Raw genomic sequence first — 70,624 nt, forward strand, 5'->3', positions numbered from 1 at the left:
TTGAAAAGGCTATATTTTCCCCCACTGAATTATCTTGGCAAGTTGTTGAAAATCAATTAACCATATGTGCGGGGGTCTATTTCTCTCCCCTCTGTTCTGTCCATTGATCTCTAAGTCTATCCTTATGCCAGTACTCTACTGTCTGGATTCCTGTCCCTGCATAATGTCTTGAAGTCAGAAAGTGAGGTCCTCTAACTTCGTATTTCTTTCCAAGTTTATTTTGGCTCTTCCAGGTCCTTTGTATTCCATGCAAATTTTAGAATCAACTTGTTGATTTCTACAGGAAAGCCTACTGGGAATTTGACTGGAGTTGTGTTATATCTATGGATTGGGTAGGGAGACTGAGTCTTCCGACCCATTAAAATGGTATATGTCTCCATTTATTTGGGGTCTCTTTGGTTTCTCTCAATAATGTTTTATATTTATATTTCTCAGGGAATAGGTCTTACCCCAAATTTTTAAATTTTATACTTATTTATTCATGTTTTTGGAAGCTAATTTTAAAAAATTTCAACTTCTAATTGCTAGTATATGGAAATACAATTGATTTTTTAATATTGACTTTGTAACCTGAGACATTATTTATCTCACTTATTAGTTCTAATAGCTTTTTTTGTAGGTTCCTTAGGGTTTTCCATATATGTGATCATGCAGTTTGCAATAAAGACAGTTTCACTTTTTACTTTCCAATCTTTCTGCCTTTTATTTATGTTTTTTGCCTCATTGCATAGGCCAGGATACCCAGTTCACTGAGGAAAAGAGGCCATGAGAGTCAGCATCCTTGCTTTGTCCCCAAACTGGGGATGAAAGCATTCCGTTTTTGCCATTAAGTATGATGTTAGATCTAGATTTTTCAAATATTTATCAGTTTGAAGAAGTGTTCTATTTTTAGTTTGCTAATAGTTTGTAACATCAATGGGAATAGAAACTTTTCAAATGTTTTTTCTACGTCTGTGGAGATGATCTTTTTTTCCTTCAATTATCCTGTTATGGTGAACTACATTAATTGATTTTTGAATCTTAACCAACCTCGAATAGCTGGGATAAATCTAGCTTTCTGTATATTGCTAAATTGAATTTGCTAGTATTTTTTTTTCAATGAGAGATAATATTTTCTTTCTTTTTTATAATGTCTTTGTCTGGTTTTGGTATCAGAGTAATGAAGATTTTATGAAATGAATGGGAAAGTGTGTCTTCCTTTATTTTCTGAGAGTTTGCAGAGAATTCATATTCTTTTTCCCTCTAAATATTTGATAGAATTCACTGGTGAGACCAGCTGGGTCTGGAGTTTTCTTTATGGGAAGGCTTTTAATTAAGAATTCAGTTTCCTTTCAGTTAATTTACTTTCAGTATCATTGATTTTCTTCATTGTTTTTCTGTTTCTATTTAATTGATTTGGGGGCTGGTATTTTTTCTTTTCTTCCCTCTGCTTACTTCTAGCTTAATTTGCTCTTTCTTCTAAGTTATTAAGGTAAGTGATTAGAATATTTATTTTATATTTTTCTTTCCTTCTAATATAAGTATTTAAAGCAAATTTCCCTCTAATTATTGCATTAGCCAGAATATCATAAATTTTGATATATTATTTATCCATTTCAATTGTCTTAAAATATTTTCTAATTTCCATTATGATTTCTTTTTTGACTTGTGGGTTATTTAATAGTATGTTGCTTAATTTCTAATTATTCAGGGATTTTTTCAAATAGACAAGTCTAGAGAAGGGAAAGACTTGCACAGTCTCACTTGGTTTACCTCCCGTACCTTCCCGCTCCTCTCTTGGACTTGGTGTGCTCAGGTCTTCTCTTGTCATCTGCTATCTCTAATGTTTTATAAGCGGTTTTTTTTTTTTTTTTTTTTTTACTGAGATCCAGGTGTGATGTCTTCACACCAAGAACACTTTGAGGTCGGCCACGCCTGGAAGGGCCAAGTCTTGATTTGCAGGTGACTTGCCTTATTCACAGCCGATTGGAAGGAGCACCAGCAGAGGGCGCCAGTGAGTCAGGCCGTGGGAAGTGCCTGTCCTGCACTTTATAACCACCTGCTGTGGTTATAAATTTATATCTGGGTATGCTGCCAGGGATAATTAAGGTGAAGATGAACTGGTTGTTAGAAAGGAAGGTGGCCATTTAGAGAGGGGAGCAACCCAGAGAGGCAGAAAAAAATAAGCAAGCAAGACTGTAAAAATAAAATGAATTGAGACACATCGACTGAGGACAGTTAGTCATGCGGAAAGTTATACTGTAAGGAATGGAGAAGATTTCGTGAATGCAGTCATATTGTTTCTGACTCATGGGAGGAAAGACAGAGAGAGATGAACAGCAGGGGGTGGGGTTGAAAAGGCAAACTGAATTACTTGAGTTACTATCTTAGAAAGTGTTTCCCTCTTGAAGAGAAAGCCAGATCTTAGCTGCAAGCTGAGAAAGACTGCTAGAGCTTTGAAATGCAGCAAGGCCAACAAGGGGGAAATCTGGACCAGTCCAGGCGTTTTGATAGGAGCGAGCTGGTGATAGAAAGATGTAAGGGTTTCTCAGTTTTCAGTTGTAATGGGGAAAATGGCTTCATTAATTAGGAGCTGTAGCTTTTAAAAATGAGAATGAAAACACCACATTAAACAATAGATTTTAAAACATATCACACTATTTTCAAGTTAATGGCCATTTTATTTTCTTTATAAAGGATTGCGTGCCACAACTGACATAAAACATGAATTTCAGTTGAGATGGCATGAATGAAACCAAAGTGCTGTATAGACCTTCAGCTTCTAGTCACCTTGCTTTTCTAGAATTGGCACAGTGCTTGGCACATAGTAAATATTAAAAAGTATTTGTAGATTTTAATTAAATTGTGACAGGGTACTCCCGCTAGAGATCTCAGTTTCTGAGTGGTGGGAATAGCATTTGAACTTTGAATTTTCCAGCAAACATGGAAAGTGATGACAATCACAAATGCCAAGAAAACAAGCAAATATCAAGGTGTAAGTTATTGGCGCAGCTCCAGTATCTGGAAGACAATCCACGTGTGAGTAGATTCCTCTGTTTTTCCAGCAGGGGGCACTTTAGGATTTCCTTAACTCAATAGGTCTGCATTATAAAGTCTGAAAAAAACCTTTTGTCTACAGGGGGAAGAACTTCTCAGATTAGTTTTCTCAGACCTCCTTCTCTGTGTAGTTGGAAGGGAGAACTCGGAGGTGGGAGGGCTCCAGGGAAGAGAGGGCGTTGGGAAGAGCCAGGATGAGGAGTTAGGAGACCGCTGTGCGGTCCCAGCTCTGCACCAACCAGACGGTGACCGTGGTCAGCCACTCCAGCTCCTGGACCTGCTTCTTTGTTTGCAACAGGAAAAAAAAAATCGTACTCTGAGTGATAAAGCCACCCGACTCTGACAGCATACGGTGTGTCCCACCTGCAGCTTGGGGTCCATAAAAAGCCATGTTCCTTTGTTATTTTATATGATTTAATTCCAGCCCCATTTCAGCAGGGTAAGTCGCTCTCCTCTCCCTTCTTCCCTGAGACTCATCACTCCCATCGGCTGCTCCTTAAGCTCTGCTTTGTCCCTTAAAGTGGGTGCTATCACCTCCTCCCTGTGTCCCAGCCCCTAGGATGCGTGTCTCACCTGCACGTCTGTGATCCCCTGAAGAAGCAAGGCGTTGGGCCTTAGAGGTGCTTTTGAATCTGTAAAGCAGTCAAGGTCGTTTTCTTCAGAAGGCTTCTGGCACGGATGCAGCTTGCTCACCCCTCTGGCTCCCCTCCCCCAGGGGCATGGTGGCTGACGCCCTCTCACCCACTTCCCTAAAAGGAACCACTCCTACGGTTTTTCTCGGTTTTTCTCGGGGAGACTCACTGTCTCCTCTGCTAGAAATAGAAGTGGCTGGAAACTTTTAACAGAAACTTGCTTTCAGAGCATCGCTTTTTACCTCCTGGGCACCGTGCTGCATCTTTATGATGGCTCATTCAGTCTTGTCTTTCCTAGAGAGAGGTACAGGGAGCCGAGCTCAGAGGCCACTGTGGGCGGGGATGGGGGATACAGGAGATGACATTTTGTGTGTGGATCGTGTCAAACTGAGTTAAATCGTAGAACACCCAGCTGGTGTCTGCAGAGAACTGGAGGATTTTTGGGGTGGGAAACTCACACATCTGGTGTCAGAAGTGTTCCGGGCAGGGGTGTTTGTGTGAGTAAAAACCCAGTGGTGGCAGAAGGCAGACAGGCAGACAGAAGACCTCTTGGGAATACCTGCTCAGGTAACTGCCAGAGGCCCAAAACGACGCCTGCCGAGCTTGCTGGAATCCAGCACAGCTCCGAGAATCACGTTCCCTGACTCTTCCAGTGGTTCGTAAGCCTGGGTGCCCTGGGTCAGGTCCTCCCCTGCTTGGGATGCTGGAACAATTCCACTTCCCGCCCACCCCGCCTGGTGCAATGGGACAGCGCAGAGAGCCCTTGTGCTGCCCCCCAGCCCTGTGCCACCCCGAAGGGGCGGCCGATCCCGGGGAGGCTCTCGGGGCAGTGGGTGGTGCCCAGGCCGGCCCCCCGGGGAGGGGAGTTTTCTGGAAGGAGGCAGAGTCCCTTGGGACCCTGGATGTCCTCCGACAAGTGGTCATTTCTCAGGCTCCAGTTGTCCCCACGTGGAGGAGGGGGCAGGAGGAAGAGCGATTGGATTGAGGGATTCCCTGTTTGACAGAATGGTTTAGGAAATAAATACACTCCAGTCCTGCAGAGCTGAACCACGCCTTACCGGACTATCTCCCAGGGAATTTCCACCCACTCCCGGCACCTGTCCCTGCCAGTCAGGAAATGTCCCAGGCGGACTTATCTCCTCGCAGTGAGTGTGGGTGACTGCTGTCCAGAGCCCCCCAACGTTTGCGGTCTCTCTTCCTGAGTCAGTTTCCCTGGGAGACTGCCTAGCTGTCTCCACCGCTGTTTGCTTTGAGCCTGCGAACAGGGTATTTAAAAACAGCCTTATCTGAAAGCTTCAGTGTGCCTGAGCGGTTCCCATCAGATAGGCCCACGGTTGTCCTTGGCCTGTGTGTCCTGGCAGGCCCACACTACTGTCCTCCTCCAGTCCTTCTCCAGCCATCACAACTGCAGACTCGGGGCTCTGACAGAGAGCATTCGGAAGGGGGAGATGCTCTGCTCTTGCCAAGAAGCCAAAGAGAATGCTGTCGACAGAGCGTAAAAACCCCTTTCTAAATAAGACGGGTGAGGTCTGCAGGGGGCGGGGCGGTCTCAGTCTTGACTGATGTCACCAGTGCATGAAGTACATACTTACTGGGGCCACCAGGCAGCTAATGTAGCATCAGGCTGGGTCTCTGAAGGAAGAAGCTGCACCATCCCCGAAATGTCACTTCTGCTGTCCCCATACTCTGATCATCACCTTCTGTTCAGCTTTTCTCCACCAGCCCTGTCATTCAGTGAGTCCCAGATAGCACCGAGACCGCCAACCATGGACCCCACCGCTCTAGCACTGCTGTCACCCCCGCCCCTGTGTCCCCATGTCCCCTCTTCCCTCCTCACTGGGTTTGGATTCCTTGGTTCAACACTACGGTTGCTCCTTTGCAAAACACTTTTAACTTTTGCTTCCTTGTCCTCCCGTGTACCTGCCTGACACACCCCCTTGCCACTGTCTGCCTGCTCTGTGTGCGCACTGCGGCATCTAACCATTGCTGGAGGGAAAAAAAACAAACAAACACGCAACCACATTCACTGGATTTGCATCACACTGAACGCCCACAAGCCTCAAATGGGTAGCCAGCACTGCTGGGTGACTTGACTATCCTTCCTAATAAATGAACATGCCCATTCACTGAGATAATTATTTCAAAACTTCTTTCTTCCCAAACCTCCAACATTCCACCACCTCCAAGTCACTCTCCTATTTCACAGAGAAAATAGGAAGGATCCAGTGGGACCCTCCTCCTCTTCCCACCAGAGATTCCCTAACCCACTCATCTTCAGCCTTCCTTCTCGCTACAGTGGAAGGGGTGTCTTTACTCCCCTCCCAGCCCCCTCTCTCCTCCTTAAGAACTTCACTGCTACAATTACTTTCTTCTCTCTCATGCACCAACAGTTTCTCCCTTCCTAACAGGTTATTGCCATTTGCATGTCTTAGATGCTGGCACCTTTATTATACATTTGTATTATGATTTGATACATTGTTAATATACAGTGCCACTCTATTATGTATTTATTTTGTTATACACTGTTTCGAGGAAGCCAAAAATTGTTTCTCTGACTTTATGACTTTGTCCAGCTCCTATTTCTCTGCTCTCTTTATAGCAAACTGACTTGAGTCAATTTCTTCACTTTCCATTTTCTCCTCAACCCACACAACTGTACTTCTGTCCCTACCCCTGGACTGAAAGGGCTATTACCGTTGGAATAAAAGACAGATGATCTCCATCTTGCTTGAAAACACTGTTTATCTCTCCACCTCTTCCTCTATTTCTCAGCAGCATTTGATATTGACGACTTTCTCCTTGAAACATTTTCTTCTTTAAGGCTCCCAGATGCCCCCTTCATCTGGTTTTCCTTGTACTTTACCAGCTGGTCTTTCTAAGTCTCCTGTGACTGTTCTTATTTCTCTCTCACACCCCTAGGTGCTGGAGTCCCCACGATGCTGTACTTAGCCCCTTCTTCTATGCCTACGCTTTCTTCCTAGAGGAGTTTATCCAGGTATGGTGCTTTTTAATATCATCCAAACACCCAAATCCATACTCCTAAATTTATGCCACTGACATTGGCCTTTTCCTGAAGTCCGGGTCCTTGTAGCCAACCACCTACTCACTTCCTGCTTGAATGTTTGATAGACATTTAAATATAACACGGCTGAGACAGAACTGTTAATGCTACCTGTCTCCCCGACTCGTGCTCCCCTCAAACTTTCCCATCTCAGTAAACCCCCCGCCCCGCCAATCCAGCTGCTGGCCAGAGGGCTATCCTTAGTCTCTATTTCCTGCACACGCCACGTCCAAGCTACCAGTGGACCCTGTTGGCTTTACCTCCAAAGTATCCAAAATACATCCCACACTAGGTCCCAAAGTAAATCCCAAATCAGACCGTGTGTCACCCTGTTCATAGCTGCCATGGGCGTCCAAGTCACTCGCGTCCACTGTAATTGACCTCCGGTGGATGCCACGTCTGCCCCACTTCCCCCATACTTTCTACATAGATCTTGCTAACACTTAAATCAGATCATACATCACTCCCCTGTTCAAAGACCTCAAAACACTTCTGGCACAATCCCAGTAAAACCCAGACTCCTTACTCTGACCTACGAGGCTGACCCCACTCGAGCCGCACTGCCCACCACACTCCCTCCCGCCTCAGAATCTGGGTCCTTGTTTTTCTCTCCAGAACACTCTTTTTCCTGATCTTTGCATGGCTGCAGTTTCAGCTGAAATAGCACCTTTTCAGAGAAGCCTTCCCTGACCACGTGGTAAAAGCAGCCCTCTCCCATACAAGGGACGGCACTGCTGTCACCTTTTACCTTCTCTGTGGCACTTAAAAGTATTTGACTTGTTTGGAGGCCAAATTAGAGTCATTTCCCTTTGGGCTGAAAAAGTGTGCGGTCCCATCTGCAGGGGTGGAAAGGCCCAGTGGCTTCTTGTGCGCCCTTTGAACTACATGGCCGATGGTGATGGCAGATCTCCAGGTGCCCATCCGTCCCTCAGCTCATGACCTGTGCTCCATGCAGCCAATTCATACTGGGAGCTCTTTGCAGGAAACAGATCTTAGTCACTCATCCGCTTGGCGTAAGCAGGCGATATGATCTCAAGGAACGGCTAGAGCGCTTCTCTCCAGCTGTTCTTTCTACAGAATGGGATTCCTAACACCTGCTCTGACCTGCAGACATGAACTTCTCCCGGGAACGAGAGACAGGAGCCATTCACGACATGCCTTCCCTGCCTGCTTTGTCCCTTTAAAGGTTTCTCCAAGTGTCTGTAGACCACCCCTGTCAGTCTCCTGGAGTGTTTGTTAAAAACAGATTCCTAGGCCCCGTGCCAGAGCTGCACACCAGAACCTCTGAGTGGAGCCCAGGAATTTCCTGGGAATGTGCATTTGCAGCAGGTGCCCCGGGTGATCCTCATGCAGGCTTCATTTTGAGCACTGCCACTTAAGATGTTGAAAAAGTTTGACACGAGTTCTCCGCACAGGACAGTAATGCTAAGCCCCGTACTTGGATGATAGAATTGTGATTTGAAATACATGTCCTGTGGGTCCGCTATCCAGCAGTGCTCTGAGTTTGACCCATATATTCTGAATCCAATCAGAGTCACCTTTGGAAGTGGCTAATGTAAGAGAGAGTGGATTTGCTTTGGCTCTGGCCTTGGTCAAATTTAGGAATAATGAATGCCTGCATCTCTTAATTTCACATCTTGAGCTCACATAGCCCACGCCGGGAAGCTCCTGATGGCAACACCACCAAGCAGCCCTCCTTGGGGGAAGGTGCCATAAAGGAAGGAGAGTGATTCAGGTGACTTTTCCTCCCTCCCTCCCTCCTCCCGCTTCTTTCTCTTTCAATTTAGTGCTTGGCCCTGTGTGTGCTGTAACAGGAACAAGGTAAAAGGAAGCACATTTCTCCTCTTTATAAATATATTCTTTTGAAATATTTTAATTTCACTTTTTCTAACAGCAATATAGAAACAAACAATCATAAAAAATAAAATTATAAATTGTCCATCGATTACGTAATAGCACTTGGTATTGCTACAGGGAGGAGGCCTGAGGCTGGGTCAGGTCATCTCAAGCTTGCCCGGGCTCCCCAGGCCTGTGATCACTGCTGAGCCCACGAAGGCGTCAGACATCACCCTGCTAGGCAGTGTCATGGAGACTTCGAGTTTTACACCCAGGGGTCCTTGAGGGATGGCAGGGAGACGGGTAGATAATGAGTAAAACTGCAACAGTATCGAATACGCGTGGTAAAGCCGGAAGGCTGCCCTGGGGAGCTGGGCACGCAGGTTAGGCTGCGACTGACTCAGGCATCTCTTGACCCACAGGAGGCAGGGACTTCGCAAAGCTGAACTGACTTGGTTAGTTGTCTGTGCTCACCATGGAAATAAGGATGCTAACAGACACTGGACAGTAAGAAAACACACCTGTCTTTTCCCTGCACGTCTCTTCCCGACTCCTCCTCCCCCCTTATCCCAAAATAAAATTCCCTTGGCGTGAACTAAGCACAATAGCTGAGACATCTAACCTATTCCAAAAAGTGTGCCTATTGCAAAACCATCAAGTGTTCTTGATCTCAAAGAATCATTAGGTCAACTGAGCAACTAAATTGCCCAGTTGACTCCAACTCAACTGGGTTGACAAAACTCAGGGAAATCACTCAGCGGTGGCTGGACCCAGCTTTTTTTAGTTACTGTAATGACTGGTTCCTAGAAAGAAAACTAATCAGTTGGGCCTTTTTTTTCAGTTGTGGAATGGGCTTGCCTGTGTGGGTTCAAGTGTGTGTATGTGCGCGTCTCTGAAGAGCGAGCGTGCGTGCAGGCTGGCCTGCCACCCCAAGACCTCAAGGGCTCTTCTGGAGGACGCCTGGCAGGCACGCCTCTGGAGGACTTGGCAGTGCTCATGCAGAGCCCCTGAGGAGAGGCTTCACTAGCTAGAGAAAACCTCCCTCCTTCCTGCCTGCGGCGGAGCCGGCCCGAGGGGGCCTAGCCTTCCACTGAGGGCTTCTTCACGGACAAATGCTCTGCGTCTTAGACTTCTGCCACCGCTCAGAGTCGAAGCAAAAACAGATCTTGGCTGCGTGGTAATACTGTCTTTGAAGGAAGCATAAACCCTCCGGCTCTTGGAAGTCACAAGGAAACACCAAATTCTTTTCTAACTAGGGACCAATCATCCACAAACTCCCACTCCTGGCCCACAAGAGAAAAGCAACCGTTCCCCGGTGTGGGTCACGGTGTGTGTGCGTGTGTGTGCCTGGGCCCCAGTGAAAGTCTACAGGAAGACGAAGCATGAAAGACAGAGCAACAGGATGCCTCACATCGACAATGGAACCGTGACGGCAGTGGGAATCGTAACTCGGGAGGTGACGGGGCTGCGTGAGTGGAGACTGGCAGTTGGCAGTTCGTGGGTTTGGCAAAGCATTAGTACCATCTTTGGAGTTCAAGTTCATGGATACGTGATCTGTGTAGCGTAATTAATAATGATTATTATTAACACATCAATATTCTACAGCCGCTAAAGAGCCGTGGAGCCTGAGGGAGACCACTCCCCTCCCCTGGCCTCACTCCCTTATGAAGCAGAGGGCTCGGCTAGATGGGTCACAGGCCAGACCCCCGGCACGGGGCCTTCTACTGGGTTAACTTCCTAACTTGCTGAGGTCTCAGTCCTTACCTTGCCGGTCCTCCCACTTGTCTTGAGGGAGAATCTTCTAAAATCAAACCCTGAACCTCTGTACTTGACCTACCCACTGGCTTCGCCATTTGGACAAAAATCAAACAGTTACTGACAAGTTAACCACAGGTTAGTAACAGTCTGATTCAATTAAAATTAGTTGTTTAAGTCAGGCACAGAATCTCAGTGGAGGCTCAGGGCGAGCTTCTGGGGAGGGCACGAAGGTGACGGAGGTGACGCCGTCGGAAGCCACCAGGAGGCCTCTGCTGGCCGCCCCCCTCCCGGGGGAATCCACTCCTAGGCACTCCCCAGGTTTGTGGCGTGGCAGCAAAGGGGCTCTTTGGAGGTTGGGACTGGTGTATGCGGCCAGAGCGGGCAGCAGAGGGCGGGTGTGCCTGCTGCCCCCCAGCTACACTGGTGGGACCACACACACTGGAAACAGCGTACCCCGCGCTTGTAGGGCCGAGGTCGAAGACCTCATCCCGGGCACTGGCTGCGGCTCTGGGGCCTGCTTCCCCAAGCTCCACGTGTTATTCCTTTTGGTCTTCCTTTGCTGGTGGGTCCCTGTCGAGGCTGCTGAGTCACCCACTTAGGGTGAATTTGAGCCAGTACTTAGAAGACAGCAACAGTGACATGGGTGCGGCTGACATCGAATCGCCTCCCCCTGGGGGTCGGTGCCCCTGGGGAAGACTTCTGCAAGAATCACAGCTTTGGTCCCCCTTTGGGTTCCCAGGTCATAGCACCAGTGATTCCGGAAACAGGAATGTGGGTCACTAAGGGGAGGATGAGACGTGTGCCCTGGGGACCCAGGTCTCACTGAACAGCGGATGCAACAGCCCTTCTGCAGGACTCTTTGGGTATTAAACCAGGGCCAGGCATGGGGACACTGAGCTCCACAGCTGGGCCCTGAGAGCACGTGTCACAGGTCCTGGGGACGCCCTGCCTCCGGGGAGACCCACGCGGGTAGCTGGGCCTCAGTTTCCTTCCCATGCCCCCCCCCGCCGTCCCCCACCGTCCACCCCCCAAACCCTCGTTCCGGCTCCACCGCCCCGTCTAGGGCTTCTCAGCACAGAGAAAACCTGCGGGAGTTGATGTTCATCTTGGTGACCCCAATGAGCTTGAGTGGCGCGGAGAGGCTGAAGGAGGAGGCGAGCGGGGCGTCGCAGAAGAGGTCGGACAGCTCGTCTCGCTCCTCCAGCTCGTAGGTGGCGTCGTTGAGCATCCGCCGGTGGAGGTCGCAGGTCTGCTCGATCTTCAGCTTGTGGATGTCACTGCGCAGGCGCATGAGCTGCCGGGCCAGCTGCTGGTCCTGAAGCCGCATCTCCGTCTGCGAGGGAAGACGGGGGAGGCGTCAGCGCCGAGCTGGGCCGGGGAGAGGGGTGGGGGGTCGGTGCTTCAGCTCCATAGTCCCGGACCCTCCCAGGCCCGTTAACAGGAGACCTAATGCATCACCATTTGGGGTCCACCTAGAGAGAGTAGCCTGTTCCCAGCTCAGGGAGGTGAAAAGACACAGAGAGTGAGGTGACAAATAAGGATGTGCTTGCCAAACAATCCTTTGTGCTAAGCTAGATACTGTGTCAAAATCCTTCTGGAAGACATGCGTGTCAGTCCTGGCTTAAAGGTATTTCCAGCTGTCTCATTGTTTACAGATATATATAAATGGAGTAAGGGTATAAAGGATTGCATGGGAATGATAAATACCAAATTCAGGCGTCATTTCTGTAGCGTAGTGGTTATCACGTTTGTCCAGATTCAGGAGCACGGCTGCCTTTGGGCAGGAAGGAGGGACTGAAATTGGGGAAGGTATTCAGGGGCTTCAACTCTATTGATGATGTTTTGTATCTTATGTTGGGTGGTGGGTATGCAGTCACATTATTTTTTAAACATTTAAGAATGTCTGCATTCTTAAGAATGTCTGTCTTAAATGCATTTTAAACATTTAAGAATTCGGGCTTGGAACCAAGTGCATTTCGGGGTAGAAAAATTAGCGACTTCACCAATAAGCATTTCATTGCTCTGTTTTCTCTCTTCCATGTTTTGATATACTTCTACAGATCTCTTTTATTCAGAGTTTATAGGTGAGAAAAACCAAGATAGAAAGTCTTGCCTGGGGATCAGCAAAGTATTTAATGGCAAAACGGGGTTAAAATTCATAGCGTCCTGTTCATTAGTTTACTTCTCAATCCTTGGGCATCACAACCCAAATGTATTGCCAATCAGAAATTGTATTGATCTAGAATAGTGCCAAATCAATGCTGGCGGGCTCACCAGAGGGCAGCTGGTCATTCATTCACTTATTTGGAGCCTCCAGCCATGCCTAGAACTGGGCTAGGTGCTGCCTAAGCCCTTCTGAAGGAGGTGGGGGTCCAATCTGTCTGAAAGTCAGTGCCAGCTCACACCACTGCTTTATTTAATATGGTCTTCTGTGAGTTTGGCTTGAACCACTTCTCTTTGGGGTATCCTGTAATTTGAAGATATATCTCTTTGAAAGCTAGGAACCCTATGGCTCAGATGTGAACCAAGGAATTGGCCTCAGCAATTGCATCTTCAATCTGAAAAGAGCCTTTTAAGTTGGAGAATTTCAGTTTTGAGCAGGTGTCTGGAAGTACCTGTGAGATGTGGTCAGCAGGGAGGCCTGGTGGGGGGAAGGGGCCATTTTTCTATGGCCAATAGGTCTGGTCCAAGGTCAGAGAACAATTTAGTGTTGAAAACCCATCAGAGTCAGCTGAAAGGGGGGGGGGGTTGATAGTAAGGCATCTGTCCAGGTTCCTAGGGCTGGACAAAGGCCACCTCGGTGGAGCCACCTCACACACCCACTGAGCTTGGAGGCGTTCGCCTCTGCGTAAGGGGAAGGAAACGGCTTCCAGTGGGGAAGGTGATGCATGTCCCTCCACTTGTTGGAGCCCAACACCAGAAGAGGCTGATCATTCTGTTTCCTCAGTAAGCTTGGTCCTGAGGGCCCATCACAGCATGAGCAGCCCACCCTAGGACTGGCTTGCAAGACGTATTTTGTTATGACTCATGAATGTAAATCCACATTGCCCCTGATGCTCAAAGACACAGTGTTTGTTCCAAGGCTACAAGGAAAAGCAGCAGTGTTGTTTGGCCCCCTTCCCACCTACTCTGTGGGCCACACAGGAATTTTCCAAGGGGGGACTCCACACCTTAAACCCTAAACTGAGTCCCCGCTTAAGAGGTAACTCCACTGTAATCAAGCCAAATCCATATGGAAATGAGTTTTCTCAGCCCCCAAAGAAACCTGAGCAAAATGTGCAGGGCTAAGAGGCTTTTTTCCCCCAGGATTTTTTCAATTGTGTTAAAATACACAGAACAAAAAATTTTACCATCTTAACCATTTTGAAGTGTACAGTTCAGTGGCATTAAGTATTCTTACATTGTTGTGCAACTGTCACCACCAACCATCTTCAGAACTCTTTTCATCTTGCAAAATTGGAACTCTGTCTCCATTAAATAATAACTCCCCATTTTCCCTCCCCCCAGCCCCTGGCAATCACTATTCTATTTTCTGTCTCTGTGAATTTGACTATCCAATTACCTCGTGTAAGTGGAATCAGTACAGTATTTACCGTTTTGTGACTACCATATTTCACTCAGCATAACGGCCTCAAGGTTCATCCACGTTGTAGCACATGTTAGAATTTCCTTTCTAAGGCTGAATTATATCCCACTGAACGTATACATCGCATTTGGCTTATCCTTTCATCCATGGATGGATGTCTGGGCTGCTTCCACCTCTTGGCTCTTGTGAATAATGCTGCTTTGAACACAGGTGCACAGTATGTGTTCAAGTCCCTGCTTTCACTTCTTTTGGAAGTATACCCAGAAGTGGAATTGCTGGATCCTATGCTAATACTATGTTGAATTTTTTGAGGAACCGCCATACTGTTCTCTGCACCATTTTACTGCAGCCAGTAAATGTTTTTATTCCAGTCAGTCCAGAGGCAGGAGTCAGCCCCTCTTTTAATTCTCCAGGAAATCACTAGTGATCCATGGGACTCGGATAAAGAGACATCACAGCAAACCACTTACACACTTAGATTCTTCTGTCCTGAGTTTCCCGACCGCCACCCTCCCTGACGCTCCCTTTCTAGCCCCTCCCCACTCTCAGAGCCTCACCGCCCCTCACGCCCCCTTATCCCTTCAAGCAAAACCCAAGAAATCTCCCTCTTCCTCTTGCAGAGCAGCTTGATTACCGCCTTTAGTCACTTCTTCCCTCCCTTGGGGTTTCACCTTCTACCTTAGAAACAACCAGCCTCTCCTAAGAGCCATTCTTATCTGACTCAGAGAATCAAACATGTGTTGGCTACAGCCAAGCACTGACCACAGCACAGCTATTGCAACAGGGCCACGGGTCAGCCGCCACCCCCGTGGCGCCTGTGCTTTCTCACCCCGTGGGAACACACCCTTTCACCAAATACTATACCGCAATTAGAGGATTGCTGGAGTTACAGGCCGCGCCTCTGAGAATCCTACAAGTAACTTTATCCTGCAGAGGCAACAGGCCACCCGGGGAGGGGGGATTGAAATCGGCATATCCCACAGCTGACCCTTCGCCAGGGAGAGCATTAAACTCATGTTGATAGTTGAGTCACCAGGGCCAGGTTTTAGGGCCAGCGTCGAAGTCTTTTTAATAAAGGCTCAAAACTGGGAGGCCCAATTTCAACATTCTACACCTAGGCCTGGAGAGAAAGGACCTACGTGGTGAAATTCTTACTTTTCTTTGGCCAATATTGTTCAGTTTATATGGTGCATTACTTATGATCTATTTGCTTCTCACAGCTCTTGGAATGGACAGTATCCAGGCAGACAGGAAAACAAAAATCCCAAGGTGATCAAGGGCATTTTGTTCAATCCCGATTTCTGAGGCTGGAATCTAAGCTATCTCAGCCCAACAGCCACAATTAGTCTCTGATTGACTCTGAAGAGAGACTGGGTATAAAATCCAGGCCATTTCTCAGAACATGCTCCCTTCTCTATGAGACTTAATCTTGAACCATGGGAAGAGTTTTCATAACCTGTCTCATGACTTAGCTCAACTAAACGTCCAGTTATTGTTTTAATCAGCATTGTGTAGAAATAGAAGCCTGGATAAAACATGATTCATTATTTGATCTTGGGTTTGGCCTCTGAGAAAGAGCCAGAGACATGCTGTGAGTAAAGAACGTGAGGGTTGTCACTGAGGTGTGCTGCTGGATGACAACCTCAGATGCTGGGAAAAATTAAAATTTTTTTTCAAATACCCCCTAGAAACCAAACTGGGTTTGTGAATTGATTTCCAGGGCATGCTGTTGACTCAGGCAGAGGCTGGAACATGTTTTTCGGCCTCCGCTTGCTCTGCAGCCCCAATCTTGGCGCTGGGGCAGGTACAGGCTGAATCTGGGTTCTCCTGATGGCCCTGGAGCCATTGTCTGCTGGGAGGGAAAGTCGGAGCAGAGCCCCAGAGCCAGGACAGAGAGCAGGGGGTGCTTCAGGCCCCAGCAGGGACTCTCCGTCCCCAATGGCAAGAGTCAAGCTCTACATACTATATGCTAAAGTCTTCGGTTTTCAAACTTGGAAGGTCCTAGGCCAAACTGCCACCTGCACAGGTGAGGCTGACCTTTGGGAAAGACAGGGTGGTGCATTCTGAAGGCCCCCAGGTCTGTCCCCAGAGGCTCTGGGTTCTAGTCTGCTTTGGTCTGAATCTTTGTGTCCCCCTCAAATTCATATGTTGAAACCCTAAAGCCCAGTGTGTTGGTATTAGGAGGTGGGCCTTTGGGAGGTGATGCGGTCACGCGGGTAAAGCCCTCATGATAGGATTACTATTCTGATAAAAGAGACCCCAGAGAGTCCCCTCGTCCCTTTCCATCATGTGAGGACACAGCGAGAAGTCTTTAACTCGGAAGAGGACCCTCCCCTGACCATGCTGGGACCCTGATCCCAGACTTCTAGCCTCCAGAACTGTGATAATTGAATGTCTGTGGTTTATCAGCCGCCCAGTCGGAGGTGGTTTGCTGCAGCGGCCTGAATGGATGAAGACAGTCCCAGTTCAGCCTATAAGGAGATGAGTGGCCCAGGGCAGGAGATGTGACCCCTTTGTGGAAAGAGGATGCTCGTCACCTCCCCCCACCTCATAAGGTTGCATCCTGGACGTGAGGGAGCCCTAGAAACCGTACACCCAAGAAAGGAATTCTGTGAGAGGGGAGAGACGGGAAAGACAGGCCCAGGTGAGCACACCCACGTTCACCTGTCAGCCCGCACCTCGGCATCCTTTCACGCCTCCCTGCCCCCCTCCCACTCTCTGCACTCAGCCCTGCAGTCAAGAGGCCAGAGGCCAGGTTTCTCCCCTTCTTCAAACCTTTCAAAGGTATAGCCGGCCCTCCTGGCTCCCTTGCTCTCTCCAGCCTTGAACTCCTATTCTGAGCCCCTGGTGCCTTGTGGCAGACACGCTGGGTCTGTGTCCCCTCCCCCAGAACCACTCCTTCCCACGCCATCATCCACATGCCCAGCTCAGCCCTTGCCCCCCATCCCTGCAGGCTGGATGACACCCCAACCATAGATACCTCTTATGGCAACACCTACACACAGCATTGCCTGTCTCCTCACCAGACAGTAAAACACGCAGGAGAGATCAGGCCTGGTGCTCAAAAGGCATTGGTTGAGGTGGAAACACAAGCTGGAATAAAGTAATATATTTTTTAAGTTAAAAAAAAAAAGGCATTGGTCGAATGAATGAATGAATAAATTCAATCCTCCTAGAGCCAGGTCTTGATTTTCCACAGGTGGGACAATCCTAGGACACCATCCCTGACTTTCCCACCCAGGCTACCCTCCAGGCCTGGGGCGAGGCCTCGAGTAGAATGAACAGAGCATTGGCTTGTGGGTCCAAAGTCCTTCACCACCACTCACTGGAGGTGCCCCTCTGGGCAAGTTGCTCAAGCTGCCTGAGCCTCAATTTCCTCATCTGTGAAATGGGCACAATAATAATGTCTGTTCTGAGAATTAAATAAATAAAACATATATAAGACACTTGGTCCGGGACATGGGGTTCCACAAATATTAGTTCCACTTTATCCATTCGTCATAGTCAGAGCTAAGCCGTCAGTTATTTTTTCTTATTTCCCATACGACATTCTTATCTCTCCTACTAGGTTTAAGAGTTCTGGAGGACAGTGTGATTCTCCTTTGTTCCTCAACTGCCTGGAGCAGAACTAGTCACCAACCCATGCTTCCCACACACTTTGGGGGGTGATTGCTCACACCTGACACCTGTGTCGCCCTTCACATTGTTATCAATACCAAGTACGGCCGTCTGGGATGGTAGGGCAGTACTGGCATCTCGTCACCAAGTGGTCTGTCCAGAGTCACAGAGCCAGTAACGCCAAAGCACCTCAGCATTTGCCGTGGAGACACCTCCCAGGCAGGGGTATCCTCAGCTTGGACACGATGGGTTCAGACCCGCAGGGTGGGCTGGGGACTTCCCCAACTTCCCTGCCGCTGCCCTGGACAGCAAGTGGGGGCCTTGCTGGGCAACAGCTAGCCCCGGGATGGTGCCCCCCGTGCCAGGCTGCTGGAGTGGGGCCCACAGCACAGCTATTCCCCCTGAGCCCCAAGCAAGACTGCAGGGAGGGCTGGCCCCCCGCCTCTCCTGCTGGGGTGTCTCTAGGCGAGAGAGTAGACAGAGACGAGACCCCCCGGCACTTCCTGCTCTGCCGTGAGCTCCCTGGGTTGCCTTCTGAACTTCCACCTGCAGGGAGCACCCACCAGCGCAGGCAGGAGTAGCGCTTCATTAAGGGATTGCGTGGAGATCAGCCCTAGCCAGGGCCGTTGTCAAATGTGATCGAACAGGGCTGAGGTGCCTGGCATCCTTAGGGAGCCCCCAGAAGACCCCTGCAGCACCTGTGTTGGGACTTCTAGACTTTTCTTGGGTTCTGGGCTCCCCGGCTTGGAAACGGATGGGCTGGGAGTTTCACGTCTGACACCGAGTGAGCCCAGGAACCAGCTAGGAACCCTCGCTGCCCAAGAGTCAGGAAGCGAGCCCTGTGGAACTAGGTCTCCTATGAGTGATTAAGGCGCCCCTGCACCTGTGGTTTCTATATATAGATTCCCACCTGTGCCTTCAAAAGGAAGTGAAGGAAATCTGTTCTCTGCAAGTGTGAGCAAGGCCATTAGCTCTCCCAAGTCATTTCACACTCCGTTACCCTGGAACCTGCCTCCTTAGGGGGAATGATGGTTTGGGCTTCATCCCGGGAGGGGCCTCACAGCAGCCTCAGGGCTGGGCTGGGCTGGGCTGGACTCAGAGCCCATCTCAGGAGGGTGTCTGCTGTGCCCGTGGGGTGTCCGTGACCTGGCTCCCCTTCACGTGCCAGAGCTAGGGGGTGAGTCTGAGCGCACCCTGGGTGCTCAGGAAACCTCGGGGACTGCTGAGCGCCATGCAGTGTGGCCAGCACCGACGTGGGGCCGCCGGCCGGAGCGTGGGAGAGGCCAGAGAGGGCAGGGGGAGCCCACGAGCAGCAGCTGCTAGCGGACACTCGCAGGACCTCTCCACCCATCTCCCCCTCTGGCTGGAAAGTGAAGGCTCACCACCTCTTGGGTTCCTTCCTGCTCGAGCACCGATGGCTCCGTCCATAGTTGTAACCAGCACTGCGAGAAGCAGTTGCTCTGGCAGGAGGAGGCTTTGTCCTCCGCAGTCCCTGTGCCGGGGTGGGGGGCACCCGCCCTGGAGGGGAGCCACGTGGGAGGTAGAGAAGCCAGGGCCGCCTGCCACCCGGGCCCCTCCCCGGCTCCTGGGCACCTCGGGGCCTGGCCTGGCCCTGCCAGCGGCCGGGAGCGGTGCCCCCCGAGTGCCAGACCCTCGGTGCAGCTCTGGAAACCATCTCCCTGCTGCCGAGGGCTTAGCCACCTGGAGGGAGCCTCGGTGGCCTTTCCCTGGCTTTTGTCAGCTCGCGGGCTGAGTCTGGCTCACGCCTGAGCCTGGGGACGCGGCCTACACCTCGGGGCAGTGCCGGCTTTTCAGCCCCTGGAGGAGCCCCAGGGCAAGGGTGGGTCCAGAGCCTGTAAAATAACGCACCCCTCAGAAACGGACAGTCCAGCCCAGGGGCACCTCGGACGTGAACAGTCCCGAGGCCCTGTGCGCCACCCTCTGTGTCAGGATAACGAGCGTCCTTCTCAGAGGCAGGAGAATGCCTGAAAGAGTGCAGAATCGGGAAACATTGGAGAACGACAACCCAGAGTTCCAGGAGTTGAGACAGCGTGTTGACTGCTCAACTCATGAACTACGTTTGAGGTTTTGACGGCCCAAAACCTCATGAACCACGATGCGCCTTCACCTCTTCTGACCTCGGGAGCCCCTGGCTGGGCAGCATGGGTTCTGAGGCCGGCAGATCTGGGCTCCAATCCCTGCTCTGCTGGTTGATCACAGGCGAGTCACTTTACCTCAGTTTCCTCACCCATAAAATGGGGGTAGTAATAGTGCCACCATAGAAGAGGCACATGGATGTGCGTGCATAGTGCCTGCCCACCTCAGGAGCCCAGCAGGTGCCCTCTGCCCTCTGTGCCCTCCTCACTGTCCCGTCACAACCCCCTGCCGGGTAGGATGTATAATCTCCGCTTTACAATGACAAAACCCAGGGCCAGGCTAACGGGGTTTCCTAAACTCACACAGCCAGGATGAGGTAGGACTTGACGGGACTGTCTAATCTAGTTACAAACTGCATGCTTTGCTGACTCCACCTGTGACCGGTTACTGGCCCTGTCACATTAGAATCACCTGCAGGCCCATGTGAAGTCCCAGCCTTACGGCATCTGAATTTCCACAGAGGGCTGGGAGGCATCCGTGGTTTTACCCAATGCGCTGGGTGCCTGATCCAGCAGTCAGGACACACTAGCCTGGAAGGTAGTTACCACAGCTGGGAGGGTGCCCCTCCGAGGAGCTGGGTTTTAATTATTACAGGACAATGGGAATGGGAATAAGGAGAAGGCTAATGTCAAGCCTTGGAGACGTGGATATGATTGCTAAGGAAGTTAGGGAAGTGTACTTCCCTTTGGTTAATTTCAAAGTCCACCGTGCCGGGCACTCGGTGATTGCTCAACATGGGCCTCACACCCCAAAGCATCTGGGGACTATAATTACTGTTCCTCTAGCATAGCTCTTGTCTCACGGTGTCACTGTTTACATGTTTGTCTCATCCACAAAGGGGGGACCCCATAAAGACAAGGGCCCTGTCCCCACCGGCACCAGCACCTAAGCCCAGGCATTCGGTCAACACTGCTTGTACTGAACGAACAAATTGGATCGAAGGATGCCCGCCTGCCTCTTACAGCCCCAGGACCACCTCACGCTGTTCTTCTGGTTAAGTGCGGCCATCAGGTCTCTTTTCCTTCCCTCTCCCACCTTCTTCTCTGCATCGCAAGGTGGCCAAGAGATGGAAAGCAGGCAGGATCTCCTGATTTGGAGCCACCTTCATCGCACTGGTCAACAGTTCCCACCTAATGCCGAGTGGGAGATGTCTGGCGATGGCAGATCTCATTTTTTATCTTTTTCTAGGAGATCCGATGCCTTATTTAATCTGGAAGCTATGAGGGGAGGCATGTGTGCCAATTACACTGGCAAGAAGAGGAGCTTAGTTCTTTCCCGTCTTTTGTCTTTTACTTTTATAATCTTTTTTTCTCCCTAATCATATATATTTCTATTTTGGAAATTTCAGAAACTACAGAAAAGTCCAAAGGATAATATCAGCTCCCAGAAATAAAGATCATTGATGTTTTGGAGTATTCCCTTTGTGGGCCCCTTTGTTTAGCAATTCTTTAGTAACCGCTAAAGGGTGGTATCTGGCCAGATTAACGAGATAGCCTTCCTCCTGCAGGAGTGGATGGGTGGAAAGCCCCAGCTATGCGGAGGAGACCTAGCCTCGGGCAAAGTGACACCTGGGCTAGAAACTCTTGTGCATCAAACCCCAGCTCAGCCAGCAGCCCCCTGGGTAGCTCTGAGCAAGTTATTATCCTCATTATGGACCGGGCATGGCTGCCCCCATCCCTGCCATAGGGTTGTTATGAGGCGTTGCTAATAACTCTCTGTGACCCCTTACACGTGTCCCGTTCTAAAATCAAGGCCTGGTTTTGTTTTTTTTCTCGGCCGCACCACGATCTTAGATCCCCGACCAAGGATTGAACTTGCGCCCCGTGCATTGGAGGGTTGGAGTCTTAACCACTGGACTACCAGAGAAGTACCCCCCGTTCTGAAATCAGCAGAGTTTTAAATGCAGGCTTTTTGACAACTTGTGGGCCCACTGACTTGAACATTTGATGTGAGCACCTGTACCCAGTACAAAGGAAAGAGATCTGGGTCCAGAGCCAGGAGATGCAGGTCTGTGTCTTGGCTTAGGCACACCCTTACATATGACCTTGGGCAAGTCACTTAACCTCCCTGACTCTCAGGCTCATCATCTTTCTGAGCCTCAGTCTTCTGATCTGTAAAATTGCAAATACCTCCAAGCTGTCTCACTCAGATACTGTATGTAAACGTGCCTCGAGGACCATAAAATGCTCCCCCAGATGGGCGGGGTTAACGTGGCTATCACCTTCACGCCTCTCACCTCCATCCCCATCAGAAGATGCTCAGTGAGCTTGAACTGTCATTTGGCCGCTACCATTCAGTAGCAGTGGATAACACTGGCCTCAGAGGGCTGTGCCTGGACACACCAGTCACGTGCTTGTCAAGCGGGCAGCAGAGGCAAGAGAGGGTTAACCCGGAGAGGCCAGCTGGGTCCAGGGCTACGGGCCTCCTGCCATGGCAGGCCTTAGAAAAATTAAAACTTGTCAGGTTTCCTTTCCCTTTTTCTAACAACCATAAACACCTTTTTGGCGGGGGGCTCTGTCTGTGGGGATCAAACACCTGCACGAGGCTAAAAGAAAAATATCTGTTGACGCCCAGGGATTCTCGCCACAAAGACAACGCCTTAGGAAGCTGGAATGTTTTGTTTTGGTTTTAGTTTTGGCACCACACAGGCCAAGTAGACGATTTCTCCCTTTTCTTTATCCTTCAGGTTGGCAAGGGGAGCGTTTTAGCAGGACTAAAGAGAGAGGCAGAAGGGAGTGTCCCTTTTTCTCTTGGGCTGCAAGCTCTGGGCCCAAACGCAATCAGAGGTTTGTGACATGTTCTGAATTTCAGGCTCAGCTAGAGGGCTGAGACCCACAGCTTCAGGGCCACGTCCTTTCTAGCTCACCCCTTCCTGAAGCATTGCCCCAGCCCCACTCCAGGCCACTTGGACCTAGTGAGGCCACCCTGAAGGTGGAAAGCTGGAGGCCTCTGGCAGCAGGAGCAGCCTGGATCAAGCAGAGTTGCAGAGGGCCACTTCACTAGGCTCTGAGTCGGTCTCCCCAGAAAACGGTGCCAGGTCTCAGCCTGGGGAGTCAGGTGGCCCGAAGCTGCCGGGCACAGAGGCGGCAGCCCTGCGTGCCATGGCCGGATGGTGACACCTTTCCTGAATACACAGGGAGATGAAGGTCAAGCCTTCCTGGCTGGAGGAGCAGTGCCAACAGGGCTTAAGGATTCCCACCTTCCTTGTACCCCCAACATGTGACTCTGAAGGAGAACCCTCTACTTGCAGGTCCCTGGGGGTGTCAGGAGCGACTGCGCTTTCCCTGCAGTGAAAGCTGAGAGGAAGGGTGGACCCTGAGGGAGCTGCTAGGACCCTCTCTGGCCTTGGAAATAAGCCAAGATTCAGGCAGTCACTCTCTGCCTTTGAGCTAACCTCCTAGGAGATAGGGGTGGACCATCTATCCTCCAGACCCGACATCGCCTGCCTCTAGGAGGGTCAGCGTTGACAACGTGAACCTCGCTGGTTTCATCAACTGCTCCGGTATAAGCTCTTGATGGTCAGAGACCCGTTCAGGGCACGAACCCACGACTGAGCCCGAACTACCAGCCAATTGAGTTTGGCATCATGTGGGGCAAACAGCTACACAGCTGACTGAATTACAGATTTTTCATGTTTCCTTGGCCACATCAAGAGAAAAGACAAATTTGCACACGGGTCTGATAAATCGGTAGAGAGAGCCTGCCTGGGTATAGAGAAAACTTGACTCTGGGCTTAAAATAAAACAAAGGTTATTTGAAACCACTTTTGAAATCACTATTTTTAAAAAACAGGTTAATTTTTAATGACACCTTCAATGAGTTAACAGATGACGAATTAGGGAAAACAATGACGTGAAGTTTAATGTTTTGACTGAGACTTAAAACAGGAGCATGGGCGTGTTGATCAAATGTTCAACTCTGTTTTCAAGTCAGTCAAAGGATTTTATAGGTTGCCTTTGTTACTCTTTAATCTCAGAAGCGGGCAGAACTGCACGTTTCAGTTGGCCTGCCTGCTGGTCTGCATTTGGGCCGCTCTGACCTCAGACTTAAAGTCTTCTGGACTAATTCAGCTCTTGGACCATTCGGAGTGGCTGAGGATGATGAGGCTGATGTGGCTTCATCCCCGGAGCCCACTGGCTGAGCCCAAGCCCAAAGGACAGTTACAGCAGGGACGGGGTTTAGGGCACAGGCTTGGGGACCCTTGGGGGTTCCCTCTGAGGTCCCTTCTTGGTTCTCTGACCCCAGTCTTGCCTGCCTTTCAGTCCTTGATTCTCAAAGTATACCAGCAGTATAGCAAGCACTACCTTGGCGCCTGTTGGAAATTCGGAATCATGGACCCCATCCCAGACCTGCAGGATCAGAATCTTCATTTTAACAAGATCAGAATCTTCCCATTAGAGTTGGAGAGTCTTTGCTCTGAGAGTTTCTCTACCTGCAGCTGGAGGAGGCCTGCCCGATGGGGCCCTGTGGGAGGGACACCTCTCACCCCCTGCCTTTCTCCCCAAAGCTCTACTCTCACAGGTGAAGGCTGAGTTCACCACTTACTAGTCATATAATTCTAGGCAGGTCGTCTGACTCTACGAACCTCAGTTTACTCATCTGTATAATGGAGACATAACAGCAATCGCACAGGTCTGCTGTAGGAACAAAAGAGACCACAGCATGAGGGCTGGACTCTCAGTTTTGTTTCTCCCTCTGCCCCACCTATTGACTGCCGACATCTTTGTGAAGTCACGGAACAAAATCAACTGCCTTTGGAAGACACTATGTAGTGTCTAAGAAGAGCCTGGGCGAGGCAACCAGACAGGCCACCGGTCAAATTTCTACCCTCTCACTTATTGCTACATTCCTCTCTGAGCCTCAGTTTCCTCTTCTGTAAAATGGGGCAACAGGAAGGTGATGTGACACTCAGAAGAGGTAAGTCATGCATGTGAAACACCTGGCACACAGTAATCACTCAATTGGTAACAAATCTTGATATTATTATTATTATGCTTATTACCCACCTTTGGTAGCACAGAGAAGTGGCATGGAAAGGGGGAAAATATGCAAATATAAAGCATTATTAATGATGCCGATGTTCCCTGTACTTATTTACAACAGCCTTAGGCAGCCACGTTAGTCCCGACGATTAACACTCCTCTCCCTGCCTGTGGAGTATGACTCCAAACGTCACCCCTGGGTGCCCTTGGCCTGGTCCACCTTCCTCCCCTCAGCCAGTGCACTCCGGCCGGGGCAGTTCGTGCTGCTTGGCTTGCAATGGGCTTGGCAAGAAAAATGAGCACGGCCTGTAGGTCTATGGCAGTGGTTCTCAACCCAGGCTGTACTTTGAGAATAGCTTGAAAAACTACTGACGCCCGGGTCCCACCCCCAGATGTTGGCTTGACTGGTCTGGGGTGTAGTCTGGGATTTGGGGGTTTCAAGACTTCCCAGGTAGTGTAACATACAGCCAGGGTTGAGAGGCCGCTCTCATCCGGAGGACGTGGGGGACAACTTGAGAGAATGCCCTACTGGTTCACACCCAGGAAACTCCTTCTCTGATTTCCACCCCCAACGGGGACCCATGTGGGATGCTAACTTACTTAGAAAGTAAAAGCCTCCACTCCCAGAAGCAATCAAACCTCAAATGAACCCAAAGCCAACAAACTGAATCCTTGAGTGATGGGACTATTTTTTTGTTCCTCTTTATGAAAACAAATCAAAGCAGTGCAGCCTCAAGGATTTAAAGAGCAGCTTCGTGTCCATCCGCCCTCACCTCTTACAGGCCCCGAGAGCACCCAGTGGCGATGGGGAGTCTGGAGATGCGGCGCGAATCCCCAGGGGCCGCGTCTTCTCTACAAACAACTAACACTCCAGTTACCAGGACAGACATAGTGGAGACATGTGTTTTGAGAAACAGCCTCAACATCAAAGATTAAAACCAAAAAAGATGTCTGATTAATCAGATACTTGAGTCCCTGAGCCCTCCTGGCCCCAGTTCTTTATCTTAACTCACAAGGAATTCCAGGCCCCAAAGGCGATTTATTTTTCAGGATTCTGCCCAGCAAACCAGGCAGGCCTCTGCCTACCCTGTGGGACCAGGAGTTACTGGAGGCTCTGGAAGGCAGTTGGCCCTTGGTTGCTGGCTCACCTGTGGCCAGAGTGGCCCGACTGGGCAGCTGTGACCTGGGCCGCAGGTGATGGGCTGGGTGGGGCAGGAGTTGAAAGCACATGATTAGCATCACAGCTGGCTCTGCTGAGACACCACCATGCCCAGGACCAGCGATTCTCCCCTGGGCGACGGGCGCACGGCTCTGCATGCCAACCCCCTTCTCATGTGCTGAGCGACGCCCCTGGTGGGAGCCTGCCGTGCCCGCGGGCAGAAAAAAGGTCGAGCTGCTGGCCCCAGCTCCCAACGCACGCCCAGGGCTCACACTTATTCCACCTGGATGCCCTCCCAGCTCTGACTTCTGGGCAGTTTCCTACTCAGCCTCCGAGCCTCAGCCCAAAGCCTTCACCCCCGCCGGGCCTGATCAGCCACGCTGCCCCTGGGCAGCTGCCTGTACACCCGTCAGTGTGGGCAGAGCGCTGCTGGGCTAAGCCTGAACTACTTACAGCAGCGCCCGCGCTGCCCTGTGCTTGCCCCATGCAGCCCCGCTGCCCAGAGCAGCGCTGTGGGGCGGTGGGTGGCTGCTGAATGAAGGGCCACAGGAGCGGCCAGCAGCTTGGGCAGGTGGCAGGGTGACAGGGATTCAGAGAGGAAGAGGGGCAGTCACAATCCAGGAAGGAGTGTATGGGACTCTGATGCCAGGAGTGGCATTGGGGAAGGCTGGGGACACCTTCAAAACACAGGCTCAGGGGGACTTCCCTGGCGGTCCAGTGGTTAAGACTCCGCACTTCCAATGCAGGGAGTGAGGGTTCCATCCCTGGTCGGGGTACTAAGATCCCACATGCTGCAAGGCGTGGCCAAAAAAATAAAAATAAAAAACACGGGCTCAGGCTCTCCACAAGGACCTGTGGTTGGGGGCTGACGGGCACATGGACCACATATACCCACACAGTAATGAGGCCCACCCTTGACTAAACAAGAAAATGTGCAGTTGGGAGGGGGAGAGATGGGGGAGAGAAAGAGACAGAGAGACAGAGGGGTGGAGACAGAGACAGAGACAGAGAGAGAATGGCATCTTTTCTGGGGCTCCCTGGAGGGACAGCCACTTACTTACCAGTTCCTTCCGGAGCCAGGCTATCGCTTCGTCGATGCTCTCAAAGCCCTCCAGCTTGCCAGTGGACGGGGCCCCGTCGTCCTGGCTGGCCATCCCATTAGGTGGAGGATGCCGCCTGGGTGCTCCTGGGGGGAGCGAGGGCTCCTCCTCCACGCGGCCCCGCTGCCCGGCCACCGGCCTCGGGAAGGGCCACGTCTGCTCCTCCAGCCTGGCCTGCCATTCCAGGTAGGAGGGCCTGCGGGTCTCCAGCCTCAGTTTCTCCGTGAGGGCCTTCAGGCTCCGGAGGTGGTCGTCGGGAGGCGGGGCTGCTCCTGCCGGCCCTTCTTCCCCACTGGCTGCGTCTTCTACTCGGATCTGGGGCACAGACATTCTAGAACCTGCCTGGGCAGCCAGACATGGGAGGTGGTGGAGGGCACCGTGGGAGTCTTGGTGGCTGGCAAGGTCGGGTCCTGCTCCGGAAGGGTCTCATCCAGCTGGGGCCGAGGCTCCCGAGGGCATCGCTAGGACGGGCGCAGCTCCCGGAGTCCAGAGGGAGGAAGGGAAAGCTGCAGTGTCCACCGGAGCCGCTGCAGACAATCTGGGTTTAAGATGCTGTGGGCGCCATGCTTTGCAAGAGGCAGGAACAGACAAGCGTTAGCAGGAATCTTTGGAGGCAGCTTTGCCAAGAAGATCTGTCAGTGCTGGAGGTGAAGGCAGATGGAAGACTGGAGGGGATGCGGGACAGACCCCCTCCGCACAGGGAAGGGCAGGCGGTGAGAAGCTGCTGGCTGGTGTGAGGCCTGCAGGAAGGATTGGAACCATGTCAGTGCTGTTCCCTCCCCTCGATGCGGCCTCAGAAGGCGACACTGAGGCTCAGGGAGACACGGGGCCGCTGAATGCTAGTTCAGGACTGGAAGAGAGGCTACTTCAACGCCCTAAGTCCATGCAACAAAGTTAATCATAAAAGTATTGACTTTGTACAGTGTCTCACCATTTATGAAATGTTTCCACCTCTATTATCTCATTTACTCCTCACTGCAAGTCTGTAATTACTTCCTTTTGTCCCCATTTTACACACGAGGAGCCTGAGTCTCCAGAGGTTAAATGACTCACCCAAGAGCTCCCAGTGATTAGCAAGGACAGAGCCGGTCTCAGGCCTCTCTGAGCGCAGGCTGTCTGGAGGCGCGGACGGGGTCCCCATGCAGACGCAGGTGAGCCTTGGGTCCAGGGACCCCCCCGACCCCGCCCCGCCCCGTCCACCACAGCCCCGTCCTAGGCTCCAGCCCTTCGGGGCAAGTCCTCCTGCACACTCCCAGCTTCCTTCCCCAAGAACAGCACCTTATCTCTCACCTCGTCAGAGGAGGAAGCAAGTAAACCTGCAGCAGCTGAGGGAGAGCCGACTGCACTCGGGTGGATTGTTAAACGGAGCGAGGCGGTGACTCACCTTCTAGAAAGATGGTTCTCACATTCACCTAAAATGCCCACACAGCAGCGCCTCCCCGGCCGGGGCTGCAGTCTTCTGATACGCTTTGGCCTTCCCACCCCCAGGGAGGAGGTGTGAGCCAGGCCCTTGCCCCATAATTTGGAGTCACAAGGCAGAGGAGTAGCTCTGAGTCAGAATTAGGCCCCGGGCTCCCAGCCTCCATATCCCACAACGTCCGGCAGGTGGAGATGGGCCATCAGAGTAGGAGACATTTGACTTGGGCCAAGGAGAGGAGCCCTTGGCTTTCAGGGTGATCTTTAAAAATCTGTGCTGAGGGCGTGCAGCCGTGAAAAAGACTGAATCAGTCTGGAACAATGTCCAAGATAAAGCGTACATGAAACAAAATATATATTCGCAGCCTGGAGAGGATGCCGCCCTTGGTGTGGAAAAGGCGGGGAAGGAAGAGATTTTTATTGACTTGTGTGTGCCCGAGGAGAAAAGCTGAAACTAAGAGTTGTGATTGCTTGTCTGGGGTGATGGGGACCAGGCATGGGGCGATGGTGGGCAGGCTAGGCCACCAGGGAGACTGTGGGCTCCTCTCTCACTGAGGCTTGGAGCTACTCAAGAAGAGCTGAGCTTGCTGTCTTTCTGGATGGTTCCTGCAACCCCTTCCTGCAGTGGCATCTGACCAGAGGGATGCTCTGCGCCTGGCCCCGGGAATGAGAAGAAATCTTCCACCCCAACCAACGGCAGAGAAACCTAGCTCTTGCCTCCAGCCACACGCATGAGAATCCCCTGAGGAACCTCCACAAACACAAGTCCCATGGCCATCCCAGGGGTCCTGATTCAGGAAGTCTGTGGCCGGACTTAGGCATCAGCATATTTTAAAGCTCCCCAAGTGACCTTGAGACAGAAACTCTAGACTTGGGATCAGATGGTCCAGCCGTAGGTGCTGCCAGGCTTGCTGAGCCTCAGTTTCCTCACCTGTAAAATGGGGGTGATAATACCAACCTCCTAGGTTTGGGGGAGTGGCAGAACTAAGGTTTATATGTACCCTCTGAAGGCTTAGCATGCCCTGCAAATCTGGGGTATTCTCATGGGGGTCTTCTGTGCAGCCTCACCGTCACACAGGCTTCTTAAGAATCTCTCCAAATCTAAAGACCTATTAGCCTCAGTCTGGGGCCCCTCCCAGGCGCCGTCTGCCTCTTTGCTGAGGTGCCAGAGTCTGTTTGGAGTGTGCCGGGGTGGTTTTAACCTACAGGGCGTCCTCCACTGACCAGGAGCGCTGGTTATTTCCAGCGAAGCTTTTTGGAGAGGATCCAGTCGCAGATGAGCCCTGAGATTTGTGAGCAGAAGAAGCTGCTGGGACGTCTGTCTCCCTCCCCCTTTCCGCCACCTGCACCCTGCCTGCAGAGGGAGGACCTGTTAGGAAGGGTCTTCCTTCAGCGCCGCGGGGTAGGGGGCGGTGTGGAGGGGACAGCTACGACTGCTTTCTTGTAGCTGCCTCCTGGTCAAGGGGCGGTGGGCGGGGGGAGCTTATTTTAATTAGTGGTTTCTAAATCAGTTCAGAGAAGACCTGCACAGAAGGCGTCAGGATGGCTTGGAAACACTGGCGGCAACGCCAGTGCGCTGAGAATCAGCGGTGCTGATCCTTGATCGGCTGAGCTTTAGCGAGTGTGCACGTCCTCTCTCTCCAGCCTCAGAACTGCCCCGAGAAGCAGGAGGGGTCACCCCAATTCGAGAATGGCAAAATCAAGGTTCAGGGACTCGGGTCAGCCTCTTTCTACTCCAGAGGGCATAGGCCTTGGGGTCAGTCCCCCAGGGTCCCAGTTCTGTGATCTTGGGCATGACCACTCTGTGCTTCTGTGTCTTCTCCTGACAAGTGGGGAGAACCAGGACCAGCTATGCAATTTGCTGGGGTTGGTGCAAAATGCAATCAGGGCGCCTCGTTAAAAAGTACTAACTAAAAAGATTTTCAGGTTTCCCTGGTGGCGCAGTAGTTAAGAATCCACCTGCCAGCGCAGGGGACACGGGTTCGAGCCCTGGTCCGGGAAGATCCCACATGCTGCAGAGCAACTAAGCCCGTGCACCACAACTACTGAGCCCGCGAGCCACAACTACTGAAGCTCGCGCACCTAGAGCCCGTGCTCCGCAACAAGAGAAGCCACCGCAATGAGAAGCCCGTGCACCCCAACGAAGAGCAGCCCCTGCTCGCCGCAACTAGAGAAAGCCCACGCGCAGCAACGAAGACCCAATGCGGCCAAAATAAATAAATAATATAAATAAATATATAAAAAAAAAAGATTTTCAAGGGGCCTGTGGGCTGCCCAGGTCCCTGGCTCACGAAGCCACAGCCCCAGGGTAATAACATCAACCTCACAGGTCATTTTGAATATTACATAAAGTGACAAATATCGAGTCCTTAACAGTGCCTGGTCTACAGTAAGCCCTAGACAAAGTGACACTCACTGGGGACGTGGCAAAGGCAGAGAGCCCGAGGAGGAAAGCCACAGGATGCTGCCAGACCTGGGGCCTGAGGCATCCGGAAAAACAAGGCCAGATGGTAATCCGACCAGGCCCAGGCATGCCCCGCCAGGCAGGCCACGGGGCTGCAGGGGAACACGAAATTCCTGAAGCAGAAGACAACCCCCGGGGGCACGTCAGCCTTCCTGCAGCAGCAACGTTCCAGCACTCCGGACCCACGCAGCACACAAGGACTGCTGTTCAAACATGCTCCTGGCTCGCTCTGGGCGCACCGTTGCTGCCACGAAGATTGCCGCGCCAGCCATGAGCTAATTCCTCCAGCTGCTGGGGGAACCAGGTGGGCGCAGCCCAGTCATTCGGCCAACACCCTATCTCATCGTGACCTAATCTGTCCACTTGGACAACTTCCAAACCCACTTCCTAGAGGGGCTCCGAGGGCAGGGAAGGATGCGCTGACCCATTCTCTGTCTCACTCTCTCTGTCTCTCCCTCCTTCTCTCAAGGGACACTCCCTCCCTCCCTCCCTCTTGCCCTATGTTTTCCTAAGAAACTTGAAGCCACTCTCTCCCGGTCTGGATCCCCAGGCTCGGGCCTGCTCCTTCCAGTACGGGGTTCTCGTTTCTTCTCCATGATACGCAATCCTTCCAACACCGAGTACCAGGCCCTGTCACGGCCCCCGTGACTTTGCACAAGCTGTTCCCTCAGCCTAGAATGCCCTTCCCTCCCTTCTCTGCCTCAGTTCTCAGGGATTTTCCCCTTCAAGTTTTCCTTGACTTGCCCAAGCTGTGTGTGCCCCCGGGATGCAACGAGACCACATCGGGGAAACAATTATGTCATCCCAACAATATTAGCTGACGCTTACTCAGAGCGGGTCATTCCAGGCATTGTTCTAAGAGCTAATGTGCACGAACACATTTAATCCTCACAATGCCCCCACGAGGCAATATTATTCTTGTCTCCATGACCCAGATGAGGAGACTTGAGGCACAGAGAGGCTGAGTAGCTTGCCCGGGGTCACAGAACTAAGTGCGAAGGTGGGATCCGAAACCCTGCAGTCCGGCTCCAGGCTGGCTCATAATGCTGGGCTCAGCGGCCCTCTCAGGCCACAGCATTTCTACCAGGAACTTTCTCCATGGTCTCCTCTGTCGGACTCTGAGCTTCAAGAGGGCGAGGACCAGGCTCTGCACCCTGGAACGCCCAGCCCTTAGGGGCCAAGCTGCTCTCTTTACATGTTTGTGAATGAACAAGCAAAGGGCACGGATGCCTCTCCCCCCGCATCTGGATGGGCTCAGCGAAGCAGAGGGGATCTGGGCTTCCCCACCTGTCCTCACGGGACCTGCCCTGACCTCGGGCGCCTGGACACAGGCTGTCAGGCCCTAGGAGACCCTGCATCAGGTGGCAGAACTGGGAGCTGGCACACGGAGAGGGACAGCTTGGCCACCTCCTCCAGGTCCAGCATCGTGAGGTGAGGTGACTTCTGCCCAGTGTCCCCTCCCTCCCCTGGAAAGAGCATTTCTGTTTCCTGTGAGGAAGTCCCAGCTCTCGCCTCAGGGTGGCCACATGACTCAAACTGGCCCATCAGAGCCCCCCTGGGTGGCTGTGTCAGAACCACCCAGAAGCCGGCCGTGGCCCCGTTGCTCACCCGCAGGGAGAGGGTCTGCCTAGCAAACGAAGCCAAGCAGATGAGATAGCTTGAGGCCCTCAACTGGGCCCTGTGGGAAGCAGTTCCACCTGACCTTGATTATAGAGCCTTTATATATCCTGCTACTTTGAACCGGGTTCCTGACATTTGGAACCAACATAAGCGTGTGTTGGACAAAGAACGTAAAATGGCACAGCGGATATTGGTTGGCAGTTCAGCATGAGACTTGAGCTTTGGCCAATCAGATGCTCGGGCCCAGGATTCTGAGTCTGGGGCATGTGAGGCCAGGACGGAGGGACGTTGAGCCTTGGAGGAAGATGTCAAGCGCAGCGGATGTGGCATCATCTTAGGCAAACCATCCTTACTGAAGGACCGTGGGAGGGTAATATTGTAATATAATAAGAAATATGTATTTGGTCTCCATCCCTGGTTCCTGACACAGAGCTCCTAAAACTCTTGTAATTTTCTACATGATGAAAGCAATAAGAGTATTTTTTGTTAGAGTATCTCAGTTTTCTTCCCACTTCTTGAAACAGCTCCAGGGCATTCAGGTGGAAAGAGTGTCATCTGTTATTAATAAGAGGCCCCCTTCTACTACACCTGAGTTTATGTTAATGAGGTGACCGTTGGAAACCACTCAGGATGGGGGCTGGTTGCCAGGGGAACCAACCCGTGATGAGAGGGTTGTAACTTCCAGCCCCATCCCTGACCTCTGGGGAGGAGAGAGGGGCTGGAGGTTGACCTAATCACCAACCACCAATGATTTAATCAATCATGCCTATGCAATGAGGTCTCCATAAAACCCCAACTGAAGGGGTTCTGAGAGCTTCCAGGTTGGTGAGCACGCAGAGGTGCTGGGGGGATGGCACGCCTGGAGGGGGCACGGGAGCTCTGCACCCCTCCCCCTAGGGACCTCTTCATGTGGATGGTAAATACCAGTACTAAATGCTTCCCTGAGTTTTGTGAGCTATTTAACAGATGACTGAATCTGAGGAAGGGGTTGTGGGCAATTCCTGGTTTACAGCCAGTTGGTCAGAAGTTCAGGTGACAACCTGGGACTTGCAATTGGCGTGTGAAGTGGGGGACAGTCTTGTGGGACTGAGCCCTTAACTTGTGGGATCTGCCGCTACCTTTACGTGGATAGTGTCAAAATTGAGTTAAATCGTAGAACACCCAGTTGGTGTCTGCAGAGAACTGGAGGATTGTTTGGGGTGGGAAACTCACACATCTGGTGTCAGAAGTGTTCCAGGCGGCGGTGTTTGTGTGAATAAAAACCTAGTGCCCCGATGAGTGGGTCTCAGACAGATCACTACGGGCCCTCTCGCCTCTCGGTTTTCTGAGCTGCCCCAATTCTGCCTGTTTTCTCTCTTGGGTCTCTACCTCCTGCCAATTCTGTGTACACCTTACGATAACACTGCTTTCTGTTGCTTATAACCAAGAGCGCTGACTGAAATGAGGGGGAACATACAGTTCATTTGGGGAGGCAAAGCATATGACTTGAGAGCTAAGCAGTGTCATAAAACAACCTGAATACCAAAAGAGGCTCTGTCCCCCCATCTCCACGTGTCCCTTAGAGGGTGCCACCTCCAGTTGAGAACCAGAGAGCGGATGACCATTGTGGACTCAAAGAAGCTTTTACTAAGAGTCCATCTGCATTCATAGTTGATATGTTTCTTGTCTTTTTTTTTTTTTTTAATATTTATTTATTTATTTTTAGCTGCGTCGGGTCTTAACTGCAGCACGTGTGATCTTCGTTGCGGCGCATGGGCTTCTCTCTAGTTGTGGCATGGGGGTTTTCTCTCTCTAGTTGTGGCACGTCGGCTCAGTAGTTGTGGTGCGTGGGCTTAGTTGCCCCACGGCAGGTGGGATCTTAGTTCCCCGACCAGGGATGGAACCCGCGTCCTCTGCATTGGAAGGCGGATTCTTTACCACTGGACCGCCAGGGAAGTCCCTGATATGTTTCTTAAATTACGATCTACTACAGGCAACGCTTGATGAGGATGTAGTAACAGTTTTCCACAGGGATAAATTGACATGTATGCCGCTCCTTCCAGCAGAAGTGCCACCCGTGGGTCCTCGTGCATAAGCTGACACGCTCTGGGTTTAGGCTTGGTGACACACGCAGTGCAGACTGCTTTGCACACGCGTGTGAGGCCCGGCTCGCTGTGCAGCCCGGCCCTGGCCCCCAGCAGCAGAGCAGTGGGTAACACACAGGGGTTGTGGGTGGGGTTGGTAAAGGCAGGAACGGACCCTTAAGACACCCCATCCCTGCCAGACCTGCCTTGCTGAGGAAATTCAGATCCTGGGAGGGCCTCAGCCAGCCCCTCTTTTGAAATGAGGTGTTGCAGTGTCCACCCTGCAGCCACCGCCGGGCTGAGGACAGAGTGGGGGGAAGGGGCTCCAGAGTCTGCACTGCGTTTTATAAGCTTTCAGGGTGGCTCAGGCCATGGCTCACCCCTGAACCTTTTGCTTTCCTTTTCTAAAGCAGCGAGTCCCTTTTCGTTCCAGGTGGGTGACAGGTCAGTAGGTCTGGGACAAGGAGATAGAGCTGGGACGAGGCAAGCTTTTTTAGGTTTAATCATAAAACCCCGATGTTTATCTTAAACTGAGCGCGCAGGGCTGGGCCTCAGGACTGACCTCCGGTGGCCGATGGAGGCTGTGAAATCCCATCTGTGTTCTGTACACTCACGGGAGCCCTAACGACCGGGGTTGAGAGGCTGGGGGACACAGCCCTGCGGCCCACGGTCACCAGGGTGCTTCCAGGAGCTGCCAGAGAACGTGTTTTCTCGCCTCCTCTGAGGTTGCCATGGTGACCGAAGCAGGAGGGGACACCCGCTGGTCTGGCCCTTCAGAGATCATCTTTCCCAGCTCATCTTTATTCCAGGTCTTGGTCAGAGCTGGTGTTGGGAGTGCCAGAGATGGGGGGGGGAAGACATGGTGCAGAGACAGGACCCTGGGTACAAACTGTGCGTGCATGGCGGGGGCAAACTGAGCTGGGACGGGTGTGTGTGTGGGGGGGGGGTGTGGGGGGGGCTTTATTGTTGCGTGTGTGCTCTGGGATGCTAGTGAGGGAAGTGGAGTGGTACCTGGGTTCCTCCCATGCACCGGTGATGTACCTCTCAGGGGAGGGCACGCCCGCAGGGGCTGCGAGCTGCCACCAGGAGAGCCCTCTGCTTTCCACTTCCTGGAAGCCACCCATTTGCTGCCTGGATCATTCCTCCTGCCACAAACCATTGTGAGACTCCAGCCATTTCCTCTAAGAGCCTGAGGCTGTGCTCCCGCCCTCATGCCTTGCTCCATCAACTGGCTTCTCCCTGATCTCACGCAGCCGTTCACACGTTACCTCCACAGAGACCAGCTCTGACCAGCCCACTGACATGTCCCTGCTTCCTTTTTCTTCATAGCTCTCCTCACTCACAGAACTAGGATGTTACACGTTGAATGTAAGTCCCCTGAGGGCAGTGACTTTCTCTTGTTCACTGCTGTGATCCTAGCACTCAGAACAGTGCCTGGCACATAGTAGGTGCTCAGTAAACTTGTTGGATGAATGAATGAGTGATTGGATGAATGAAAGAAGGAGGACTTTCTGGGCAGTCGGTTTTATCCCTTTGTCCATCACAGGCCCTTCGGGTCACTCCCTTCTCACTGGGTCTACAGCTCTGCTTTGAAGCTCATCTGAGGGCTGGCCAAACCCCTCCAGGATACCCCACCTTCCAGGCCATTCTCTGACTGCTTCCAGCATTGGCCTCTGTCACGCACACGGCACCCTGGTTTGTATGACCTTGAACCGTGGGAGTGTCTGGCTCCCTGACTACTGTCTAGCTCCTCGATGGGAAGGGCATTCCTTTCTCTTTTGTGTCCTGAGCACAGGCCTCTGCAAACAGCAGATGTTCAATAAATGCTGAGGATGGCGGTGCTGTGAGCTAGTGAACAAATTCACACCTCCAGATGGTTTCCTGCAGCTTCAAGGTCAGAATGTTTCTAGCGAGTCTGAGTCGGGGCCGGGGTGGTTTGGGAGACTGTCTCAGCTTGATGTTTTAGCCTTTCCCCGTAGCCTCAGGTTTGCATTTGATGAGTCTCTGAGCCTAGTTCAAACACCACTTCATTCTACAGCCCTCTATACCGGGGGTGAGAGGCCCGGGGGGCTGCAATTCTCACTCCCCCACTGCCTGCTCCAGGAGCCCCAGCTCTGCTGCTAGGTTAGGGGAATGGGGCCACCGTTTTGGACAGGCCCAACCCGCGTGGGAAACAGGAGTCCCTGACCTGGGCGTCAGCTCCAGGGACCCCATGCCCACCCCCAGCCCGAGTGACTGCGGCCACTCACTTCCCCTCACGGCTCTGCTTCTCCCCTGCCAAATGCATGGTTTGGGTGCAACGGCCTTGACACTTCCTTCCTCCCCAATAAGCACAGAGCCTAGACCACAGCACCCGGTGGGGTTTTCACCTTGACATGAAGTCGCACCCACAGTGGGCAGGGGGCACAGGAACCCACTCACCAGCGTTCTCTCAGGCGTTCCTCCCAGTGAAGTTCGGTTTGCAACGTCCTGTGCTAATGGCCACGGCTCAGCTTATCACTCAGAGCTCCCGCGTCCACACCTGGAATCACAGGAGCAATCACAAACATTGGGAAATCACACTGCAGTTTACAAACGTTTTCCCCACTTTCGATGGCCTGGGCTGGAGCGGCCTTCCTGAGAGTTAGACCTCAGAGAAATCACAAACCAGAGACGTTTCAAGACTTGCCTGGGGTCACACAGCTCTGTTCGGGGAGCTGGCTGGGCTTAGACCCGCGTCTTCGGACTCCAAGTGCAGATTCCATTGTCTAGAAACCTTGCTCTGTCTCTCTGGGACCTCGTGAGACAAGAGTCTATAAAAATACTTGTTAAGGCCTCTGCACAAAGTGGTCGGTCCACGCTGAATAATTGATGGGCCCTGCTCCCTGCCGCAGAGAACTGCCCACGGGCCTCCAGCCGCGAGGCTGGGGATGGGGAGAACTTCCCTATCGTTTTCGCCCAGTGAAAGAGGTGGCTGAGAAAACCGCCAAGAAAGAGTTGTGCGTCCCTGTGGGTCGGGAAGAGGCTCTGGTTCCCAGGAGCCACAGATCTAATTTACTGCCTCGCTGAAAGGAGCGGGGGGCCTGCCGGGTCACCCGGCGTCGCCGCCGTGTCCCTCCCAAGGCCGCGAGGCCCTGGGAAAGGGCTGCTCCACCCCGACAGGCCGGGAGAAAGGTGCCTGAGAATCGGAGGGTCCCACGGGGGGAGCGGGGGGATGAGCCATGGGAAATGCAGAGTCCGAAGCAGAGATTCTCCTCCGTGAGAACCCTGACAGGGCAGAGATGCTCAGGAGGGGTGAGGCAGCCTGTCGCCGCCCGGCCAACTGCTGCATGTGACCACAGGACTCTTCTGGCCAAAGGCCATGGCCACGGGGATTAGGGGGGAGAAAGCAGACACAGAGTGGCCTTTCAAGCAATTTGCAGAGATCAAAGCAGAAGGCAGTTCGGGCGGGTGCTCTGGCTCTAAGAACAGGCACCATTTCACAGCTAAAGACGCTGGGGCTATACATCCTCCCCCGTGGGGTACGTCCGCCCCACCAAAGTGCCTCCTAATTGGCATTTGTCTCGGCCCCCATCCAAGGCAGAGTTAGGACTGTCCGGGTCCACAGAATAACGGGCTCCAACTTCAAATATGCAGAAGCAACCAGCTCCGGCTCAAATGGGAGACTGTTGGGACGATTGGCTTTCTGTTTTACTCTGCATCGAAAGTTCCAGAGCCCAATGGTTTGGCAACGACTTCCTAAGAAGTTTCACTCACTTATGTAGGTCACCACACCTGCATAGTCTGTTTGGGCGTGCTGACCTCTCAGGGGGTTGGAGGGCCCTCAGAGTTGCCCTGTGTTTGGGCAGGCCCCGTCGTAAGGATGTGGGAGAGAGGGGCCCTTCCAGCTCTGTCTGCAGCTCATCCAAAGTGCAGCCCTGCACCCCCTCTGGGGCCCAGGGAGAACAGAAAGTAGGGTGTGTGCCCCTGCTCCCTTCTCAGGTCAGTTGAGCTGAACATAGCTGGGCTGCTGAGCTGCCTGGGTTCACACTTCACAGAGGGCAGGAATCGGGAGCTGGAGAAAGAGATGGAGCAGGTTAGGGATGGGGCAGGGCTGGGTGTTGGTGGACGTGGGTTGATAGCCCAGCCCGGCGACTTACTAATTCTATGACCTTGGGATCATAGTGGAATCAACTGCAAAGCCTTGGAAGGATCCGATGAGATAGAGTGTATGTGAATTCTTAGTTATGCCTCTAACAGGACGGTCACCTCCTGCCCACGACAGCGCTTGGCTGGACCTCTCCTTGGCTGCAGAACCACTAAAGTTAGCCCACACGTTTCTGTGCACTCCAGAATGCGCAGGACATCACTCTGTTGTCTGCCCAGGACTCTGGGCTGCACGAGTGGTCTTTTCTCGTCGGCAGCTCTGATCAGACACTGAACTCCTTGAGGACAGGGCCATTGTCTTGCTTCCTTGGTGGGATGTCAATGATTGATCTTAAAACCCTTCACAGACATGAGATGTTCTGTGTGGTATCACCGGGCCAGCTGCAACCAGCCGCATTCAACGAGGGACACCCCAACCCCGGCTGGCACTGGCAGCCTGGTGTAGGGTCCCCTCTGCAGAGGGGGCTCTGGGAAGCGCTTGGCTGTCTTTCTTACCGCTCAGCACCAGACATTTGAGAACGCAGAGTAAATGTTAGAAGCGCATTCTCCTAGGTGAAAACAGAGGTATTCAAGATGTGCGGGCCAAACGAATTTTGAGACACTCTTGACTCTTGAAGGAGCAGAGTGAAAGCATCTGGTGAGACCTTGGGGGGAGGTATGGTCGGGGCTCCTAGAGAGACAGATGGCTGTGACTTCACTGAGCCCGCAGAACAGGCCGTCTGAACTCTGCTGGACCCGTTGGCAAATAAACAGTGTTCAAAAAATGTCTAGGTGTGTGGCAGAATTCAGTCTGAGGCTTATTTCCATCCGGCCTGATAGGGAGGTTTGCTCTCACCTTCCTCAAAGTTGTCAGTGGCTGCCATCAAACAAGTAAACAAACAACAACATAACAGAACCTGAGAGTTTGGGCCAAACTAGTAGGACAGTGTACAGTAAGGCCGTGTCCCCAGGGTGAGGCACATGGAAATGCTCACAGGACGAGGGAGATAGTGTCACTTTAACTTGATGATGGACAAGGGAGACCAGGGCCCGAAGTGGCCTTCCGCTCAAGGATCCTGATCTAGAACCTTCCTGCACACTCATCACCCTGGACCACCGCAGCTGGCCTTCTGCGGCTGAAGTGCCCGGCTCACACTCAGGCCCTGCTGGCTTCCTGGAATGAGGAAACACAGCTCAGCCTTCAGTGGGCCCTGAGCTGTGGCCTCCGTGGAGGTCACCGTCTGGGCGCATTATGTACTTGGAAATCGGCTCTGGGCTGGGCCTTCCAGGTCCCAAGCGACGAGCCCTATGACAAAGTCTCTAGGAACCCATGACCATCTCCCACATGTGGATCAGGATACCCGAGGGGAATTTCTGGCCATACTGGAGAGATGGCCTTGAAGAAGCGGGAGCTCAGTCTGTGCCCCGGGAGAAGCTGAACCCCACCCCTCCCCAGGGCTCTGCCAAGGCTGCTGGGCAGGGGCCAGCAGTGAAGCGGTCCCTGATGCTGGGGAGCTCACTGCCCCCCTACCTTCCTGGATGGGTGTGCCCACAGGGAGGCCAGCTGCTGTGCTCTGCGTTTCCTTCCTTAAGGAGTTTTTCATGGGCGAGCATAGCTGGGGGGGGGCCGGGGGGGGGACCTTCGGGTAGCATTCAGGAGGAAAGGAGCCGGGAGCGGGGCAGCGCACACTTGTAACTTCTCCTCTCCATTTCTCTGTCCTCTTCTTTCCTTCCGCTCCCACACCTCTCCAGAGACAAGCGTGGAGGGGCGGGGGGGGGGGGGGCAGAGTGGGGAAGCACCGGGCTTTCATGCACCAGGGCAGCTGTCCTAGCCACGTAGAAGCTGACATTTGCAGTCTTCCTAACTCTTGTCGGCAACTTGACCCCCTGTGGCGGCTCAAACTCTACAGGCTGATGGCAAAGCTCCTTCTACACCCCTCGCCCACCTCCAGATCCTTCCGGGTCCGCATGCCCACTGCCCTCCATTTAGCCCATGCTCGCCTCTTCGAGGTCTTCTTCAGAATTTGCCTTTCCTTCCTTTCTCCTCGCCCCAGTCCAAATCCCAGGGTACATGCGCCTATTAAGAGCCGTCCTGGTTAATCCTAGAGGGTCTCCGATTCGTGAGTGAGAACTCTGTCCCCCTAGTCTACAAACCAGGGAGCAAGCTGCTCCGATTATCATTCATCTTCCACCTTTGCAAATAGCTCTATGCCCCAGGCAGGCAAAGAGCGATTGCTGGGGAGAGCGCGGCTCCCAGAGGGTTCTGGGAATTCCAGACGCTCCTGTGGGGCTGAGGGAGTTGTCCATGGGCAAAATTTACCTGAAGAAAGCCGCCTGCGTGTGTGGGTGAGGAGCCTGACAAGCAGTTTCTTCCTCGTTGGCCTGGGGCTCGGTGGATGTCTCTCAGCAATAGTTAGGCACTGCCTTAATTTACTGCCCTGCCAGAGTCCATATTGGAAGGAGACCAAGCGGGTAGACACGGAGGTGGGACTGTTAATTTAGTGGAAATCCATGCATGTAATTGGGAGGACGAGACAGGAGCGAGTGCATGAGAAGTTGGGGGTCTTCAAGGGGGCAAGGAGGAAAAGGGGGGTGAGGGAGGACCCTGCTCTCTCTCGGCTTCAGGGGAGCAGGGCTGAAGCCAGCCAGGTCGAAGGCAGAGCCTGGCTGCTTTCCTGGCTCCACAGGGCCCTCGAGGTGCCAGGGATGTTCCCAGGCCACAGGACAAGCCCCGCCCCCCAGCTCTCTTTTGGTCTGGGTCTGACTGGTTTCTTCCCCCTCTCTGGCCTCTCTGCTCAGATGTCCAAAAGCAGCCTTCCTTTGAGAGCACTGTCTTAGGGTTCTGCACGCTGGCTGAATCTCTCTGCTCTTTGCACCAGCCCCACGAGCTGCACCAAGTTACTGAATCTCTCGGAAACCCATTGGCAAAATGGGGGTATAATGTTCCCTCAAAGGGTGATTGTGGGAATCAAATGACCGGCGGGTGTGAAGGGTTCTCAAGCAGTGCCTGACTGGCAAGTGCACTCAGGAAAGAAGAGCCCTCATCGTCATGCACTCTGAGTACAGCTTGCGGCTGCTTTGCCAGGCCCCCTAAAAATCCGCTAGCAGAAGCTCCCACCCTGCAGACGCAGTCAGGCCACCTCTGCTCTCCCTGGACTTTGCCCAGCTCTCCACTCTGCATCCCGCCTGGTGGGCGGCAGGACTGTCTCTGGGGCATCGGAAAGGAAGCTGCTTTAGAGCCACGCCTCCCTCGGGCACTTTGGGGATTGCCCTGTTGGTGGGACCTGGGCTCATTCCACCTGGGATTCACCAGGAACCGCTGGGAGCTGGTGGAAACTTAATCTGGGAGAACGTGCCTGTGGGTTTAAGACAGTGGCCGTGACCCACTGACCTGGAACCAACCCACCTTCCAGATCTTCTCCGGAGGGACAGGGAATGAAAAACAGATACAAGCAATAAGGGATTTTTTAAAAAGCAGAACAGCCAACCCGACTTGGTGCACAAAGACACCTGCCCCCTGGCCTCGGGCCACAGACCTTCCCGCCTTCTCCCAGTGACCTGGGTGCCCAGCCGCAGGGCTGACCCTCTCATTCCCCGGGGCCCTTCTGGCTGTACAGTTCCCTCTGATCACACTGGCCTCATCCCTTCAGAGCACCCTCGGGCCCAAGTGCCCTGGGTCACTTCTCCTGAGTTAGGGATTGCATCCTTGGTGCAGGAATAACCACATCGCCGAGCCTGAAGTAGGCAGAGGGGACCAGGTGGGCTTGTTGGTGACCAGCGGTCTGGGAGTAGACCCGGAGAGACTGAGTGGGGCTCCTCCCTTTCAGACCTCAAACCTCACATCTCCACCCAGATCTTATCCCTGGAAGGGGCCAGCCAGGACATGAGAGATGGAGTCCAGCCGAGCTGTCCCGCTCCCCCTGAGGGGAGCGAGCCCCCAGGAGCGGGTGAGGCAGGACCTCATCTCCTGCGGGCTGGTGGGGGGGGGGTGGTGTCCGCTCCAGGGCGCATTGGTGTCCGTGCTCCCCCAGCCCCGGACTGGGCTGCTCCCCGCCACTGCCAGCTCTGGGGACCTGCGGCGCCCCGAGCCCCCTCCCCTGGCAGTGCCACCGGCCACAGACACATCACCCCCAGTCCGGCCCCCAGACCTGGGATCGTCCCCGCCCTGCCGCAAACCCACCTTCCCGGGCGCTCCGAGGCCCATTCCAGGGGTGTCACCGAGGTCCCCGCCTCCTCCTTTCGGCGCGGGCTCCCCGCTCGTCCGCAGCCCAAGGCCCCCGCTTCGAGGCTGAACCGGCTTCTGCCTCCCTTTCTCTCTTGCTCCTGGGAATTCTCAGCACTATTCTTTTTTTTAAGGGATTTTTTTTTTTTTTTTTTTTTTTTTGCGTTGCGTCAGGGCGGTTGCCTGGCGACGGCGGAGCTATTCCACCGCGAGCCTTTCAGTCGCGATCCCCTCCAGCCTCTCATTCAAGTCTCTCCGCCCGCGGCTCCGGGGACGGGGACGCGCCAGGCCAGAAGACGCGCGCCGGGTCCTAAAGCCCTTCCAGCGGCTCGTTCCCGGCCAGGACCCGAACCCGAGCAGCCGCCCTGCGGCAAGTAGAAACAAAGCACACGCGATGGCCAAACCCTAGACGAAACCAAACCCAAATAGACTTTAAAAAAACAAAAAACGAAACAAAACGAAAACACAGAAAACCGAAACCAAGGCAGTTTTCCTCCAAACGTGGCCACGTGGCTTCGCCGCTGTCAGCAGTTTGCCTGCGTGGAGGGGGCAGGAGAACCCCCTTGCAGCGGTATCGGCAGGCTGAGAGCCTACACTCCACCCACCAGCGGCTTGAGTTCCAGCTGCCAGCAGCAAGGCCCATACTGAGTGCCTAGCACGTGCCACAACACCGTCACAGCCACTCGGTGGGGCAGATGTGGGCACCCCCAGCTTACAGATGAGGAAACTGAGGCTCAGAGAGAAGAAGTAGAAATAGACGTTCTTCCAGATCTGTCTCCCAGACCAGATGGGAGTAGCCCAGGGGGGCCTGCCCCAGACCGTGTGTTTCCCCCACTAACCACAGCTTGGCCTTTAGGATCAGTTCTGAGGGCAGACAGGGGACTCCAGTTCAGATGGGGGGAGGGGAGGGAGGGGGAGGGGGTGTTCTGCTTCCTCCTGGGACCTCTGTCCCCCAGGGCTGACTACTGGAAGTTTGCCTTACTCTTGCGGCAGCCTAGACATGGCCAAGTTCTTTTCCCAGACTCTTGGGGTTTGCAGAGTCCTTCAAAGTTCTCATCTGCCATGCTCACAACAGCACTGGGGGTGCAGGGCAGGCGTCGTTATTTCCAGGGTAGGTGTACACACTGCAAAGTGACTTGACCCAAGGTGGCTGGCCTTGTTTTCTGTGGGACTCGGCCCCCACTGTGCCTGAGACCCTTGTGCTGCCCCCTGGTGCCCGTGTCCTTCACTGCAACTCCCCATCTGGGCCCTGTCCCACTTCCTTCCTTCCCTCTTCTCTAGGACATCCGCTAAGGACTTTGTCTAAGGAGGCATCCCGCTAATGGGAGCACCTCTTCATGCGAACGGGCTGGTGGTGCTAAACCAGCAAGTGTACTCGAACTGGGGTTTTCTGGAGAGTCACAGCATTGACCCAACCTCTGGACTCTAACTGCTAGATATGGATCCAATTCTTCCACTTCTTCCCATCCCCTGTGCCACTGCCCTGGCTCACGTGGGCTCGCCCCAGCTCCAGCACCAGCCCCTTGCTCACGGCCCTGCACCCGCTCTTGCCTCCCCACCTCTTCCCCTGAGCCAGCCCTTCCTCCATAGCCAGAGCAAACGCTGCAGAATGGAAAGCCGATCCTGGCTTCTCTCTGCTTACAGCCCCCCAACAGCTCCCATCCCTTCCAGGATCAAAACCCAGCATGGCCACCGGACCCGTGTGGTCTGGCTCTGCCTACCTCTTGGGCCTGGCCTAGCTTGACGCTCTGCTCTCCAGACCGATGCTCTTCCAGGTCCTTCTACACCTGCTCCTCCGGCACAGGGTGGGCCGCACTTCTGCCTCCTGAGGGAACCTAGGTGATCCTCTCCTTCCTGGGCCAGTTGTCATTTTATCTTTATTTGTGAGGCTATTTGATTAGTATCTGTCTGCTTCCGAGGCTGTAGGCTTTGAGGGGCAGGAATCATGTCTGCAGGCAGAAGGCGTGGTCCCACTCAGGAACTCGGCATCCTCCTGGGCTGGCTGTCCTTGGCCACACGACCCTGGCTGAATACTCAGCCTTTGCCCCACTGCTCACCAGTGTATTCCGGCCCCAGCATGTGGCAAATGCTCCAGTGTCTCCTTAGCGGAGCCGTCCCACCCCATCTGGAAATGCTCTCTCCCATCTTCACCCTCCCAGCCCCTCATTCAGCATGGAGCTCCTGCTTCTTGCGAGTACATTGTCTTCTGTCTTCACACAGACAGGCAGCCTGTCCAGGGCAGGCAGGGTCTCTGCCCCCTGCTTCCCATTCTGCCTGGTACATACAGGCCTGGATGAGGACCAGGAGAGTCGGCAAGGCAGAGACGAGCAAGACGAGGAAGAAGAGCCCGATCTCTGCTGGAACAGTCTCGAGTCTACTGCCTAACCATGTGACGGGGTCAACTGAGTTATAGCTCGCGCTCTAGCACAGGATAGCATGTAGCCATCCAAATAACATTCTCAAAAAAAAGATTGGGAAGGTACATGCAAATATTAGCTGTGGTTTTTCTCTGGATGGCGCGATAACAGAGGATTTTACATTTCTTCTACAGACTTGCATTAATTTTTTACATTTTCTACAGCGAATAGTTTTTGTAATTAGCAATGTCAAGAAACACTATGACAAAGAGAAGATGGCCCCATGTTTGGGGTACATACCTGATGTCTCCTGCTCTGAATGGAGCTGTCTTTTATATGAGGTGCTGTGAGGCTGGGCTGGAGCCCAGAGCAGCCGGGCCACCTGGGAGCTCTTCCCCTCCAGTGGCCCTTTGGATCAGGGAACACTGGGCCGAGCCTGGGAGAGTGGGTCTGGACTTGGTGACAGCACACTGATTCTAAAGTTGCCTTTTGGATCAGTCCTATGGATCCAATTTAATTTTCAAGAGGCAAGATGAGTGAGGCATTTTCTCTTTTGATCCTACAGAAGTCCTGTGAAATAGGGCACTCAAGAACTATTCTCCCTACCTTACCTGTGAGGACACCGAACTTGGAGACGTTAGGGGGCTTACTCAAAGTCACCCAGCTGGTCTGACCCCGAATCTAGGGCACTTTGTTCTGCGCCACGCTGACCCCGTGGTCCCTCCAAGCAATGGGCAAGGCAGCCTCAGTAGCCACAATGCGCTCGATCCATGTGCGATGGCCAGGGATGACCTCGTGAATAACGTGACTTGTGAGCAGAGATTTGAAGGAGATGAGGGAGTCGGTCAGGAGGTGAGGGGAGGAAGGGTGTTCCAGGCAGAGGGAACAGCCAATGCAAAGGCACCTTGTAGGCACATGTGCCTGCGCAGGGGTGCCTCGTGCGGGAGTGTGGTGCGGGGGTGAGGGGTGGGTGACGAGAGTTGTGGGAGATGATGCCAGGGAGGTGACAGGGCAGGGGTGCTGGCAGATCCCATGGACCTGGCAGACCCTTGTAAGGACTCGCCTTTCCCCCAGGGAATGCAAAGAATGCACACCTGGGATGGGTCTCTGCTGTCTTCAGCTCCCACAGCACAAAGCACTCTCTAAATTAGTCTTACCTGTTCCCACCAGCCTTTTTAAGCTACTCAAGGACAAACTCCTTTGTCTGAGGCTCCTGTGTATCCCTCCTGGTGATGAAAATTTGGTCCCCATTCATTGAATGAGAGAAGGAAGGAAAGAAGAAATTTCTGTTTGGCTCTATTTCCGGAAGACACGGAGGGTGATGACACCCTCCCCTGCTCCAGGGAGCGATTAGAACTCGAAGTCCCCGGCCAGAGTCCTCTAGTTTCTACCATCTGCCTTTGGGTGGGACTTTTCCATCATGGATCCAGCATTTTAAGAGGATCCAGGAAGTGTTTGTCATTTGGAGGCATTGATGTTGGCAAGGATAATGGCTCTTTGCTGCCCTTATCTCTCAGAAGAGGTTGACTCAGGCAGAAGCACTGAAGGGACGTGGGGACCAGCTTGCCGTCCTGTAGGGAGCCCAGGGGGGTCGATGAGCATTTATGGGCGGCTCGCTCTGTACCAGCCGGTGCTAAGTACTGGGTGCGCTGCCTGCCGTTTATTGGTGTAGGAAGTAATGAACAAAGAGCATCCACCTTAGAACTGGAGTTGGGCAGGTGACAGATGCCGTCTAAGCCCAGCTGAGGAGGACGAGGGAGCTGGCTAGGAGAGGCAGCGGGGAGGCCTGACAAGGAGCGTGGCAGGAGAGGAACAGCATTTGCAAGAGTGTGTTCAGGCCAGAAGGGGCTTGACCATGGCTGAGAGGAAGAGTGCAAGAGGGCATGATGGGCCAAGGTGAGGTCTTTGAACATGACCCTGAAGGCAGGGGGTTAAGAAGGATGAGTGTCACGGCTGTTGTGTCTTAGAAAACCTGGATGGATGAGGGGACAAGACGGGAGGAAAGGAGACCAATAAAGAGATTGTTTCCATCTTGCTAGCGGCAAGAAGTGTTGATAGCCTGGCAGGGAGTGGCTCACTGCGTTTCCCAGGGGATGCTGGACCGCAGGGAGAGCGGTGTTGGGGGAAGGGGCACAGCAGGGGATCTGTAGGCCGGCAGGCTCAGGTTGAAGCCCTAGCTCTTCTGTGACTGGCGTGTGCCTGTATGGCGTCACTCAAGTTTTAGTTATAGTTACTTCATCTGTAAAATGGAAATCATTTTAGTAGTACTAGCCTTATACATGGGCAAGAGGGCGTGCCTTGGACCCCATGCTTTAGAGAGCCCTGCTCTGGGCCTCCTCCAGGTAAGGGGGCCATGAGGCCAGACAACGTGCCCACTCCAAATCCATTCCTTCCCTATCCTGTGCTCTAAGCATCCAGGATCCAGGAATTTCCTGCCCAAGTGGCCAGCATCTGGGCCTGTGCAGGCCTCTTTCCTGGTCTCTGGAGTGTGGGTGAAGGTTGGACTCTCAGGATGGGGCTTCTCCTGCATAAGCGCAAGGGCCCTCAGGTCAGAAAGGAAAGGGGGAAGGCCACGGGTGGGGCTGAGACCTCACCTCCCTGCCCCTGGCGTTCCAGAAGTCCAAGGATTTGGAATTGAAACCTGCCTTTGAGGTTGTTATAAAGATATGTTTGTCCAGGCAAGAGGAAAGAACAAACATTGTCTAAGAGTTTGTTAGCTTCGTTTACAACTCTCAAATATTTGGACACATGGCACGTGGGCCTCCATTTATGTGTTGGCTTTAGACCTCTCGAACATTGAGGGTGGGCCTGATTACAGGCCCGGCTTGCTGGTTTGTTTAAGAAGCCCAGGACACTGCACGCAAGTGTGAACTCTTGTCACCCGGTCACTCTCCTCTCCACCATGGCTTGTCCTGCAGAGTTTGCACTTTTATCTTATGGACATTTGTAAGACTCACCATCTAGAAGATGCTGCAGAGTATTTCCAGGCCCAGCACCAGCACATTTGAGTGACAGCTGGAATGAGGCCTCCCTGGCACTCCCACCTCTGGAAGGAAAGCAGAAATGATGCCACTAATGATGGAGGTGAAGCAGCCCTGATGGTCAGAGGAGAGCCTTCTAGATTCTTCTAAGCATCATCTCACCTCCTTTGAACGATGGAAAGAGCCTTGGATAGGAACCGGGAGATCCAGGCTCCAGTCCTGGCTCTGTTATTGATTAGACCTTTGTCAAATCACTGGAACTAGAGGTTCAAGCTCTGGCACCTTCTGACCCAGGATTCCGTGATCCTCCCCACCCACCGAATAGAATGTATCATGCTGGGCAGAAGGCAGGACCAGAAGCTGCAAAGTGGGAGGGCCTGGCAGATACTTCAAGTCTGGGTCAGCTAGAGGTCAAGGCCAGCTAGACAGAGAGAAAGAGTCCTGTGGGTTTGCAATGAGGCTGGGGTGAGAGCCAGCAGGTGAGACACTCACGGGCAAGGCTGTACCCCCATATCTTGGGTAGCGCCTGCTTGTTCTCTGCCTTGCTTTAATCTGGCGGGTGGGGTGGGGTGAGGTGCTCCCGACCAGAAGGCAGGATGAGGAAGTCTAGGGCCTGCCGCAGAAGTCTGCCCCTGATGGAAGCACGGCCGATTCCCAGTTGCTTCACGAACTCAGCAGTGCTCCTAGTGGCTGATGACTTTATTCTTTTCATTTCCACCAGCCAATCTCTAACGATACAGAGGCCAAGGATGGGTGTCAGGAGAAGTTGTCACATACAGGGATAAAGTTGATCTTTCTATCACTAAGAAAACCTAGACCATAAGCATGGGCTTTAGAGGCAGAAACAGGGCCAAGACAAAAAAGATAACGGCATGCTTGTTATCCATCACTGGGGAGGGATTCTGGGGGAAACCCAGTCTGTGGGTCTTCATGTTCACCCCCTTTCCAAGAATTGTACCGCAAGGACAGACCTCCCTAACCTCCCTTATATTTAACTGCTCTCCCCAAATCAACTCAAACTGACTGCCCCCATAGAAGTTGAAGCAAATGGGGTACACACTTTCTCTCCCACCCCATCCTGACCAGCCAGGAGGGGACGAAGTATACTGAGTGCCCAGTTCGGGCTTTGGGGACCTTGGGTCTGATCCTGGCTCTGCCGCTTGCTGTTGGGCGGCTTTGGGCAAATATCTAACCCTTTTGAGCCTCAGTTTCCTCACCTACACATCAAGGGTAACAATGCCTCCCACTATGGGTCGTTCTGAGGATTAGAAGCAATGCCTATAAAATGCCTGACAGAAGTTTGGCACAGAGTAGGAACCCAATAAATGACGTTTTCTTAACCATATCTGTGCGCCAACTGATTCTCTGATTGTGCCCCATCTGAGAAGGGTCGTGCGTGTTGCTCATTCTAGCCTAAACCGCAGCATGAGCAAATATGAAACAATCAAGCTGGCGGGATTCCTGAATGTCTTAGCTGCCTTGTTTGTCTTCCTTGAACATGAAGTAGCTCTGTTTGGAACCTGACACGAGGAAAATAGGACAGAGCACGGAGCAGAACAACATACCCCGTGGTTCAGCCACAGTCCTCAGGCACAGACTCAGGGCACTTCCTGGCGGGGACGCAGCCAGCGCTTAGCATGGTCGCCTGCCACTGCCCTGACTACCATCTCATGACTAGGACTGTTTCTGGTCCAAGGACAGAACCGGCAGCAGACAGGGAGAGGCACCCTGAGATGGGCCTACTAATGCTCTCAAGGATGTGGGAAACCAAGGGACGGGTGACAGATGGTGAACACACAGAGAAATTACTTCTGCAGAACCCCCTGTGAGTCACTTTCAGGTAAATGCTTCATTATAGGATCAAAATGTTTAGAAACAGAATCAGCCCTCCTTGAAAATGGTTGTTGTGATGATGCCATAGGCTTATGAGAAGGGGGAAGGGGGAGAGAGAGAGAGGAAAAGAAAGAGGAGAAGGTGGAAGAGGAGGAGGGGGAGGAGTGGGAGGAGAAGAAAGGAGGAAAAGAGAAGAGAAGGAAAATATTCAGAATGGTTCTGTGGTCTGAACGTACCCCCCCCAAAACTCATATGTTGAAATCCTAATCCCCACTGTGATGGTGTTAGGAGCTGGGGCCTTTGGGAGGTGACTAGGTCATGAGGGTGGAGCCCTCATGAACGGGATTAGTGCCTTTATAAAGAGACCGTACAGTGCTCCCTCACTCCTTCTGCCCCGTGAGGACGGAGCAAGAAGACACCAGCTATGAACCAGGATGCAGGCCCTCACCAGACACCGAATCTTCTTGTGCTTTGATCTTGGACTTCCAGCCTCCAGAACTGTGAGAAATAAAGTTCTATTGTTTATAAGCCACCCAATCTGTGCTATTTTCTTAGAACAGCTTGAACGGACTGAGACGGTGGGCATGGCATCAGTGGCCTGGCATCCAGGAGTCATGAGCTATGTGAGTGACCAGGACACGGCCAGGACGACCTAACAGCCTGACTCTTCCCCCTGCCCCTCAGGAAGGCCTTGGTCCATGCAGACCAGGTGGTTTAGCTGTCACAGGAAGGGTCAGGTCAGCCTGGGGCTGGGAATTCTGCAGTGAGTGCCTCCCGCCTTGGCGCACCCCGAGTGAGGCAGACTCGCTATGCTCTCTCTCTGTAGGACCCACTCTGTTCTCCTTGGACCTGAGCTCAGTTTTCCAAGCCAGTTTCCCCTGTGGACATTTCTGCATCCTTGCAAGTCAGGGCTCGTACGCTGAAGGGGGTGGATTATCTTTGAAGTTTTCCAAGGGGGAAAAATAATGCATTGGCAGTTGGGAGAGAACAGCATCTTAGAGGAACTACAAAATCCTCCCCCCACCCAAGCCCGCCCAACTGGCCCCTCTTACGCTGAAGTCCAGCTATGCAAACAATGCAGTCTTATGGGACTCAGAGTCTAAGAGAAATCAGATGGAACCCAAAAGAAATCAGGCAGAAGCCAAGTTTAAAATACAGCTGTGATCCAAACTTTTAATCCCAATGCAGGGGCTCTGGGTTCGATCCCTGGTCGGGGAACTGGGTCCCTGATACCGCAACTAAGAAGTCCACATGCTACAACTAAAAAAAAAAAAAAAAAAAAAAAAAAATCCCACATGCCGCAGCTAAAGATCCTGCATACTGTAACTAAGACCCAGTGCAGCCAAAATAAATAAATAAATAAATAAATATTTTTAAAAACCCCAAACATCTTATTCTGCATTATGTCTTTACAAAAGACATCTTGCCTTCAGAAGAACCATTAGCTTTCTAAAACCCACTCACATACCAACATGCCCATGCAAACATATCTAGTACCTGCAAAACACTAGGCTCTGGGCTAGATAATTACACTTGTATGATCTACTTAAGTGTTGGAAGGGAGTAGAGAAGATGTTAATAAATCTGGTCTGATGTACCTATTTGCAGGCCCTAGAATACATCGATTCTCTAATCTTTCCCGACGTGTATTGTGGATTCTATTACCCTCTTTCCTCTCCCCAATAACCACCCCTTTAACTTGAATCAGTACCGCTCATCTACGCTTCCCTGTCACCAGAGACAAAATGCTACTCTTGACACTTCACCCTGAGGTCACCAACCTGTTGTCTGTTTCTCCTAATAGATTCCAAGCCTGCGAGGTCAGGGGTGGTGTCTTATTCATTTCCATCCCTGGAAATGTTCCCAATGCCAGCACAGGACTGGGACACGGAGGGTGACTAATCAATGATGCTTGCATAAGTGAACAAATGAATGAATGAATGAGCACACATTCTTATAAACCCTTGTGTCTAGTTTCCTCTGCCAAAGAAGAAATGGAAGGAAACAAACTAAGCCAGGGATGCCAGAGTGTCCCGGATGGGCCGCTGGTGATGGGGTGGGTAGTTTGAGAGCTGGGTCGTCTGTCCTCTCCCGTCCTAGGCACGAGTCGACGTGGCTCCCTTAGTTCACCTGGGACGTGGTCTGGCCACCACTAGCCTCCCTGACACTGACTTACACAAAGACAGCAGGGGCTCTCTCTCCCCTGTCATTAAAGGGCCTGTGTGATCAATCCTCTTTTCTCAGGAGCTAAAAGAGGGTAGTAGATTATACCATCTCCTTTTGCAGGAAATCAGCGAAGGTCAACTTTGCTCTGTCCTTTCTGCAGATGGAGAGGCCGAGGAGAGAGTGGGCACTTCCCTAAGTGCCCCGCAGCCTGCATGGGAACCTGGCTGCTGAGCTCGGGACATTAAAATGTTTTCCATTTATGACTTGGGAAAATTCCACAACTTGCCCCACCTTCCCTCAAGGCCCAGGTGGCTGAGGTGTTCGCACCTGGGTATCTGGAATGTGTGTGAGCCGAGCAGGGGCAGAGCCCTGCAAGAGGTCCCCTACCCCGTACCTTTCCGGGCCTGGAATTCAGTCCTGTGTGTAGAGGTGGTCCCTCCCAATGCTGAAGCAGGGGAGCGAGAACTTAGGCCGCTCTGGCTGTAGGCCCCCAAGTAGGCTAGAAACTCCTGTGTGTCCTGTTTGGGAGACTGTTTTAAGCTGGAATGTGGGGCAGGGCTGAGGCAGGACCGGAGTCTGGGGAAAGAAATGAGTTAAGTGGAGGGTACTGAGGGCAGAGCAGGGGCGATCCCCCTCTTGGGAGCCTGAGAGGAGGGCTGAGGCCCCAAAGACGCAGGCAGCCTGTGCCTTCTCCCTGCTCCCCCTGGGCCTTCGAGCTCCTGCTCTGGGTTCCACTGAGTCACCAGGCTTGGTCTCAGCTTCTGCTACTGTCCTGCATGGGGCCCAGGACCGTCCTGGGCACTCAGCCCCAAAAGCCCTTCCACTGACTCAGCCGTGTCCCATCAGGGGTGGCCACAGCAGGCCGGGGTGGCCCCTCAGGGGTCCAGGGAGGGCCCCGAGTTGCCAAGTTGCAGACGTTGCTGATCTCTTTAAACTACGGAGAGAGTCTGATTTGCGGCAGCTCAGCCTTCAGGGTTTGAAGCTCCCGGAACAGCTGCTCTCAGCTCAAGCCGGTCATTAGCGGGCTTGTGGGTTGGAGGTCCGGGAAGAGTTTTCTAGGAGGCGGCGCACTGGAGAGGAAAGCGGACTGGCCTGTGGGTCAGGGGCCCCGGGATCCAGTCCTGGCGTTCCTGTTCGCCAGCTGGCAGCCCGAGCAGATCTCTTTCCTTCTCTGAACCCTGGAAAATGCGGACGGTGGGACCCAGATGAGGACTCTTCAGTCATTCACCAGCTATGACCGAGCACCTTCGGTGTGCCAAGGGCTGCTGGAGACCCTGGGGACGCAGTGACAGACGAGAACGGTAAGGCCCTTTCTTGTGGGGCTGACCTGTGTTCTAGTCAGCGAAGGGGACGGGCAGTAACCATCAGATAAACCGATCAACACGGTAACCTTACTTACGGATAAGTACCATCCAGAAAACAATACAGGGTGACTCAGGGAGAGAACCAGGGTCGGGGGAGTGTCCAGAGAACGCCACTGTCCCGGCCAGTGATGCCTTGTGCGGGGTGAGAGCGCTGGGGTGGCCGTGAGCGGGCAGATGCCAGATCTCGTGGAAACGGAGCACATAGGACCCATTGTGACTGGGGAAAAGAGATGGAGAGGATGACTTCTGGGCATTTTGGATGGAGCTACAGAGTCAATGGTGGTGTTGATTCATTGATTTGGGGGACGAGTGGGTCTGGGAGGGAAAATTGAGATACTGGTCTTGGACACATGAGGTCAGAGACCCTGAGTTGACTCCCAGTGGGGATGAGGTGAGGATAGTCAGGCACCCCGTTTCGGAGCGCGGTGCGGAACTGCAGAGCAGATAGGAGGGGCTCACACACGGTGAAGGTCTCCTGAGGTGTGGACGCAGGTTTCCAGGGCTCTTTACACACCTCCCACCCACCCATCCCCTTTCAAACGCCCTCACACACCCCCATCCCCGCCCAAGTGCCGTGAGCACCGCAGTCCTGACCCCAAACTTCCTCTGCAGGTGGCTCTGGGGCCGTTCCCACTTCTCAGCACAAAATCCACATCCGTTACCTCCTGGATCCACAGCCTGGCTCCCAGTCAGCTGACCAGTAGGGAAGCAGCCGCAGACTACTGTCCACTGAGGGGTCAGTGACTCTGGACATCTTATCCTCTGATCGGGCATTTTTCCCGCTTTCGTAGGGGGAGGTGGCTGTGTAGAGGCAAGCGGACACCACCCCAGCCCAAAGGCCTCATAGATGCAGTTGTTGGGTATTTTGATTGGGGGCCTGGCTTTGAGCAGTTCAGACCCTCCGAGGCCTCGGATCCCGGTGTGCAGAGATTCCCAGGGCGGGGGAAAGCCCTTTTCCTGAGGGAGCTTTAGAAGACAGAGAGGATGCTGGCCCCTGGGAAAGGGTGCCCAGAGTATCCCAGAGACTCTGCAAGGCGGCTCTCACCCTTGGCCCAGATGTGAAAAGTGTAGGTTTGGGTTCTGGTGATACAGGCAGGGTCGGTGAACTCTGGGATAGAGAAACATCTTAGCAATTCAAGGAGGGCGCGCCGTTGTCTCAGCTGCGCTAAAACGATGGGGGTCCCTAATGAGCACCTGCTCCTTCCCCGATAGGAGACCGTGGGCTCGTGGTTAAAGCCCATGGGCACTCACTCTGTCTGGTGGGTAACTGTGTCTCCCTTTGCAACCGAGGGGCAGGAAGGCCAGTTAAGGAGGGGCCTGGGGCTGTCGGCTGAGTTGGGATCTTTACCCTTGCCGGGGGGCAGGTGAGCTACAACCTGCCCAAGGGTCCCACAGGGAACAGCTCATGCTGAGGGGCTTCGAGGGGACCCAGGGGCCAGTCCCCTCTCAGTGCTGGCAGAGGAAGCCCGTGGAGAAGAGAGGAGGCCAATATTATCCCATTGCCTCCTATTCGGTTTTCAAATATGGCGTGTCTGCTGCCTTGTTCTTTGGTCACAATCACCCCGAATGACCCAGCCTCTCTGACTCCAAACAGGCCTCCTCTGTGCAGTGAGAAAACACCCACCAGTGTCCTCAGCAGAGAGCACGGGCGCCGGAGCCAGACTCTCTGCGTATCCATCCCGGCTCAGCCTTTTTACAACCTTGTGACTTAGGCAAGTCACTTAGCCTCTCAAGGAATAGAAAATAAACCACCTCATAGAATTGTCTGAGAACTCAAGGAGATAATAGCTGTACAGGGCTAAAAACAGTAGGTGACCACAGCAACGTGCCATCAAAGTCAGCTGTCATTACCATCATCTGCACGGCCACCCCAGGGGTGCTCTTGTTGGCCGTGCTGGGGCCCCAGACCTCCCCGCAGGCCAATCTTTGTTGTTAGAAAGGTGGGTATTATGGCCAGGAGCCATCGCCCTTCCCTGTGACCGGGCAGCACACCTCTTACCAGAAGAAGAGGGAAGGGAAATCTGGGGAGGCACATAGAAACCAGCGAAACAAACACCAAAGCAAAGCTAAAAACAACAACTTCCACAATCTTCCACAGATTGCTAAAAACTGTTTAGTCTAGTGACTCAAATGGTGGTGGTCAACTTAACCTCAACAGCACTTAGCCTGGGGCCGTCCATAGTTGAATGTCACAGTAGTGACATTGGTCTGCTCAGCTGCCATAACAAAGTAAAACAGACTAGTGGCTTCAACAACAGACGTTTATTTTCTCTTAGTTCTGGAGGCTGGAAGTCCAAGATTAAGAGGTTAGCAGGGTTGGTTCCTTCTGAGGCCTCTCTCCTTGACTTGCAGACAGCCTCCTTCTCCCTGTGTCCTCGTGGCCTTTCCTCTGTGCATGTGCACGGCCTGTGTCTCTTTTTGTGTGTCTACATTTCCACTTCTTTTGAGGATGCCAGTCAGATTAGATTGGGGCCGACCCTAATGACCTTATCCTAACTTAATCACCTCTGTAAAGGCCCTATCTGCAAATACAGTCACATTCTGAGGTCCTGGATGTTAGGGTTTCAACATACGAATTTTTGAGGGACACAGTTCAGCCAAAAACTAATTCCACCCACAGAACTCTGAGATGTACAGAATATGCAGACTTTAGGAGGACTTCAGAAATCACCAAGTCCATTCCCTGGAATTTGTAGATGAAGCTCAGGGTCCTGCAGCCATTTGTCCAGAGGCACAGAATAAGTCAGTGCAGGACAGGAGCCAGAGTCCTGGGGCTGCCCTGCTAAGCCGCGTGGATTGGGCAGTCAATGTCTGTATCTGTAAGAAGTAGGTGAGGAGTTCTCTCTCACTGGGCTGTCTGTTGAGAACTCAAAGTACGATCACGATCATAAACATTCTTTGTAAACAGCAAAGCCTGCACCCAGGGATGCCCCAATGTTTAGACAGGCAGGAGAAGGTCATGGTAATAGAGGCTCTTGGTTTTTGAATCTGTTCGTTACTCAGAATAAGGAGAGGGAATGGGCTTTCTGCCTGTGTGCCGGGCTTTGTACAAACGATCACATTTATTCTTAATAACAGCCCTACTTCAGATTAGAGATTGCTACCCCATTTTGAAAAGAAGAAAATTAGAAATCAGAGGACTGAAGTCACTTGACCAAGGCCACTGTTCATCAGCGGTGGATCCAGCGCTAAGTTTTTCTGACATAGCCACGCTCTCCTCACCTCCAGGGTGAGGCCAGGGGCTTTGGGGAGGGCCTTAGCCGGCAACGGAACCTTTAAACACCAACTTGCAGTGAGGTTCCTGGCTGGGAGAGCGCATGCTCACAAGTGCCTGGAGAGCCTTCCTGTGACATCCAATTTTTACCTGGGAGGCAGTAGTTACAACAGGCCATCCTAAGAAAATGAAGTGCAAAGGTTTAACACCGTCAGCATAGTCTCTGACTGCAAACCACAGTGCAGCTGTGCCCGTGGGGACACGCCACACGTCCAGGCTCATGCCCTCGCGGGAGCCGTGGAGCCTGCCTCACTGTCTCTTGTTTCATGTGTCCAGCCAACACGATCACAGTGATACTGGCAAACGTCTACACGACGTTCACGGGTCAGGAACCATTCAAAATGCTTTGTCTATGTCAGCTCATTGAATCCTCACAAAACCCTAAGAGACAGGTCTTATTGTCGTCCCCAGCTAGGTCGGGCAACTTGCCCCAGTTGTCTGTGCTTTAAATGTCTGTTGCAGGGTTTGACCAGACTGTCTTGCTCCAGACGCCAAGGTCTCGACCACTAAGCTATTTCAGGGACACGTAAGGACTCGCTCATAAGGGTCTATGTTACTGGGGCATCATGCCTTTGACTTATAAGAAAAGAACATCTTTGAGGGCCTTTTGAGGGCCAGGCACTCTGCAGACCTGTCGTCTCCAGAACCTGAAGAGCTGGGTTTTGTTATCTTAGTTTTAGAGGCAAGGAAGTTGAGGCCCGGGAGGTTAGGTGATGCAGCTAGAATCTCACAGCCAACAAGTTTACAACACTGAGATTTTAACTCTTAGCTGCCCCTGTGCTCTCCCTTCTGGGACCAGTGCTTCCCAGACTCACAGAAGTCCCTTCGAGATGTTTCCCACCAGTGTTCTGGGCCTTGTAAGCTTGATGTCTGAGTGGTAGTAATTTAGTAGGTCAAAACCAGCATTTAAAAAATGAAATAAAACAAAGCACACAGAAGAAAGGGGAAGGGATAGGAATAGAACACAGTAGAATAAATGAAAGGTAAGAATAGGTAATTTGGGGTGAAACTTTGGATTTAGTTATTTACATGTGTGTACTGGGTTGTAATGTAAATTGCAGGTCACAATAAAAAAAGTTTGGAAGCCATTGCTGTGTGCTTCCCAGTCCTTTTGTCTGCAGGCACCTCCTCTAGGGCCCAGGGGTTATGACTTTTAAAACCTTAATGATGGGCCCTGTACCCTCTCCAGTTTTGAACGGAGCTATTTCTGAAAAAACAAGTCCTTTTCCTATTAGAGTTCCCAAGGATTAGGAATAAGACTGCAATTTGGTGAACTTCTGGATGACTGCTAAAAATCACATTTCCTTGCTGACTCAAGATTTTTTTTCAGGGCTGCCGTCCCAGAATCTCCCTTTGCTTCTGGGCAATAGACCACCTGTGAGTACAGAAGCTCTCCCCCGCCCCCTACCCCCTGCCCCATAACCTGTGTCATCCTGTTCTCTCTCTTTCTCCTTTTTTTTATTTTTTATTTTTTTAAATTTATTTATTTTATTTATTTATTTTTGGCGTGTTGGGTCTTCGTTGCTGTGCACAGGCTTTCTCTAGTTGTGGTGAGCGGGGGTTACTCTTCATTGCGGTGGGCGGGCTTTTCATTGCGGTGGCTTCTCTTGTTGAAGAGCACGGGCTCTAGGCGTGCGGGCTTCAGTAGTTGTGGCTTGCGGGCTCTAGAGTGCAGGCTCAGTAGTTGTGGCACACGGGCTTAGTTGCTCCGTGGCATGTGGGATCTTCCCGGACCAGGGCTCGAACCCGTGTCCCCTGCATTGGCAGGCGGATTCTTAACCACTGCGCCACCAGGGAAGCCCTCTCCTTTTTTTTAAAATCTAGTTTTAGTGTCTCTCAGGGTCATACATGTATGTAGTTTGAAGACTCAGAGAGGCTTGCCATGAAAAAAGGGCTCCTTTGCCTCTGCCGGCTGCCTGCTCTTTTCTGCTCCCCAGAGCCCGTACTTTCAGAAATTTCAGCAGATGCTTGTGACATTTACCCCCATTTCGCCAAATATCAGTAGCATGTTTAGATTGCTATTTCTTGATTTTTTTCAGTTTCAGACGTGACCTTTTGATTTCTTATTATGAAGCAAATTTAGCTCTTTTCAATCTCTCCAGCACACCCTTCTTATCTCACCATCTCTCCAGGAGAGCCATGTAATTTTTATAAGTATTCAGTGTCTGTATTATGATTACATAAATTCTACTCACAGCTGAGCCATGTAGTATACTATACTTTTTTTTTCAAACACAATAATAAACTTTCCCTGGATATAATTGACTTAATTTTTCATTTGCTTCATTATCTGTATGTTTATCATTAATTCAACCCTCCAAGCTAGTTATCCCTAGTTGTGTAAGTCTCTTCTTAATACATTCGAACATATTGGGCAACATGATAATATCACCTTCTTGAAGAAATCCCCCAGAGCCCTCTGACCTACTCCAAAATGCATGGGTTGTTCCTAAGCCTGCATCACAGTTATTTTCTTGAGATTTCTCTTCATTATTTTCTTGGGAATCTTTTTCACCTCTCTCATCTTGGCTGTTCTCTTTCTCGGATCACAAGTCTTTTTCTTCCTTGATTTCTTTTTTCGTTTTAATGGTGCACATCACCGAGTCCCTTCCTGAGAAAGGCAACGTGGAACCAATGTTTTGAGACCTTGAATGCCCCAAAATGTCTTTATTCTACTCTCACTCCTAATTAATAGTTTGGCTTAAGACAGAATTCTAAGTTGGAGATAACTTTTCCTTAGAATTTTGGAGACATTGTTCCATTATTTTCCGGCTTCCATGATTACTTTGAGGAGTCCAAAGCTATTGTATTTTGGTCATTGGTCTTCTGTCCCCTGTTTTTCTCTCTGAAGGCCTGTGGATGGGTATTCTCTTTACTTCATTGTTCTGAAATTCTGTGATGCAGTAGTATATTTTATCCATCATGCTGAACACTCAGTGGCTGTTTTTGGTGGTGGTGAGAGTTGGCTGGGGTCCTCTTTGGAGAAGGCTGCTGGGATGCTTTGGTTCTCTTTATTCCCCACAGGAGGATGTTGTGGTCAAGAAGATCCCTCTCGGTGCTGGGTTTGGCAGGAAGGCATGTTCACTACCATGGTGGCACTGGAGTCTGAGGTGCAGTCGTGTGTGCCGTGGTCATAGGACCAGATCTGGCATGTGCAGGGCGGCTGTGGCCTCCAGATCCAGGGTGCAGGCATGCTTGCTGTGACAATGATACTGGTGTCCAAGATGCAGGCACACATGGAGTGACTATGGCTCTGAGGTTCAGGGCACAGTGAACTTGCTGTGGTACTGGTGGTGCCAATGTCAAGTGTATACAGAGTGGCTTCTGAGCTAGGGTCATGGCCATGGGTACAACTGTTTTGGAGAGGGGAGGATGGAGTGGGGACATGGCAGCTCTGGCCCTGGGGGCGATGCAATGGCAGCTCCTTTCAAGGCAGGGAGCACAGCAGTGGCTTCTTCTCCAGGGAGACACAGTAGTATGGATTCCAAGCATCTCCGTTTGCTGGCGTCAGTGTCAGCAAACCCTGTGGAAGTCCTCAGTGGCGAAAGCTTTTGGTGTCTCAGTGGTGACAAGGGCTGCTGTGGTCCTCCTGATCTCCCTTCCCCCATGTGGGAAGGTCCTGCTGAGGGCATCCCTCTTGCCACTGAGCTGTGCCAGACTGGGGGATGGGGTGATCCCAGGAAGATGCCTCCTACGCTTTTCTATGCAGTCATCCTTGGGTTTTGTGCCCCACTGTGTTGCTGCAAGTTCTTTCTTTCATTCAGAGCTCTGCCAGTGCTATGCTATTTCATCTGTTTGTAGTTCTTTATTAGTTTGTGTGTGTGTGTGTGTGTGTGTGTGTGAGAAGGACAAGCATTGGGACTTCCTAGTGTGCTAACTTGCTGAGATCACTTCTCCTCTTTACTTTTTTAACTTTCTTCAATTTCTTTCCTTAATGTTTGCTCTAGTGATTACAGTATGCCTCTTCAATTTATCACAATCTACTTTAAATTAATACTGATTTTTTGGTGACAAAAAGAAACTCTGGGGACTTCCCTGGTGGTGCAGTGGTTAAGAACACACTTGCCAATGCAGGGGACATGGGTTCGATCCCCGATCTGGGAAGATCCCACATGCTGCGGAACAACTAAGCCCATGCGCCACAACTACTGAGCCTGCGCTCTAGAGCCCGTGAGCCACAACTACTGAGCCCACGAGCCACAACTACTGAAACCCGTGCACATAGAACGCATGCTCTGCAACAAGAGAAGCCACCGCAATGAGAAGCCCTTGCACCACAACGAAGAGTAGTTCCCATTCGCCTCAACTAGAGAAAAGCCCGCGAGCAGCAACGAAGACCCAACTCAGCCAAAAATAAATAAATAAATAAAATTTTAAAAAAAAGAAACTCTGCACAATGTAGCTCCATTTCTCACTACCCCCTCTTTTGTGCTATTATTGGCGTATATATTTATATGTGCTACAAACCCACAGTATGATGTTATAATTTCTGCTTTGAGCAATCATATGTTTTTGTTAAGTTAAGAAAAGATAATATATCATTATATATTCTTTTTTTATTATTATATATTCTTAAATTTACTTACATGCTTGCCATTGCCAGTGCTTTTCATTTCCTTTTGTCAACTGGTTACCATCTGGTATCATTTTCTTTCAGTTAGAACGACTTCCTTAGTTTTTTCTGTAGTATTAGTCAGATAGAAACAAATTCTCTGTTTTATTTATCTGGAAAAGTATTTCTTTCACCTCCATTTTTTAAAGGATAGTTTTATTGGATAGCAAATTCTTAAGTGACAGTTCTTTTAGCACTTTAAATATGTCATTTCATGGAAATAAAAACAAAAATAAACAAATGGGACCTAATGAGACTTAAAAGCTTTTGCCCAGCAAAGGAAACCATAAACAAGACAAAAAGACAACCCTCAGAATGGGAGAAAATATTTGCAAACGAAGCAACTGACAAAGGATTAATCTCCAAAATATACAAGCAGCTCATGCAGCTCAATATCAAAAAAACAAACAACCCAATCCAAAAATGGGCAGAAGACCTAAATAGACATTTCTCCAAAGAAGATATACAGATTGCCAACAAACACATGAAAGGATGCTCAACATCACTAATCATTAGAGAAATGCAAATCAAAACTATAATGAGGTATCACCTCACACCAGTCAGAATGGCCATCATCAACAAATCCACAAACAATAAATGCTAGAGAGGGCGTGGAGAAAAGGGAACCCTCTTGCACTGTTGGTGGGAATGTAAATTGATACAGCCACTATGGAGAAAAGTATGGACGTTCCTTAAAAAACTAAAAATAGAACTACCATATGACAGCAATCCCACTACTGGGCATATACCCTGAGAAAACCATAATTCAAAAAGAGTCATGTACCACAGTGTTCATTGCAGCTCTATTTACAATAGCCAGGATGTGGAAGCAACCTAAGTGTCCATCGACAGATGAATGGATAAAGAAGATGTGGCACATATATACAATGGAATATTACTCAGCCATAAAAAGAAACGAAATTGAGTTATTTGTAGTGAGGTAGATGGACCTAGAGTCTGTCATACAGAGTGAAGTAAGTCAGAAAGAGAAAAACAAATACTCAGTTTTTGTAGTTTTCAACTCTAGAAATTCCACTTGATTCTTCTTTACAACTCCCATTTTTCTGTTGAGATTCCCTTATTGTTGACACATTCTTAACATAAATTCCTTTAATTCTTTGAGTATATTTTCTTTTAATTTCTCGAACGTAACTATAGGAGCTGCTTTGAAGCTTTTGTCTGCTAAATCCAGCATCTGGGTCCATGTGGCATCATAATGTTGATTTTTTTCTGGTCAGAGTTTCTTGTTTCTTTGTGTGTCTAGTAATTTCTAGCTGAAAATTGGACATTGCAGTGAATTCTGTTTTATATCTGAATTCTGTTTCATTTGCCTGAAAGATGTGTTTTGCTTTATTAACTTTTCTGCACTTGAATTGCAAAGTTGGTCTCCTCCATGGTGTGCAGCCATTGATATCACTGTGTAGTTTTTACTTTTAGTAATTTACTTTGTTTCTTAGTCTGGCTCCCTAAGGGTATTCCCTATTTGTGCACTATTTAATTTGGAGAGAGGTTATGCTCAGCAACCTTGAACATGTGAGCCTTCTACCTTCCGCTGCCCAAGCTGTGTATGGTTGGAGGAACAAATTCAAATCTACAGTAAGTCCTTAGGTTTCCTTTGGTTTTCATTTTTTGCTGGACTCTTTCTGGCCTCTATGACTCGTGTGTATTTTAGGAGTCAGTGAGGGACATGTGGGGAGTTTATTATTTCAGCCCTTTGGGGGCTCTCTTAACTTACTTCCAGGATTTACCCCCATTACATTCCTGGGTGATCTGCAGGCCACTCTGAACAGAAGTTATATTCTCAAGCCAGAAAAGCTGCAATTTTTCACTTTGGTCTTGAACTGATTCCATGACCTTTTAACCCATAAACGGCAGGTTTTCACCTCCCTATTCCAGATCAGATCTGTCACCTCCACCTGGCTGTTGGTTTTCACTAACAGCCCTCAAACAAGTCCATCATTCCCACGAGTAAAGCTGTGGCTCTCATCACCCAAGCTAAGGTGTGGGAGCGAGGGATAGAAACTCCAAGCAAGAAGACCACAGACTCATGGCCATTCTGATGCAAGAGCAGTTTTTCAAAATTAAACACTTCTCAATTTGTTGTTCGGCCTTTGGTCATGTTCCAGTGCCTTTAAATGGTGGGTTTTAACAACTTTATCTGGTTTTTCTACTTGTTTTTTTCAGGGGGAAATTGACCAGCTTCTCATACAACCATTCCTAAGTGAATCTTGGACTGGATTATTTCAATGTTTCTTCCCTTCAAATATTCTATTGACCACAGCTTTTGATTTTTTCAGAAATGTACTGATGTCAGAAGGCTGGTGCAAACACCTAGAAGGATAGCTCCGAATTTTGCATAAATCACTTTAAATGTGCAAAAATAAATGGGGGAGCCAGCGAGGCTGAACACCGAGCTGGGGGTTTCAGAGCTGGGGTTTAATCTCAGCGCAGCCCTGGGAGCCCTCTCCAGGGCTCTCTAACAAAAGTTTCTGCTAAGGACACCCCTAGCCTCACCTAATATATCTTGCTGCTGCCCATCTTCTGCCCTGCCTTGCCCCCTACCTCCCCCTGCCTTTTGCATGGATTCTATGACTCTGTCAGGGTGAAAGTGGCAGAAAGTAACTTTCACTTCTGCTTAGACAACTGAAACTCAAGAGCAAGGTCATTTCCTTGTTCTTTTCTGAGCGGCTGCTGGAATACATTTTCGGTTTTTTTTCCGACCCCTGTCTGTTGGGGGTGGACAGAAAGGTGAAGGTTTTTTTTTTTTCCCCAGATCATGTAAAAACCAGCTTACCTGAACTCCCTTCCCTGCAAACTTCTCACATCCGCTCTCACCCTAACCTTGAATAGATCAGTCAGAGTTTGAGGAAATGGATTTTCTCTTTAGAAAGGTGGATTTCCTGCTCCCCGCTGTATATTCTGTATCCTTGGGTCCAAGTACATAAAAGTTCTTGAAAACTCACAGATTCAAACCCCACAGATTAAAAAAAAATTAGATGTAATTCAGACAGCATCACTGGACCCTTGGTTAGTAAAAGACTCAACCCAGGTGTCTGCCTCTGAGAATTTGCAGGATCCTTAGTGATAAACCATGTTCAAAGCCGTCTCCTTGGTAACACCCCCCAATAATCACTGATGGAGTTATTGTTCCTGCCTCTGCTCTAATACTGTGCCTTGTTGAGGCGTCTATGGCTGCGCTTACCACATCCCATGATACTTGTCTGTCTACCAGACCCCTTGCCAGGCTCCTTAGACTGAGTCCCTCAGAGGAGAGCCGTGCCTATTATATCCGTATCCCCAGCCTCTGGTGTGTCCTTAGAGCGAACAGTCACCAAAGTTTGCTGTGTTAACTGAATTGAAATAACAACACTGAATCATCTCATCTCAAATAGTAACTTTTAAATCATAAGCTTGGGAGTCCTTGAACTTGTGTTTAAATGTTTAGGTCCAACTCTCAGGTGTCAGGAAGTGAATACAAAAATAATAACACCTATGATTCACTGAGCACAGCTGGTTCTGGGCCCTGTTCTGGGCCCTTTGCTCTCAAGGATGGAAGAAGACAAAGCAGTTTTTTTAAAAGATCAGATTTGGGACTTAGATTAGGCATATTCGCATCAGCTACCAGTTATTTGGAGTTCACTACGTGCTAAGTACTGTAATAGAGACTTTTTATACGTTAATCCATTTATTCTCACAAAAAACCTTTTGGGAGAAATGAAGCAGACTGTTTCCAAGGAGCCTTAGAACCCACGAACTCCATGTTGCTGCTGCTGATGCCATGAACATCTGTCCAAAAGCTCTTTCCTACCAGGAACTCACAGAGAATTATTGTCTTAGTCCTAAAATCCAAGGAGAGAAACTCCATAAGGAAGCTGAAATTCTGGACTGTGGTCCCAGGGCAGGAGTAGAAGCAGACCTGTCTGAATTCTATCCCTGCCGCACCCTCACTGAGGTTCCCAGACATAAAGGCAGGAGAGGAGGCCACCCATTGGCTCCCTTTTGTCTGTGCATCAGAAAGCAGGTGACCAGTGGCTCACCACGTCTGGCTGGACCAGCAAGTCTCCAGAGGTCATCTCAGCAACCTTCTTGGTCCCATTGGTCCCTCCGCCGGTGTGGTACAGGACAGCACCTCACCACTCGAGGTGTTAGGGTCCTTCCCCATCACCTGCTTCATTCTCTGCTCCTCTGAGTTTTCACAGCTGAGTGAAATAGCACAATTGAAGAGGCTCTGAGATCAAAATCAAGGACTGGCTAGGGTGCTAGAAACAAGGGAATTAGCTAATTCTGTGCCGCCTCTCCCTCATTCTATCATTTGTGCTCTTAGTATCCCATGGGCTAGGTATCATCAGGACTATCTGGAAGACAAGAAAAAACCAGCAAGCCTGGGAGAATGGCCACCCTGCTCACCCAGATGGCACAAGGCAGCAGAGCCCAAGCTCCTTCTTGCCTTGAAGACAAACGCTGCAAAGCAGAGCGCAATACCTTGCAGAGTTAGCTTGGAGGTTACTAACTCTGCCAGGCTTGCTGCAGGAAAAACAACATCTGTGTTGTTAAATCAAAACCCCATGAGAAAATTTCCCAGTGGCAGAGGGGCATTGTTACCGATGTGGCCCAGGCCCAGAGAAAGACCAGCTGCTTGTGGTCCTCCCTCACAGGCTTTTCCTGGACCCAGTGAGCCCACGGAAGCTTTTGAAGGGCTTGGCGGGAGGGGCGGGGCTCCTTGGGGGCAGCTGTGACCACAGACCGGGGAGCCTGCCACCTCGGCCGGGTGATTGCCATCGTCAGCAGGAAGCTACGAGCTACTGAACTGATTGAGACACCTGGGATGGGCTCCTGTTTTGGGATTGCTTCCGAGCTGCTGGCTGTAGCTGGAAGGACACTGCCCCACAAGGCGCGGGGACCTGAAGAGCTATGGTGAGCGGCCGCTGAGCACTGCCAAGGTAAGATGCATCCTCCGCCTTCCCGACCATCTCATTTCCTCAAATGGTGCCAACAGTGCCCGGAGGCCTGTGGGTGGGAGACCGGGCAGGAACATCGCTATGGGGGTTATGGGCGGAGAGAGAAGACATTCTTAGGATCCGAGCCACAGTTATGAACAGATTGCCCTGTTGTTTGTTCATTTCTGTTTTAGAGAGTTTTTTGATTTATAAAAGTTCATCCATCCAGGGTAGATTCTGCTTCTCAGGCTTTCTAAGCTGGAAAAGGTGGTGAATGTGCCACAGAGGAAAGACAAGAGGAGGCTGGGGCGGGTGGTGGCGAGATGCGTGGGCACTCACGGCAGCTGTGGGCTCCAGGCAAGAGCTTCCCTATGAGAGTAAAGGTACTACGGTGCAGAGCTGATGGAGGCCAGCGGTGATGCATGGGAGTGTCTGGCTCAAGGTCAATGATTGGCTGTTGCTTTTGTTTCATTTTGGGTTGGTTTTTTTTTTAAATAAGTTTTTCCATTTTTCAGACATTTGGGGGTAGGGTGATGGAATAGGTTTAACGATGGCCTTTTGGGCTAAGAGATCTATCTGGCCAACTGTGAAAAGGAAAGAACAGTAGACAACATATTTTGAAAGGATTTTTAAAATTCTAGGATTTTCACAACTTTTCTAGTCATTTCCTAACTGTGTTTACCACTGTGTTTAGCCTCAACTGCCCACATCGCCAATGAACTAAAGAGTTATCACCGCGCTTCCGTAGTTATAGAGAATTCCATATAATATATGTTGATACTCCTCCCTCCCAGAAGGGAGCTTGATTCCCCTCAACTTAAGTGAGAACTGGACTTAGTAGAGTGTATGGAAAGGGAAAAATGGTAACACTATAGTGGAGAATCCTGGCCACAAAGTCAAGGTTAACATCTCCAGGGATAAGTCATATTGTATTTATTGCGTAACTTTGTCTGCAAGGAGAAAAGTACTTCACCTGTGTGCTATTCTTCCCCCAAACCCATTATCCCAGTCTAGTCATAAGAAAACATCAGACAAACCCAAATTGAGGGACAGTCTACAGACTATTTGACCTTCTAGATGGTCAAGGTCATGACAAGTGAGTAAAGATGGGGAAACCGTCACACATCAGAGGAGAGGAAGGAGACATGACAACTAAATCCAGAATTCACATCCGGGCTGGATTGGATTCTGGAACAACAACAACCTCAAAGTCACTAGTGAAAAATAGGTGAAGTCTAAATAAAGTCTGGAGTTTAATGACTATCATTGTACTGATGTGCCTTTCTTAGTTCTGGCAAATGTACCATGGTTAGGAAAGAAGCCAACATTAGGGGAAGCTGGGTGAAGGATGTATGGGAAGTCTCTATCCTATCTTTGTAATTTTTCTGTAAACCTAAAATTATTCCAAAGTAAAAAACTAAAAAAACAAAACAAAACAAAACTATGCTTATCCCGCCTTGGAGCAGAAATGGTCAAAACCTGAGCATGTTTAGGAAAACTGGCTTCCCTGGTCCGGGGGTCCCACCCTCTCTTTGAGCATTCTGGAACCCAGCAAGCCTCTTGCATTTTTTACCATCCTCTCTCCCGGCTCCCCACCTTATTCCCAGAAAGCTCCTTATTTCCCTCTCCACGTGGTATTTCTCATGATTCATTTATGTTTTCATGCAGCACACATTTTTTGAGCCCTCATTCTGTGTCAGGGGACTTAGGGCCGATACCCCACCTCTGTCTCCTAGCAGAGCTCACTGCGCTGGTTCAGGCTCCTGGGCTCCCAGCACATGCCTAGCTACCCACAACTGGCCCCTCACTGGTGAGGAAGTAGGAGGCCGAGCGTGGAGGCCAGGGAGGGCCCAGACCCGGCATGGAATACCCGATGAACTCTGCCATCCTGAGCTCAGCCATCCCCACAGAATCTGTGGTCAGCCAAGCAGCAGTGAGCTGTGCTGGCCAGCGCTCTCCCGTGAGCGGAGCATCTCCAGAGGGATGCAGAGCCGGACTGGGACTCCTGAAGAGCCAGCTCCTGCACTGCCCTAGAATCTGCAGCATTCAGATGAGACCACCAGGGGCGGCATCCTTGCTTGTAAGGGTCAGGTGTTTGGAAAGGTACCAGGGAGACAGAGAAGCCTGACCTCCCCAACACACACACACACACACACACACACACACACACACACACCCCCACACACCCCCACAGGCCCGGCAGAGCAGGTGTGCCCTTGTTCGAGGGTGATATCTCAGCCAGATTAGAGAAACGCTGCGGAAGCAGATGAGAAAGAAGAAAGAATTATGAAGCTGTGGGGAGATAGCGTTTAGATGAAAATCACATCACTTAGATGAAGATCAAAACTAAAGAGCGGAGATTACCACTGGGCCTACAGTCCCCTCCCTGTCATATCTCCGGCTCCCTCACTGCTTCTGGACCTCCTCCACGGGTCCGGGCTCCTGCTGGGCCCTCTGACTGGGGCCCCTCCCCCCTTCCTCATCCAGGCAAGTTCCGCTTGTCCTGATTCTCAGGATCAGCACCAACGTCTTCTCTTCTGTCACCAGTGCCCAAACCCATCCCTGTGTCCCCATGGCCTCCAGCACATGGTTAGGGCTATTTGCTTGCTGGTCTGCTGCCCCTCTGGACCTGGGCTCCTCCAGGACAGGGACCAGGCCCTTCCTCCCTTCCCTCTGGGTCCCAGCACCCAGAACAGTGCCCAGCGCAGGGTGGATTCCCTGTGGAGTGGTTCTTGAGGGAGAGAAACAAGGACACATTCTTGAATGCAAATAAAGCTTAAGACATGAGGAAGAAAGCTGGAAGGAGGAAAAGCATGTGAGATTTCACGATCACCCTTAGTCACAGTGGACTCCGGGACCATGGCCACAGCGGGGCTTTAACGGGGGCCCTTGCAGAAGGAGATGGGGTGTCACTAGGTCTTCAGCGTGTTCTGCTCCTGCAAGGCAGAGTGGACCAGAGGAAGGTGCTGGGCCTTGGGGACAGCCAATCCTGCTGTGCGACCAGGCTCTGCCACTTATGGGGGATCTGGGAGGGTCGAGCAAATGACCTAGCTCTCTGTAAAGCGGGAACAGTTGCACCCAGCTCCAGGTACAGAAGTGAGAACTAAATTGAACAAGATGATTGGAGCACGGAGGCTCTGCCATGGCCCCTCGGCTCCCCATGGGCCACTGTGTGGCTTGTGGGTGCCCCGTCACCAAAGGCCTGATGCTTCCTAAAACCATGGGGGTAGAAAGAGGTTAACTCGGGTGCCTTGTCAAGGCCACTCTCTGCTGGCCTCTTTGCACACCTTGTTACCTGGGCTGCTGCGCCAGGACCAGGGTGAGGCAAGTGGGGCTCCGAGGGTACAGAATTTAAAGAGGCTCACCCTCTCAGGATCGCTCAGGTGCAGGGGATGGTCGAGTATGTTCACGTGTGTCTGCATGGGTATGAGATGCTCTGTGTTTAATGGATTAAGTCAGGAGTTCTGACCTCGAGACCACAGACCCCTCTTAGGTTTCACAGGATCTGTGAGCTCCCTGAACTTTGTGGACGCATGCATTCTTCTGCAAAGAGCATTTATGGCTTTCATCAGATTCCCAAAAAGATCTGTCCACCCTGAAATATTTGGACTCACCAAGTCCGATGGTTAGGAAGGATTATTTAATTTTATCTCAGTGTGCTGTATGTACAAGGCAGGGGAAGGGACTTGGGCATAGGAGAGAGACAAAGCAGCTGTGGCTGAGAGGTCCTATAGCTGAGAGGTTGGATGCCTGGGCTTGTGGAACGGAGGGCCCAAGTTCAAGGTTCAGTCCTGCCGCTTCCTGGCTGTTGGACCTCAGGCATGTCACCAAATGTCTTCCTGAAATAACAACTGTTTGACCTCACACTATACTGGCAGCCTCACCTATCTCAGTAGGGGACTTATACCCTTAAGTCTCATTTCTTTATTTGTTGATAATAGCACATCACAATGTTGTAAGAATTAAACTCCAAAGCCCTAATTCTTTGGTGAATTGAAGCTGAGGAGGACACAATATTTCCATCTAGATTCTATTCAATGCTTCATGGAAGAATCAATTCTCCGTGTAAAAGGAGTCCTTGTAATTTGAAAAGGCACATTTCACATTTGTAACTTCTTAGATTTATTTGTATGCACAACATTTATCTTGAAATCTTGAAAAGGGAGAGTGTGATTTGGTTTCTCAAAAGAGGAAATAGGTTTAATAGGATTGAGAAACATGAATCTAGGTACTTTGGGTGCTCCCCCTGTGTCGAGCTTATTGGGCTGAGAGCTTGTGTCTGGATC

At 51.4% G+C, this 70,624-nt stretch overlaps 1 protein-coding gene across 2 annotated transcripts; it reads right to left on the reverse strand.

The window, feature by feature from the left end:
• Positions 1-11,353: 11,353 nt before the first annotated feature.
• On the reverse strand, positions 11,354-42,967 carry FAM167A (family with sequence similarity 167 member A). Of its 2 annotated transcripts, XM_061199474.1 has the most exons (4): positions 42,773-42,967; positions 36,910-37,009; positions 26,887-27,665; positions 11,354-11,656 (listed from the first exon to the last, which is right to left on the reverse strand). In XM_061199474.1, the coding sequence occupies exons 3-4, from the start codon at positions 27,253-27,255 to the stop codon at positions 11,393-11,395; spliced, it is 633 nt and encodes a 210-aa protein (XP_061055457.1). In that variant the 5' UTR covers positions 27,256-27,665; positions 36,910-37,009; positions 42,773-42,967; the 3' UTR covers positions 11,354-11,392. The 2 variants fall into 2 exon arrangements, with proteins under 2 accessions (XP_061055457.1, XP_061055458.1); XM_061199475.1 differs by lacking the exons at positions 36,910-37,009; positions 42,773-42,967 and adding an exon at positions 28,216-28,281.
• Between the last annotated feature and the right edge of the window lie 27,657 nt (positions 42,968-70,624).

This window comes from Eubalaena glacialis, chromosome 9 (assembly GCF_028564815.1).
Source record: "Eubalaena glacialis isolate mEubGla1 chromosome 9, mEubGla1.1.hap2.+ XY, whole genome shotgun sequence".
In the NCBI taxonomy this organism is placed as follows: domain Eukaryota; kingdom Metazoa; phylum Chordata; class Mammalia; order Artiodactyla; family Balaenidae; genus Eubalaena; species Eubalaena glacialis.

What these genes read in the sequence shown, in the direction of transcription:
- FAM167A (XM_061199474.1), bottom strand. Translation starts at nt 27,255, where the DNA reads ATGTCTGTGCCCCAGATCCGAGTAGAAGACGCAGCCAGTGGGGAAGAA. An exon ending in CCTGGCTCCGGAAGGAACTG is followed by an intron (nt 11,657 to 26,886) that starts GTAAGTAAGTGG and finishes CTTCCCTCGCAG; the next exon opens with ACGGAGATGCGGCTTCAGGA.